The sequence below is a fragment of the Chroicocephalus ridibundus genome, chromosome 7 (assembly GCF_963924245.1).
Source record: "Chroicocephalus ridibundus chromosome 7, bChrRid1.1, whole genome shotgun sequence".
In the NCBI taxonomy this organism is placed as follows: Eukaryota; Metazoa; Chordata; class Aves; order Charadriiformes; family Laridae; genus Chroicocephalus; species Chroicocephalus ridibundus.
Window position 1 is genome coordinate 42,194,640 of NC_086290.1, and position 60,948 is coordinate 42,255,587.

The window sequence follows — 60,948 nt, forward strand, 5'->3', positions numbered from 1 at the left end:
AAGGAGGGAAGTCCTCCCTCCCCCTCCTGTATCTCCCGCTGAAAGATCCAGCCTTTGTGCCAGGGTTGCAGCCCTCCTGCGATGTTTGGATGGGGTCGGTGAGGGGGCTGCGGTGGGGGATCACTGAGAGGTGGCTGGCCCCAAAGGAAGCTTTGGTTAGCAAGGAGGGACTGTGGGGCAGCAGTCCAAGCAGATTTGAGACTCTACCATCTACCAGCTATGGAAATCTTGCTGATAAGGTGGCTATCAGCTCATCCTGCCCAGGGTCGGCTTCCCTGCAGGCATGAGTCCTCCTTCCTGCTTGTGGCCCCAAGCACGTTCTGCTCCCAAGAGATCTGATTGCAGCTTGGCCCTTTAGGCAAGAAGATTACACCAGCATCAGCTGATGTCACGATTCATTCCCAAATGCTTTTCCATATGCTTGAGATGTGTTTAGCAGGTAAGGGAGAGCTGGCAACTGTCACGATTTGGAAAACAAAAAGATGCCTCTGCTCTCTTTACAGCTTCTTCTAGTTTGTTTGACTTGGAGCTCCCCATGGGCTTAGCAAGCTATGTCAGCATCTCTGCATCTTCTTCCTGGATTTAAACCCACCCTGTGAAATGTTAATGCTGGTGTCACTATCTGAGTGTGGGATCACACTATCCGAAAGGGTGAAGGCATTGAAAGCAGTATAGAGAGCTCCTACAGTGCCACAGGTCCAAAGGCCACTGACTGTCCTCTGTGTGGGGGATGGAGGTGTATTTGAGGCAATGAGAGAGCTGTGTGTTTGGGATGTTTTTTCTGCCGTTGTCTCACGTGTCTCTTGGCAGAGGTACTGAGCCACTCGAGCAGAGGGTGTGACCTAGCTGTCCCCAGTAAGAGGTGTGCGTGTTGCCAAACTCAACCTCTGATTGAGTCCTTGAACGCAGGAGAAGTCCTGCAGTGGCATCCACACAGTGGCTACCAATACCCTTTCTCAGATGCAGCTTCTTCCTCCTCCCCCTCACACCCTCTCTTTGCTCCAGCCTGAGGCCATGAACCACCAGTGAATATTAATGAAACCAACCCAGAAGCATGAAGTGTGTTCTCTACTGTGCCCGAGGCCCTGATGAGAGGAGTCTTTTGGTCCCAGCCACAGGCACTGCAGTGGTCTTTGCATGATGCTCTGGATCAACCGAAACAGTGGTCATTGGTGCCAATGCTTGCTACTGCGCAGTTTGGTCTGGTGAGGGCAGATCCCCTGTTCCCCAACAAAGAGGGCATGAAAAACACATCTCTGCCTGTTTCCTTGTGTGTAATGCAAGCTTCCCAGCAGTTTATGCAGGACATAGGGATTTTTATAGGGAGTCCCAGGTGATGTTCGGTGTTTTGTGCTGGCCCGATGCTGCTGTCCCTTGTGGGCTGCACTAATCCAGACAGCTGCAACCTGCTGTGGTCCTCTCGAGCTGCGTGTGGGGCGTGTGCGGGCTACGGGGGCTTGGGGCGATCGTTCTTGTGCTTGGCTAAGAACCTCTCCCATTCATCACTGTGGAAAAAATGCACTTTGCTTCCTGAAAGCAGTATTTAGCTGCTCTCCAGGGAAAGCTGAGTGTGAAGAGCTGTTGACAAGTATGAGTGTTGATATTACTGCCCTCTTCCTCCTGTGGAGAAACGTGGCTGTGGGCAGGGCTCAAGTTTGGACAAAGAAGGAGCAAGGATGGTCCTTATTCTCACATTTTGCTGAAGCGGCCCGGTGTGTGGTTGGGGAGGGGCTGTGGCTGCTCCCCCCCGTATCAAACCCAGTTGTCAAATGTTGTTGCCTCAGCCCACCTTCAAGAGCAATGCCTTGCTTTCTTGGAGTTCCACAGAGCTTGCTCTGATCTTAGCTGAGCACCGCTGAGAGCACAGGAGCAACCGGTGGGATGATCCTACATCTGTTTCTAATAATGTCTTCTTAGAGAGACTGCTTCTAAGTGACTCTGGTCCAAGCATGCATGCTAAGCTCCAGGTACAGCTTTAGCAGACGCTGTCCGTGTTCACTGCTACCTTCTCTGGAGGCACTCATAGTCAAAGAGGCACTGGAGACAGAGACTTGCATTTTGGTGCACAACCAGTAATAGGCGAGACCCTGTGTTTCCTCATGTGCTACTGCAGTATGTAAGAGCAAATGAAGAAACAGCTTATGAAATACTTCTTTTAATGTGAAATCCTTTCTAGGGACCTGGCCCCACGCAACGTTTCTAGGCTTGACTCTTGGTTTGGGAACAGCATAAAGTGGGGAGATCATGTTTTGGGTTTTTTTCTTAATTTTTTTTTTTAATCACAGCTTTCCTGGGAAAACCTGCTCAATTCTTCCTCCCCTATAAAGAATTCATAAGGAATGATAAAAGATTTGTACTCCTACAGGGACTGTAAAGGCCCATGCCAGTAGATGTTACTGGTAATGAGGGGTTGTGACAATCAGCTGCTGCGAGTGGTGACAGGTCCCTGCTCCAAGATGCTTTTTCCAGGCCAGTCCTAGTGGAACAAGAAATGGCACTGACCTGGGAAGCAGAGCAGGACTGGCTGCCATGCCTGTGGGGCCGCTGGACTTGGCGCAAGGTGCATCTGACAAAATTCACACGAGGAATAGTCGTGGCAGCTCCTAGCAAGCTCTTAAAACGAGGAGGTAAAACAGGGGTAAGCAACCTCTCTGGATGAGAGAGGCTGCATTAAAAACAGCCACTTAGCTCTGCCACCGGTGCAACGTGGATCTGACGCAGGGCTCTTACATCCTCTAAAGCCTAGCTGCTTTCTTCTTCCGCATCTTTGATTCTCAGCTCTGATGAGGGAGTCATCAAGAACTCTAATGTGAAGGAATAAGCTGTTAATATCCATTTGGTATTGATTTTTCAGGCTTCATGGAAACTGGACATGCAAATAAAAGTGCCATGAGAATCACAAGACCTGAGGCTGAAAGTATTGTATCACGGAGCAGTGTTTCTATTGTGACCACAAAACAAGAAACTCATCTCATGATGATTAGCTGTGTGGGTGTTCTTGTTTTTAAGCACAGATTTCCATATGCAAGAGATGTGGGTAGTTCCCACTTCGTTTATCTTTGCTATTGAGTTCGTGTACAAACAACCCAAATACCAGATATGTTTATTTCATGGTGATAAAGTGAATGCATAATACATAGGTCCTTAAAGCTAGGCTAAGTGACCCTAAAACTTTGAGGGGTGCGTTCTGACCTGATGTAAACTGAAATTAATGGGATTGCTCCTGACTCTGACTTTCTGTGTGTTGACTTAACCACGGCAATTTCAACAGAGCTGTGCCTGTTTCTAGAGTATCTTGTTGCCCCCTTTTTCTTTCCGATTCCTTCAAGAAAGTAAATCTCCTGTATATCTAGAGAACAATGAAGAACACCTCTGTTTCGTGGAGAGATAACATGTTATGGCATCCTTTAACATATCAGATGTTGGGTGGGGCAGGGCTGGAATATACAACAAAAAGCAAAAAAGCTGGAGGACAGGCTCTGAATTATGTTCTCTGGGTCTAATGATCTCATTCAATCTTGTGAGATGTTCAAGGGCAGGTCTGGGTGAGGAAAGCTGGAAAAACAGCCGTGCTTTTGGAAGAAGTGGGGTAGAAACTCACCTTGCCAGCACACCTAGGTACTTCCTCGGGATAGTAGTGGCTGGCAGTATTTGCTCTATTTCTGTCATTTGTAAGACAGAAAACCAAGCTGTAAAGAGGACGTTCCCCTATTGAAGCTATTGGAAGCTTTCTACAGGGCACATCTACCTACAGCCAGGATTCTCAGGGCTCTCTGCAAAACTAAGGGATTTTGTAGGAGAGAAAAAATATAAGGTCTCCTTTTCAGCTATGCTTTTCAAACAATTGGGTAAGACGTCTGCAGTGAGAAGCCTTATCATAAATTATTGTTCTTGGCTGATTCTCATGTTCTGTTTCCAGTGTGCAGCTCTTGCTTTGTGTTTTTTCTCCTGTATCTATGCAATGCAGATGACGTTGTTTGCGATTAAATGAGAGAATACAAGGAAAAACTTAGGCAGCTGAGTAGGAAATCATGTGTCTCCTCCTCAATGCCAGGCAGGCCTTAGTGAGCTTTTTGGATCAAGTTATTTCATGGTCCTCAAGGCTGAAACTGGCTCCCAGCAACACCCGCTCTTGCTGTTATTCCGATGATGACTAATTCTAGGAACAGATGTAGTGGGGCAAAACTGGCTGAAGAGCTGCTCAAGAAACCCACAACATGAACATCTGAGGTGATAGGACTCATCAGCATTGCTCAAAAGCAAAAAGCATCTCCCCAGTTGTACATTCTCGTCCCCAGCAGCTTTCTCTGAAACAAGAGAAACCTGAATTAGATCACTGATTTAAAGGAGTCTTTCAAAGTGTGATGGAAAGGCAGAGGGGTGCGTGCAGGAGGAAAGAAAGGTCCTGGGTGTGCTGAACTCCAGGGTGCCAAATTTAATATCACAAGAGGTCTGCTTTCCCCAGAGGAGCTTCCCTGCCTGTCTATGAACATGGAGGCTGCTCCTCTGCTCTGACTTTTTCTACCAGCTTCTCCAGCCCATCTGCTTTTACATATCAGCCTTCTGCATGTTCCTTATCTTGTCCTCCCTGAGGAAGGTCCAGCCCTGGATCTTCCTCCTCTTGCACATGGCATGTCTGGAAAGGATTAATTCTTATTGTCTCCTTTTCATTCACAGTATCAGTGCCCAAGAAAGCATGATTTTAACCAGGTTAAAGGGGAGAAGAACTTGCCACTAGGCCTTCTTTGAACTGAATGATCAAGGTGTCTGGCTGTCCTGCTAGGTAGTTCAGCTAAAGAGTGAAAAGGGTTGTTACAAGGAAACCTGTGGAGTGGTTCTCTGGCACTTCAAAGCCAGACATGAGGAAGAGCTAAAGGACTGGCTCTCAAGCCCCTTGAAGTAATAAGGGAGATCCCCACCGACTGTGGATGCAGCTCTCTGTGCATTTGAGCAACAGCTACAAGTCACAGGCAGAATTGATCGTTCCTCTGTAGCGAAGGCTTAAGAAAAACAAAATGCAGGAGTGAGAAACGTAAGGCTTTTCCCCTACTTCAAAACTAAAACTAAGCCAAGTGATGCATTTTTTTTTGCACGGTATTTTTTTTAATGGATCTCTTTGTCATAGCTCCATTTCCTGAAGCGATTCCACTTCACAAGGTCATTCTAAGGCTGTGGATCCTCGTGGTACCACTCTTCCAGTGCCCTGCCGGGCCTGCATCTGAAAATTGTTAGGGAAACTAGGAAGCAGTGATAGCTTGTCCCTGCGCCAAGCTGTGCTTTTCTTATTATTGCCAGTATCTCCAGCTATCTCCTTCTGTGCTTTGGGGCTTGCAGACTAGCATGTTGCTTCTGAGTCTCAACTGAAGATGGAGATTTGACCTCATGATTCAAGGCTCAGAAGTTGATCCTGAGACACCGTAACCATATTTGATCTCTCAGGGTCTGTAGAGCACCTGGCAGGATGGCATTCACTCCCTGACTGAAGGCTCTACTTGGGTAGCTTCAGCCACTGGAAGCTGGGTGTGTAACTTCTCCAACTTGTTTAGGAGGTTGGAGCTGCCTTTTGCAAGTGCCAGCCTCCATTCGGAGTGCCAGGAATTGCCGTCACAGCTTTAAAGGACTATGGGCTAAATTAGTCCCCTGCAGAGAGGAGGTGAATGGTTTCTTTGTACTCAGATGACTGGCTAACTCTATTTTAGGTGCACTTTTGTTCCTTACTGACCCTCTTCTCCCTGTTATTCTCCCTTCTTCTCTAAATAAAATAAGTCCAAACCAAAGACTAAAAGCAGGGATTGCAGCAAGGATGAAAGCTGAGAGCCTGGGTCTGGCTGTCATGGAAGAAATCAATTGGCCTTTGTACTCTTGAGATAAATAGCGCAGGGGGATAAGGGTTTGTGGCTGAAGCTTGTAAGTTCACAAATGTTATCTGCTTTGAGAAAAGCAAATATTTGATCAATCACACTGGATGGAAACTTTCGGGGAGGGGGGATGTGTACACAATCTTGAATTTGGGCTGTCATTGTTCAGATGTGGTCAGGGTTGTCTCTTTGTCTTGAACTGGCGTATGAAGGGTCTAGTCAGCAGGATGTGAAATGTCTCTGATAGAGAAAGGGTAAGAAGTTCAGCACTGGAAAAAAAAAACAACAAACCAACCCTCACTTTCCCCAAAGGAGAAGCCTCCATCTTCTGCCTCCACAGAGATCTTCTGGATGTAGGTAGGCATCAGTGTGCAAATGTATTGGGGGGAGGAGGTAGGAAGAAAGGAAAGTTCACAGGGTAAATCCCGCTTGCTGCAACTCTTCCATGGGCTGGGAAGCGCTCATGGTCAATCTCAAGGACTCCTTGCAGTGAGAGAAGCATTTTGAAAGATACATGGAATTGTAAAGCAAGAGAATTTTCTTCCATGTTCTTGCTGATAGAAAAAAAGACTCCTTGCACTTCATTCCCTAAAATAATTTCTGTAATGATTTCTTTATTAGAGAGGAAACATGGAAATTTACTGGAATAAGAATTTACAGAATAAAAGTTCAGCCTAATCGTCATTGTTTACCAAATGAAGGGACATCTCCAGTTGCTCGGAGCAAAGGTTCATTTTTCCCAACATCCTTCCTCCACAAGTGACTGGTGCTGGGTGCAGAGGAGAAGAATGTGAGAGCAGCACGATACAGAGTGACATGGCCATGGACTTTCCCACCCAACATCCACCAATCCAGCCTGGGAACCTCTGAAGCCCAAAGTCTGTGTCTATATCGTTGGTCCTTTCTCGTGTATGCTGAGATACCAAACTTTAGTATGTTCCTTTTCCACTTAACAGCATTTTACATACCAGAAATTCTTTCAATAGCCCTTTTTTGTGAGGTTAAATGTGTTTAGATGTTAATAACACTAAATAGGTTCATTGTCAATTTTTCTGCACAACTTACTAGCAAGAAATGCATACTTTTATTATTACAGCAGCTCTTAGAGGCCAGATCACTCATTGTTTTAAATCAGGGTGTTTCTATTCAGAATTATGAGTTGTTCCTTGCTTTTATCAACAAACCAGCTGAGAATTGGCTTGTGCAACAAACCCACACATGTGGGTGTAAACCCAGACAGAATAAAAATAGCCTTTTGCACCTCTTGGTGCGTGATTCCTTGCCTTCCTTCAGCCCCTGGTGAGAACCAAAATTTGACTAAATACTGTCTTGCCCACCACAAACAGAGACTGGGAGCAGGGCTTTAATGTCAACAAACACTCCCTGAGCCCTAGTAACTCTGAAGCCTGCAAACATGTCAGAGAAACAGTGAGAAGAGCAAAGTTAGGATAGGGTTCGTTAGTGGCTGGGCTTGAGAAAGCATCACCAAGATCTCCAATGTCCACCAAGGATGTTAAATTCAAAGTATGTTCTACAGAGGAGTGGAAGAAATGACAGGGAATTGCAGTCGTTTCCCTCCCGTGAGGCTGAAGGGGGAGACCAGGAAGTCTCTCTGAAGCGTGGAGATAAACCACATCCAGGGAATATTGCAGCAAGTGAATATTGCAAAACTTGTCTGCGGAATAGGCCTGCAGCGCTTGTGATGGGTGGGAGAAACTCAGACCTTGCCATCTGTCTCTAATTCTTGCAATTCAGTGAAAATGGCTCCTGAGCGGATTCCAGCCAGGCAAAATAGTTGTGCTTTGAACCCCCTTGCTGCTTCAGGAGTTAAGCCACACAGTCCCCAAGGCATGGGTATGTATTTGAGGTGGTTTTTGATCAGCTTTTTTTCCTTGAGGTATTTTCTATGCCAGCTCTCTTCAGTGCCAGACTTTTTCCTTCATGCCTCTCCCCGAACTGGGGCAGCTTCTCTTGCATCTCTCCCATTCCCTGTGCAAAGCTGAGGAATCTCTGATCTCGCCTTGGCTGGTTGACCTGGGTTGTCCCAAAGCTGGTGAGGAGCTGGGCCGTGTGCTGTGGCTGACCTGGTTCCCTGCCATCATTCCTTGTGGAAACACACCTCTCCCTGGGCAGCGGCGGGGCGTTTCAGCCTCTGCCTCACCAGCAGGTGAACTACTGTCCCTAGAGCTTATGGATACACTTTTTGCTCCCATAAGCTTGACATACCAGCTACCTGCTCAGTAATAGTTGCAGGCAAGATTCCTTCTCCAAGGTCTGCAATAAGCCTGCTTTCAAGGGTGTTGTTCTGCTGAACATGAATGCTCTTCTACCAAAGCAGTGCCAGATCAGATTTCTCCAGTCTGAGGTCTAAGCAAAAAAAAGGCTCTTTGTCTTTTAGTTCGCACATCAGACTGATGTGTAATATTTTACAGTGCCTGCTATAGGACACCAAAGGGTTAAGTTGTTGCTTTGGCTAAAACCTGTCTGAGAGGAATGTAATAAATTTAATTCTGCTATATCTGGACTCTATGATGGGTCTAAAGGCACGAGGTATTGTGCTGCGCAGCCGTTCAGTGTTCATCCAGACTGATGTCTGCCTTACAGTTTGAATTACTTGCAGTAAGTACAAACACATGCAGTGCGTTTTCTTACATCTTATTCTAATATTTGTATGATTTTTTTTTTTAATAGACTTCCCCTTTCTCTCCCCCTCTCCCTTCTCCTCTGCCATCCTGGGAATCTGGTGCTCTTCTCTCTCTGGCTCAGCTGTGTTTTTTGGGGACTGCAAAGCCCTTTCTCTGATTTACCAAGGTCCACGGCAGCTCACAGTGTCCACTCTTGCAGAGCAGCTTCATCTCACACTATGCAGAGGCAAGAGTTTTCTTGTAAAAGGAGCAGGGACTTGGACTGCAAGACACCGTGATTTTTTTGAACGCACGTCCCTTTGCAGCTCTAAGCGCAGAGGCCAGCAGGATGCAAAATTTGCCCCCCGGCAGTGTCACCCGCTCATGCAACTCTTGTGTTATTTTGTGCTCGAGGACCTTGAGATAAACTGAGGAGGTGAAAAAAATTTAATAAAACCCTAGCTATCATAATTCTAGATTCAAAGCCTGAAAATGTAACCCTACTGTCTGACAAACTGAGATCAAAAGAATCCAAGTATTACTACTTAGCAAGCCGCTTGCCTCACATCTCGAGGTTTGCTTCAGGATGACTTGTGCTTTGCAGTTGGTGAAAGGTGGGTAGTAAAATAGCAAGTCCTGGTATGTGCTTCAGGTATGTAATCATATCCTGAGACAGGCTGTCAGCCTTGGGGCGAGAGTGAGCTGTCCTGAAAATTGAAAGAATTCGTAGAAGCGACAGAAGTGATTGAGTGGCTGAGGAGAGATGTCCTCTTTAACTCTGAAATTGTAGATTTATGTGAACTGAACCACAGGGATTGTCAGTTAAGGTACTTGTTCATTTGTTTTCTTGCTCTTTCGTGCATCCTCCCTCCAAAATCTTATGCTGGTGAATACAAGATGAAGGGACCAGGGCTGTGGGGGATGGAGGTGCCTGTTCAGAACATAAAACTCACTTGAAAAGACCTGCTGTGGGACCAAAGGAGGCTTACACAAGACCAAGGTGGCAATCTGGACAAGCGTGTACCTGCATCCATGTGTGCCTGTGCATGTGTGTGCTTGGGGGCAGGGCCTGTAGTGAAGATGTTACTTGCCTTTGTTTGTTTTTCTTTTTTTTTTTTTTTATTCAAATGAACATTGTGGCCCTGTTCTTTCGTGGGCTGAAGTACATGGGAGCCTACTTTTCCCAGACACTTTTTCTGGGAATCTACGCTCTCCCCCCAGAGCGCAGAATAAACAAACTAGAAATTTTGGGTTTAAAAACCAAAATAAATAACTATTGTTCTGCCTTCCCCCCTCCCCCCCCCACCCCGCTTCCCTTCCCTTCCCACCATCTTCCCAGCTGCCTTCCCTTGACCAGAGCATCCCTTGGGAACTCCTCTGTCCCAGCCATGCCGGCAGCCCTGAGATAAAACATCCCACCATCTTTTCCTGCTGAGGCACAAGGGCAGCACTTGCTGTGTCCTTGCCTCCACGTCCAGGGCTCTAGAAACCAGCTCCAAATCAGCAAAATGCGGGTTTGTGGTTTCAAGGGCTGCTGCAGCCCACGGACAACCAACAGGGTGGTCTGAGATGGTGCTGCAGCCTGGGTTAGACCTGCTGGCTTTAAACCCTGTCACAAGCGAGTGACAACAGCCTGGTTAGAAAAGGTGAGACTCTGGTGCAGGTGCATGATTTTCCTCTCAACTCTCAGTAGAGCTTACAGACGTTTTAAGGAACTTAATGTTGGAAGGACCAGAGTTACCAGTACTGGTGCCTGGGTTGAAGCAACTTGCAGAGGTTGCAAAGTCACTTGTAGATTTGATGCTTTGAGTTGGCCGATTTCTGAGTGTTGCCAGTGTCTGAGTCAGAGAGACGGGGAAACAATGCTAATTTGGGGATCAGATGCTGTCAGAATAATGGGGTTTAGCTGTTGGTGTGCTGCAAGGGGGCAGGCAAACTCTTTGGGTGCTGCTGGGAATAGTAGACGTTGAACTCCTGTTTTACACTTAAATATGATCCCACGAGCTCACCCTGTGAAAGCTTTCTCTTGTCAACTTTTCACATCAGCATCTATTTTTACGCAGTGCCTGGTATAACAGATCTCTTCTCAGGCCTCGGAGACTTGGACAGTATTTGTACTCGTGAACTGTTGTGACCAGTGGTTAAAATGGGAGGAACAGGAAATGAGGGTCTCTGGTGTGGCAAGGAGGGGGAAAAGAAAAATCTATTTGCCAAAAATAAACAAAAACTACCCCAAAACACTAAGCCTAACCTACTAGGAGAGGAAGAAAAGGTAGCAGGGTCTTCTGAGTCCCAGGCAATGTTAGTATGGCAGGGGTGCATGCGATGCTCATAAATTGATCTGAAAGCTGGTGACAGCTTTTCACCAAATGTTGCAATTTAAAAAAAAAAAAAAATAAAAAAAGTCAATAAAACATTTGGCTGTCTGTAGGCAATTTTGGAGGTGTTGCTTGGTCGAGGTATAAGTGCAAAGCTTTGCTAATTCACATTAGCTCAGATCCCACTGGTTATTGCCAGGTACTAAAGACATCAATCAGGCGTTGGGAGTTGATAAAACACATTGGCAAAGCTGAGACACAAGGCAGTAACTGGAACAATTTGCTGCAAGTGTGTGCCAATGCCAAGTCTAATTAGGATTGCTAACAAGCTTGGTTCTATGAGCGGTGTGATGGGTGGAGATGGGGCATCTTCACTGAGGCCCTTCTGTCCTGAACAAAACAGTCAGTGGAGCACGTCGCGACCTGTGGGCTGTGGACACAGAGAGTGTGGGAGAGGAAAGAGCAGCTGGGAAAAGGGTGGTTGTCTTTAATTGCCACGACACTGCAGCTCCCCAAGGCTGCGGGGTTGTAAGGAACTGTGTGTTTCTCCCACACCTCCCACCTCGCAGGTGTCCCCAGGCACAGTGAGCAAGTCTGGCTCCGCGCCCCTGCACGCTTCTGGGAATTTGCAGTGAGTAAAGCAGACGGTGCTCCCTGCCTCATCCTGGAAAAACTGAGCTGCTGCCAACAACTCTTGGTAGTTCTGCCTCTCTTGAAAGTGTAAATGGCTGCAAGAAGCTCCGAGGGCAAAGAGAGGAACTGGAGGAGGAAGGCAGATGATCCCAAAACAGAGAGAAAGTAGAAAAATGCTGGGAATACCCAGATACAAGCACCACTGCTCATCTCCTTCCTGAAGTTCTGCAGGAGTCCAGGCAGATGCTTACATTTCTGTAGTACAAGAAATAGTGCTTGAGCCCTTATCACAGCCACAACTTTGGGCTGTGTCTTTGGGAGAGGCACCACGGCATCTCCCCGGAGGTGTCTGGCAGTTTGGCGTCTTTTCCTTATCTTATGAAGGACCCTATTTTGCCCCAAGATAATAATGGGCTCTGATCCGAAACTCTTTCCACATGGGGACTCTTTCTGTACCAACACGCAGATTGGTAAGTGAGGGTTGCACCAGTTCTATTAAAAAAAAAAAAAAATCATAAAAAGGAGAAAGTGAGGCCCCTCACACCTACTAGATGCAAATGAACCAAAAAAAATAAAAAAAAATCACCTTGTTCTTAAGTTCCAGGGAGGAAGCCTCCACAGGCAAGCTTAGATGGAGGCACAGGAAATTATGAAAGTATTGCTTAATATGTAACCAAAATCATCCTTGATGCAAATTAAGCCTGTTACTGCTGCTACTGTCCGCCATAACCACTGAGAAAGGATTAATCCATTGCTCTTTGTCCTGCATGTAGTTGAAGGTCATAATCATCCGTCTTCTAGACTAAACAACCCTCATTCTTTCACTATTTTCTCATAAATAATGTCTTCTGGCCCTTCGTGCGATTCCCTTTTGGACTTTCTCCTGTTAATTCACATCTCCGAGCTTGGTGCCTGGGACTGGTCACTGTGCTTTGTCTTTGATGGGAAATCCCAGCCTGTGTCTGTGAATCTGCCGGGTTAAAGCAAAGGTCTGGGGTGACCCAAGGCAAGCGTGGGGACAGCGGTATGTAAATTTGCCCCTTGGAAAATGAAAGTATCAAGAAAGGGCGTGCAAGCAATTGCTCACACGTTATTCATAATCCGTTGCCCAGCGCTGGGTCCGGGGGTGTTGGTTGCTGGTACGGAGAGCAGAAGCCCCAGGAGGGAGGTGCTGTCTGAATGCCAGCCCTGAAGAAGTATGGCCCATAGCAATACAAACCGGCCTTTTGATCAGATTGCATGTGTGCTGACACCCCTGTCTTATTAACGCATGATTTCCACTTCATAACAGCTTGCGCCCAACATGTGTGTTCTTCTGAGATGAGATCTGTTTTATTGCTGATCCCAGGGGCATGACTAATAAAATCACAGCACCGCTTTTTCCAGCTCCTAGTCTTCAATGGCATTTTCATCCTTCTTCCCTAACCTCATCTGTCCGTTATTGATAGGAGAAAGACCGTTTTGATGTTTCACTGTACGGTTAATAGATCTCAAGTTTGGATCACAGAGATAATTAAATATGAGCTTAATTTCTGGTCTTGCATATAGAGGACAGACATGCACGTGCATGAGAAAACAGCATGATACAGAGATACTGTGGGATACCAGGCACCAAGACGTTTGCCTGATGCTGTATTTACTTTGCAAGGAGCTGAGCAGTGGCAGCAAACAGCTGTCCCGCTGTCCTTGCTCTGGGAGCATGTGTCCTGTGTGGCAGCTCTCTGACACCAACAGCTCTTGCAGTGTAAGGCGGATTTGGCTAAGGTGTGCTTTGAGGAAAAAATACCAAGATAAAGAGTAAGCTCTCTTCCCCACTGCTGGGCTAATAGCTTACGTTACTCCATAGCTTTACTTCTCTTGTTTCTGCTGGGAGCACCATACTTACTGAAAGATGAGTATGAAAAAGCAAAGGCGGGGTAGGGTCTGATCTTGGTGGCTTTTTGTTTTTACCTTTTGCGCATAGTGCTGGCTTGGTGGAGAGAGAAAAGGCACCATTTTACGCCCCAGGTGTAGGACACCTCACTGCCTTCAGCACTGTCAACCCCATTTAGAGATGAGACAGCAGCCAGGGTTGTGTTACCCAAACGCAGATAGCTGTGCTCCAACAGATGCTCCTTATTCAAGGCCTGGTCCTCTTGTCAACCTACTTCCTAGGCAGGGCAGTGGCCAGGCAGCTGCCCCCAAGGGTATCCCTGCACAGAGGGGAGTGCTCTGTCCTATCCCCACCTCCATCAGCCCCAGACAGCATCTTGGTTTGGCAGAGCACCAGGGAAGATGTGGCTGCCCCATCCCTGGAGGGGTTCAAGGCCAGGTTGGACAGGGCTTGGAGCAACCTGGTCTGGTGGGAGGTGTCCCTGCCCAGGGCAGGGGGTGGGACTAAATGATCTTTAAGGTCCCTTCCAACTCTAACCATTCTATGATTCTATTCTATGAAACAGCATCCTCGGCCCATGGGTTGCAGAGTTTTGTCCCACTTTGCCCAGTGCTGGGCTTTTCTCTCTGCAGCATCTTCCAGGTGAGGGCAAAGCCCAGCTTTTGCACCTGGGATGGCTAGGCCCTCTTTATAATTGACTCTCGTTGTCAATAATCCAGGAAAAGTGCGGATAGGACTAGTTTACTTTATGTGGGTATCCCTACCTGGCTGTTACACAAAGTCCCTGAAGAGCAAACAGAGGAGAGCAGGGCCATAGCAGGAACCGCTGAAATAAAAGCGCAGGACGGCCACAACGTGTGCGGAGCCAAATGCTTTGCATAGTTGCGCTGTCAGCAAACACAGCGAGCCAGAGGGCAGGGAACCAGCCGCTAGCACGGCTTCTTTCTTCCCTCCTATTTGCCTTTGCATTTGTTATCTTGGACATAAAGAGGCCTGTAAGCCAGGGATTTGGACAGTTAACCTCAAATAAACCCAAAAAGACCTACTTCAGTGAAGTGTAACAGTGTCTGTTGAATTTAATGGAGCTGGGCTTGCTCTCACCAAGGGTGATTTGGACTTGGAAAGCTTGCTGTTTCCTGGAAGCTAATGGCATTTGGGGGGCGTCTCTTTTGCTTTGTGTGCATCTTCAATTACAGCTTCTTTACCTTGGCTTTTACGGCTGGCTCCTCTACACAACCGAGTGTACACATGTGTGAGAGAGAACGACTGGCACTGAAAGGATGCCCCGCTGTAAAGACAGACGTTTGGTTTTGCTGTGAAATACCCTTTATAATCAGACAGACAGCAAATATTTGACACTGAGCAAGAAAATCAGGTATGCTGTTTGACAAAGAGGATCACTGCGGAAAGTGGTGTTGTGACTCACCAGCAGATCACTTCACAGCCTCACCCAGCGCTGGTACTTAGAAATACTGTTTAGGAACAAAGTATCCTGCAGGCAGTTAGTTTTGTTTCTTTAAACAAAACCAAATCATGCTTTATATGGTCAGCAAGCTCCCAAAGAGCAACTTGGTGGAATACAGCTGCAGATGGGTGGCTGTGGCATGAAATGAAGCTGTTTGGAGAAGCAATCAGCAGCTGATGCGGCTCACAGGGAGAGCTGGGCGCGGGAGCTCTGCTTTCACTTTTGCAGGTCGGTGATTCACTGATGGGTAAAGGAAGCTCACAGCAGTTAGAAACGCTGGTGTCGGCTCTTGACGGGTAGGTTGGCATGCATCATTTCCAGCTCTACTTGAGATTCCTTGAGGATTTTTTGGGTGTTCAGGTGCAGGCTGGAAAACAAGCCCTATCACGGGCTGTTGGAAAGGGAGCCAGGAATTGCAGTTAAATACAAGCTTTGACCAAGCAAAAAGTTATCCAAACGGGTCTGTTCTCTTGTTCGATATAATTACTAGCAATTGAGAGATCATTGCGATAAAATATAGATCCAGCAATTTGGAGGCCCTGGAAGATAAAAGCCCAACTGGATCTGTTGTATATCCTAAAAGCGCAAAGCTGTTTGATACAGCTTCCAGGATTTGGGACTTCTGATGCGAACCAACCGAGAGCAGCAGACCAGAGGAAATAAAGCATCCTGCACTCTGGCAGCTTCTAGAGGAAGACGAAGATAGCCCCATTTCCTATTGGAAAACCTTGGCCGAAGGCAGGCGGGAGCAGAAAGAATTAAACTATTGATGAAACCCTATTTTTAACAGGATTAGATCTAAGCCACAATTTGGGAATACAGAAGGCCAAGTCCCATTCTCTGGTTGTCCCTGATGTCAAGCCAGATTTCTTATTTATTTTTACTTATTTATAAAGATGAAGCACTGTGTGTTCTCAGCTGTCCTGGTGCCTACAATAAGCATAGATGGACCATCTCTGTAGGATCACGGTGCAGTCTAACGTGTCTCGGGTGTAATTCTCCTTTGCACTAACTGGGAACACTGTTGCAGAGTCTCACTGCACTATCCTGCCCCTAAATGACCTACAGAGATATGCTGGGTCTCAAACCCCAGAACCCTCAGCAGTGCCTGAGGATTAGGAGCGTGAAACACCTCTCCTTCCCCTGCTGTCTCCTTGTAGCTCTTCACAAACCCCACAAAAGCTACTAGCCCGTTCTCAAAGCTCAGGCTGTTTATTTCCCATGGGGCATTTCTAAAGAAAGATGCATAAGATCTTGGGTTGTTATCCTTTTCAAGAAAAGCTTCTGCAGGTGGACTTGAACCGATGAGGATGAAGCTTACGCTATTGCTGGAGCAGACCTGTGCGTGCAGGGGCTGATGGGGGGTATGGCAAAGCCCTCTTCAGCACATACCTTCTGTTCTGAGCCCCTGCCAGCTTTCTGCTAGCCCTGGTTTGTTACTGCTGGGTGCACGGTGAAGGACGAGGTGCTGAGGGCAGTGCTTATGGGGAAGTCTGAGAGCTCTGGTTTCATTCAGACAGGGCACACAAGGCAGAGCGGTTTCTCCTTCCCTCCCTGCCAAGGAAGGCAGGATGTTTATGTGCTGCTCAGCTAAAGGTACCCGCTGCCTGAAAGCCTCTTACTCAACTTTGCCTGGTAACTGGGATTTCTTATTGGCACGTCCAGTATCAGTGGATCCAGCTGAAACCTGATGTCCCTAAACAAACCCTGCCTTCAAAGCCCGGCTTGCAACATCCTCCGAGAGGTTTCTGGCTTGACGTCATCCTGCTCAGAGTTTCTTTCAAAAAGTCCCTTGTTAGCCCAGGAACAGGGTGCATCGCTTGGATGCACGTTCGCAGCCCCCATCGCTGCTCAGGGGCCAAACAGCAAGGGGATTTATGAGACATGGAGACCAGAGCCTAGGGGAAAATATTGGGTAATCGGAGAAGTGGCCTCCAGGAGCCAGCTGGGCTGTTTATCTCGCCTTCAGCCTCCCCTGGAAAGGCAGCTGCAACCGTGTCACCTCCCTCACGCAAATTCCTGCCCAGCCTCATTCATAAAATCCCAGAAAAGCCCTGTATTTGAGAGGGGAGCACTGCCCAGGGATTTGGGGCTTATCAGTGTGGGGCTGGGCCCGGTGTGAGAGCATGAGAGCTCCTTCCTCCCTCCTGCTGGGGGTCAGGCGGGCTCACTGGGGGCGCCTCTGTCTCCCCTTGCGGCGTGCGAGGTTTGGCAGCAGCAGGGGCAGGCCTGCCATAAATAAACCCTGTTTGCGGGAGGCAAGCACCGACAAGCAGGTAGGACAGAAATCTCCTGCTACCAACCTCTTGAGGGAGGGAAGGAGCAAGGAAATGGTGTCGGGGAGCTGCCTGCTCTGAATCAGCTCTGTGTGAGATGGAGGGGGGATGGCTGAGCAATCGGGGTTGGTTGTTGGGGGTTTTTTTGGTATGTTGGTGTTCTTTAATACCATCACACGTGGGCCTGTGGGTCATTCCTGCCCTGCAGGAGCAGCACAGCTGCAGGTCAGACCCTCAGGCGGTGTCAATAAGCGTGCCCTGCCGTGTTGGCGCTCGATTCGTATCAAAAGCATGGTTGCCACCTGCCTGCTTTGTTAACTGGATTAGCCATTTACAGGCAGTCGCTCTTTTATGGCTTCACTGTCTGGTTTTCCTACATAATTCTTCCCTTCCCTGTCTCAGACGCTGTTGAGTCTGGCCCCTCGCTCTCTGTAATTGAAATATAAGCATTGCTGTGCATCAGACAGACTCAGGCTTTCTTTCTGGGGTTTTTCCTTCCCCCTCCCCCCCCGCCTAATTTCTTTCATGGTGACCCATGGGAGTATGGCTATAACTTTAAATACCTTCCAGCACCACCAGCTCAAATGAGGTTGGGGAACAGGGAGAATTACAATATGCTCCAAAGGAGCACACAGGAGGAATACAAATAGGAATAGATAGCCTGAATTTAATCTTTTATAGGGTCTTTCACAAAGAATAATATCAGCTCAGGAGGGGCTAGTGCCTGTAAGGGTAGAAGGAGACAGATGCCTGCTACCTCCTCCTCTTCCCAAAGTCTTTTATGGAGCGGCTGCTGTGCTCCAGGGTGGGCAAACGTAGGGTTGGTTTTTTTCAGTTCTCCCATCGCACTATGTTTCTTAAACGCTCACTTCACCTTCTTTCCTCTCAGAGCAGGCGTGTGGTCCTAAAGAAGACTAAAACTAAATAAAAACCTCGATTCAAATGGCTGAAACTGGTTGTACCCACTGAGATTCTCCAGCCCCACGTGCTTGGGCCAAGCAAGCTGCCGACCTGTGCAATGCAAAGTACATGCAGCCTGGGAAAACAGCCCATCTACCTTTTCCTGGGGTGGAAAATCATTCCAAAAAAGCTGTAACAAGTGCTGTAAATTCATACTGAAAAGTTAATAGTTTGGAAAGCGCGTGTTTGCTTCCATCCCCTTGTTTACTGAAGAATTATATCTGAAAGTCAGGGCTGATGCCCTTAGCTCCTTGCTGTCATAGATCACGTACCAACCCAGGCAACAGGTCACCAGCTCGCAGAGGGACCCGCTGCCCTGTCTCAGGATGAAATCAGTTCTGCATCTTCAAAAGACACAAATCATTCAAAGGCAGTCAGGGATGGAAGAAATTGTACAAATACAGTGTCTGGGGCCAGGTCCTGAGACACCTGGAATCCACAGAGCTGCGGTGATTTATGCGAGTGTACTCTAGGGCATGAACCTCTACACTTGTGCATCGGTTGGAAAGTTGATCTCATCCAGGGGAGCTTGCTAAAGCCATCAAGAGAGGGCTGTGTCCTGAGCAACATCTATCATCTTCACTGCAGGGTAGGAAGGAGTCCGATGGGATGGCATCCTGGGAACCCTGGTACACGAAGGCTTGGGTATCCTCATGCCCTGTTGTTGCTCACCAACCTTTGAAGCTACAGAAACATCTCGAGAGTGCTGCCTGCCATGAGTGATGGTGCCCCATTGGTCTGGGGGATGCAGGCTGACATCCCACTGAACCGGGGAGGGGTTTGAGAAAGGAATCCGAGTGAAAAATAGTGTTTGGTGCACTTAAAGCAAGAAGATAAACTGCTTCAATCAGGTGTGTTTACAACTCAGTCACAGACATCCATGCTGACCTCTTCTTTGCCCACAATTCACTGTTCTCGGCATGTAAAACCCCCTTTCCATGCAAGATTGTAAGATTAAATGGATGTATTATGTCCTTTTTGGAGGATATAATTATGTGGGTTTGGAGGAGAGTGCTAATTCTCATAGTTGTAGCTTAGCAAGGGAGAACCAAATGTCAAACTGTTCACAACATAAGGATCATTGCCACCCCTCTCCAGCTCGCTCATCTTCGTTTTCCCCCTCCTTGAAGGCTACCTTTTTATCCAATGCTAGTTCACCAGGTGTCTTTAATGAAAAAGAAATGGAAAAAATGGAGAATGGCGTCTCAAAAAAATAAAAGCTGCAAACACTGGATTGAAAAGCTGGGTGGTATGGACCACTCTCCTCTTCTGGATGATCCTTCTTCATTGCTGAGAAACATGTTGGTTTCTACCTAGAAACTGCATGGTGACTACCAGCCCTCCTAAATTTAAGCCTGAGGCTCTCTCCGCTGAAGCCAATGGCTGTGTTCACGTGAATCATTAGGAAAGGAAAGAGTCTTTTTTACCTCTAGCAAGTCTTTCTCCTTAGTGCGGTGGGTGGGAGACTCAGTCCCAGGCTGGGGTTATGTCTGTACCGCATAGTTCTCAGTATAGCTGTAGGTTTGCCGACTCTCAGTTCGCATAGTTTCACGGTTACATCTTGCTCTAAATATAGGGAAAACCTGGTAATCGCTGACGTCAGGCGGTCCTGTTCCCAGTCAGCCCCCCTACCACCTCATTAACTTTTAAAACACACAGGTTTACAATAATAAAAATTAGGAAATAGGGAGGCGTGAAAGGTAAGGCTCAAAGGTAGAAAACACGTAACGGCAAACCTAACACGAAATAAGAAGAATAAAATGTAAGGAAAGAAACTGAAAACAGGCGATGGGTTGAAAAATGAGCCCCGGTATTTATAACTAATAATATAAATTGTCAGCGTTAAGAAAAATAAAGGCTGGGGAGGAAAGAAACTGCTGCTCTGATCCAGCAGATGCTCTGCAGTAGCGGGAGGCATGTGCGCCGCTGCTAAACTTAGACCTTAGATAGCACATACATGTAATTTAAAGAGAAATTAACGTTAGCAAGTGGTTATTTGTAAGTATAGGAGCAAAAACTGCTCTGAGCTTACCTTTGAACATCCTGCTTGTCTATTTGTCCAGCAGGGTTTGTGTTGGCTTGCAACCAGGGGGGGCTGGATCCGTGCAGCGGGTCCCATTGCCCGTACAGCATGTTGGAACTGAGCTTTCGGCGTGCCGCTGCCACACGAGGAGCAAGTAATGGTGAGAGGATGCTGCGCCTGTGGCCGCGTTTGACCTCTGAAGTGTGTCTAAGATGAATGGAGCTTATGGGAGACGTCAGGGCTGCAGGGGACTTGACTCGGGTCTCGCTTTCTCCTCTCGCAAAGACCCGGGTACACAGGAACACCCGTTTCATCTGAGCTGCCCCGGCGGAGACCTGGCTGCAGCTTCACCAGGCATCTGACGTGTTCAGCACTAGGACATCATGAAGCACCTCAGCACGGGAACGGTGGTGTTCAGGTCCAGTGCGGCTCCTGGGATATTTGAGCAAGAGGCAGTTTAAGTACCTGTTGGGCTTTCCGAAGGGTTCACCATTCCCAGTATGTTTTCGTGTACTTCAGGGAAGCTCCTTCTCTTCTGCAAAGCAGAATTAGAGCACATGCCACTGTGATACTTTGCGCATCCTGTAATTCCCCTCTTTTGTCATAGACTTTGGAGAAGTGATGCAAACTATGCGATTACCCAAACTTGGGTAATTTCTGTGCTGCACCTCGTCCAAGGAGATAGGAAGGAAAACTGAAAATCTTCTTCATGGAATTGGGCAAGCTAAAGCCAAATGACACTGTAAAAGTGTGTGTCTGATTAGCTCAGGACCAGTTGCTATATATTAGCTGTCTCCCTGTTCAGCAGATCTGCCAGTTCATAAACGTTCATGGAAGCAAAAGGCTGCATCTGCCTTTAATTGGGACAGATAACTGCAGGCAAGCCAAATTCCTAGGCATGCCTGCACACGTCCTTTGCAGAGCTATAGTCTCTCTTGGTGATCTCACTTAAACATAGTCAAAATGATTAAAAGATGCCCTTCCCTTATGTTTTGGAACATAATTATCACTTGAAAAATAATCCCGATGCTACTGGCTGCCATGCAGCACACTTTGTTGCTCACAAGGAGTTAAGTATTAGGCAGGGTTAGGATTTAAAACAAAACTAAGCTAAGCGATTTTCTGTCTGGAAATGCTGATTTATCACAACTGAAACTATTTGTGGGAATCGGTATTCCCCTGAATTAAAAAAAAAAAAAAAGGCACAAAACCAACCAACTGTTTTAGCACTGCTTTAAAAGGCACTGCTGTGATCTAAATTTGAAGTTTTATTTTCTGGATAGAAACAATGCTTTTTTTCGGCTTATACTGAAAAGCTGGAGAGCATTAAGAAAAAAAGTCAAAATTGAAGCAAAACATCTTGAAATTATTATGGCAGAGTCTTTTGGATAATAGCTTGTGAACATTTTAGAGGTACAGAGTTTTGCTTGAAGACAGATGCAGAACTATCAAGACCTTGACAATCCCTCCAGCATGGGAAGACGGTTTTGCCGTCAGGTCTCGTAGGTACGACCTCCCCATCCTGCTCTTGGGTGACAGAGATGGGTCAGCTCTGCGCATGGAAAGTGAGTTTACAAATCCTCCACCAGCTCCCTACCGCCAAGATAACACCATTCCCTTCCCTCCCTTCCCCTTCGTGCCCAAATGGCTCACTGGGAACTGCTGACTCCACGGGTGCCACTAACCAGATGGCCCCGCTGGTCACGTCCCAGGCAGGGTGAATCACCCCGCATGGCTCCACGCTCCCATCGCTCCTCTATCTGGCTCCTTCACCTAAGGAAGAATGAAAGGGCATATTTCAGGGCTACCAAAATGATGAGGGGACTGGAACACCTCTCTTATGAGGAAAGGCTGAGGGATTTGGGTCTTTTTAGTCTGGAAAGAATAAGGCTGAGGGGGGACCTTATCAACGCTTATAAATACTGAAAGGGTGGGTGTCAGGAGGATGGGGCCAGGCTCTTTTCAGTGAGGCCCAGTGACAGGACAAGAGGTAACGGGCACAAACTTGAACATAGGGAGTTCCATCTAAACATGAGGAGGAACTTCTTTCCTGTGAGGGTGGCAGAGCCCTGGCACAGGCTGCCCAGAGAGGTGGTGGAGTCTCCATCTCTGGAGACATTCCAAACCCGCCTGGACACGTTCCTGTGCCACCTGCTCTGGGTGACCCCGCTCTGGCAGGGGGTTGGACTGGATGATCTCCAGAGGTCCCTTCCAACCCCGACCATTCTGTGATTCTGTCAAAGCTAACGCTGGTCACTTGAGTCAGTGGTATCAAAGGAGTATTTCATAGAGGGATTCATTCATTCCAAACCTCTCCCCCAGCTGAGTTTAACAAATCTATTTCACTTTTTTAATTAAAAAAAAAAAGAGTTTAATATATTTCCTTTGTACCAACCACTACGTCTTTGAAGTAGGTGAAATACTGTGTATGCCAATAATGTTTTCCATACAAATTGCTCGCGCCATTTTTAAAAAGGGAGAGATCATTTCAAGCAAGAAGGAGGTTGGCTGAGATGACCTCCCGAGGTCTCCTCCGATCTGAATTTTCCCCGTGATCCCTTGGCCATGAGAAATGGTTTGGGCTTTATTTTCTTCCTCCAGACAAGTACAGGTAGATCCTCTCGTCACTTGTGGAAGTCTTTTCAGAAACCATACTTGTTATTTTTGTGACTTTGATGCAGAAGAGGAGTAGATGGGCAGCTGGCAGAAGTTTTGTTTTTGACTTCAGTGGTGTCTGGACTTGCCCCGGTGTTTGTGTCTCCAGAGTCTGACTCAAACCCAGTTCAAGCCAATGGAAAGAATCCCAGCAGCTTAGCAGATATAAAGTTGCCACTCTTGAAAGGATAAACTTTTGGTAACACATCGTTTCATAAATATCTCTTCTTTCTGATCTGCTGGTGAGCTATCATCAAATGGGGTTTTTAACGATGGTTATTCAGGCATACACAAACACATTTCATCCTGCTGGTGCTACCCAGATGACGCACTCGCCGCACCATCACAACAGATTTTGGCACCGACGCTGTACCCATTGCACACAACCTTCTCCACCCGCCAAATGCTCTTTTCTTTTCTTGGGCAGTGGCTGAGCTGTGCATGTTTGCCTCCATTTGCTGCTCCCTTGTCTTTCCTTTGCTATGGCTCCAACTCTTTTATCTGTTTGCTTGTTCTGCTGCCTAAATCTGCTTATTTTAGTGCTGCTGGGCTCCTATCATGTCAAGGGTGCCCACAGCCTCCATGGCATCTTCCTTTCTTAATCCAAGTAGGACATAAAAGTCACCTGAATTTGGTACCGTTTTGAAAAATGACTGTTCTCCTTTAAAGCGTAAGGGTAAGGCTTGTGGGGGGAGGTGGTATGCTTCATTAGACCAACTGATAGAAAAAACAGACAAGCTTCTGGGCGTGCAGGTCTTTGCTTGGGGCATTGAGGAGTGGCCAGTGAGCAGATTTCTCCATGGCCTCCCTTGTGCAAGCGCAGCTCCCCTATGGATGTGTCCGCGAGGTCTGCAATTTGTAAGCCAAAGAAATGTTTCTGCTAATCCATAACTTGCCTAACAAGGGCTCCCCATGCAAAAATGGTTGTTTGCCTTCAAAGAAATGCTTTTGGAGAGCTATTTTGTGGTAAGTCACTCAACATTACTGATCCTCATTAGATTAGAAAAGTACACGCTTTCCCTGCAGGAAGGGTATGTAAGCGTTGGGATTTCTAACATTAGAAATGATTGAAACTGAATGGTTTGAAATGGTAATTTTTCCTATAGCTGACATTTAAAAGATGACGGTTTTCTTTCTCGTGTCCATTCTCATCATTTATCAGAACTTACAGTGGGATTTACATCCATAGCAAGTAAAATGGAAAGCCGGACTCCTTTCAGGCCACTGCCTCCCATCTCCTTCCCCTGCTGCTCTTCCAGCCTTTACCAAAAACCTGCACTGCCACCTTCTGCCTGTCTTACACATCGCAGCTGAATTTCCACCATGGTTTGGGCTTGTTTTTTTTTTTAACTCATCCTGCCAAATTCATAATGTATGTCCCAGGAAAACTTGGAATACAAAGAAGAAACCATGTGTACATATGCACAGTAAAGATGGTCTGTAAATTGATTTTTGTTTCTGGCTGGTCTCTGTTACAGATGGCGATTGCCCTGTACATAATTCCAGCTTTGATTTAGGGGAAAGGAACACTACGGTGTTGCTCCCCATGACCCAAAAAACTGAAATATTTTGTTCAGCTGCCGTTAAGCCAAGATAGTGGCCAGCGATTAGCCACAAATGTTTTGACAGGTTTGCTCAACAGCTTGGCTGATGCAGGCAGCATCTGAAATAACCAAATAGGCCCTGGTAGAAGACAAAGCTTAGACCATGAGTTGGTACAAATCAGGATTTCTTACTTGGCTTTGGAGCAGCTCCCTGATTCATACCCAACTGTTATCTGTTTCAAGTTACCACACGAATTGTGCTACTTTTGTCTTCTACTGTGGCAAAGGAGAAGGAAACGCAAGTCGCGCGTGTCTATGGCTTATGGATGGATTAAAAATGCCCTTTTTTTACTTTTTCTTTCTTTCGAGTTGAAGTATTAGTTAAATAAAAACTCAATTTGAGAAAAAAGAGAAGTATCTGAAAGCAAAGTGAACCCAGATGTACTCAAATCCTCTTGCGTTGCTCATTTAAAAGAATTCTTGGTATTTTTCCTTTCCTGGCTAAGGAAGGGGTGCCAAAGTCACCCTCTATTTAGGAAAATAAATGTTCTTCGTGAACATGCTAATTCCTGCAGCAGCCAGCCCTGCACCTAGTGGCGCTTCCAAGCAGGAGCAGAGTCCCTGGCCCCAGCCCTGCAAACCTTTGCAAGGGAGATGGGTTCACCACTGGCTCCCGGAAAGTGACAGAGCAATTATTAAATATCTAAACCCCAACCTTTAACAGAAAGGCAGTTCTTGCAGCCTTGAGAGACTTGATGCATTGAAGAAAAGGCTGGAAAAATTTCCCCTGCGTTGTAAACGTGATTTCTCTCAGCACAGCTAAGGGAACAGTGGCATCTGGTGTTCACCGAGCTCTCTTACAGCCACCGCTTCCCAGGTGGGTGCTGCTGGGCTTTGCTGGCCGTAGGCAGGATTTGGCTTCCCACGTGCAGGTAACTAGTGGCCCTTGAGACCTGTTAGCTGTCAAAGACATCTGCACAAGTGTCCAGGCGTGATGGGGGCCACAGGGGAGACTCAAGCCCATCTCCATGGCAGCTGGAGGTCTGGATGGGGCATCAAACGAGAGAAACCCAAACTTGCTTCTAGTGAAGAAGGTTAATCGTCCGGGGCTGCGGCAGTGATGTGGCACCACCAGGGAGCCTCAGACTCCAATGCTGTTTGAGATTTACATGTTTTATAAAAACTTTATTCCCACTTTCTCAGTAGAGAGGAATTTGCTCCTCATGAGGTGCCCTCGTGCATTTGGTGGGGCAGCCTGTGCTGCAGCAGCTCCAGGCTGTGATGCTCAACTCTGTGTGTCTGACATTTTTACTACCTGGACGTCTCCTCAGTTTAATCTCACGTTCTCAATTTGAGACCCAAAATGCAAGTGCTTCCCAGGAGCCTCTCCCCTCCCAGGGATTTTTAACTTGCCCAAAATCTGGAATGAGTTTCACTGGGAGATGTTTGCTTGTGCTTCTTTCCCCATCTTTGTTCTTGCTATTAAACAGTACAGTCCCACCATATCCGCAGTATAGACCTGGGTAACTTTTCCTGTGACACAGCCTAAGTACGTCTTTTAAACGCCTCTGGTGGGCCAGTATCAATAGGCAACCGGGCAGTACCTGAACCTTATGGTGAGCGTGTGCCGACCCTGGTGGAGTGTCCTCTGCTGCCAGTGCCTGAGACACAACCAAAGGCTTGTTTGGAGACAAACTAAGCTGTCTCTCCTTCTCCTGTCAGCAGAGGAAGCCCAAATCTGAGCAAAACAAAAGTGCAAGGTGTGCATCTCCCTGGTAATTTTTATGCAAATTAGAAAAGGCAAATTACTGCTTTTGTTTTACTAACTGAAATTCAGTTTATCAGTCTTTTACCTCAAGTGCACAAAAGACGGGGCACTTCCTTCTGAGATGAACAGAATGACAAACTTGAGCTGGGAGCTCTATGGAAACCACATTTTTAGAAGTTCTGCATCCTTATGCTTACCCAAAGGCTGGTTTGCAATATTTGCAGATTGCCCCCGACGGGTTTTTATCTGAGTGCTGGGACTGACAGACCTTTTTCTGTTTGCGTTGTCATCGGTACACAATTTGATGCACGAGTCCCCAAGCCTGGTTACTCCCCCCTGCTGCACAGGAGCGAGCGGCTCCGCTCTCATCCGATGCTGCTGGTCGTTCCTGCTCCTCCCTGGGGCCGTGCTCAGAAATCAGCACTTCCCCTGCACAGGGCCGTACTTCTGTAGCTAAACTCACTCAGAGATTATAATTATTGTCCCTTTCAGGCAGTTTCTGGCCTATTAAGTTACAACAAAATGCATTCTGTTGACATCAGAACCAGTGTCACAGCTACAAGCGACAGCAAGGGGTGGTTGTGCAAAGGCGCTGCTTAACGTCAACCTCTGTCGCCAAAACAAGCAGCAGCACAGCTAACAAGATATCTCTTCTTCTCACGCGTGAGATTTTGGAACTCATCAGGTGGTTTTATCTAACACGTAGTACTATAAAGTGATAAGAACCCAAGGGCTGACTTTTGGGGGTGGTGTCATGGACTTTGGCACGGTGTTCCTCGGACTGCCAGATCTCTCTGTTCTGCACCAGTTTGTTCAAATCAAACCCCGGAGTTGCCACACGCTGAAGTTTATTTTCTATAAAAACATGGGAAGTTTTCCAAAGTGCAGCTGAACTTCTGCTAAAAAAAAAAATAGAAATCAATGGGAACTGTGCACCTAACTCCAAATCCCATTGAAGTTAAACTCAATCCTTATCGTTATCTCCTACGAAGACTTTGGTCCTAGGCTGGCAAATGACCCGACTCTTGCAAGTCAACGGGCAACTGTAAGCGTGTGGAGAACTGGCGGCAGGAGTGTACGCTCTACAAATACCCCAACCCTTTTGCTATCAGCAGTCAAAATAAACGTTGCTGCCAAAATGGGTTACAGAGAGAGTAAGAAACATCAGGTTTGTAATGTATTTTGTTTATTAAACTCAGTTTTCACCGAAGTCCCAAGTTGACAAAAATGTTTCCCAGGAAGACTGACAAACAGAAACAATTCATAAATATTTTTTTTTTTTTCAAACACTGCAGGTATAAACAAATAAAAGCTCTGGTTTGCTATTTTGGGAGGTCCTGGGTAACCAGCGTTTTCAACTGGACAATTAACAGCACTCGTGTTAACCAGTGAGGAATTTCCACTTGTTTTTTAAGGATCAAATCCAGCATTTTAGAATTATTGCTCATTACCAGACAGAAACCCAAGATATAAAGGATGTTCATTAAAAATCCTCATTAACAGCAGGGACGGTATATATTGACAGTACATGCAGCTTCATAGTGGGGTTTTTTTATGTAATTAAGACCAAAACTTTCAGAAATTAAGATGTTGGGCAACCAATCTGAGGATATTACAGGAGCCAAATTCTCAGCAGGTCTGACCTTGGCACCTACACCTTTTAAAATCTTGGGCTAAGCACCCCTGACGTGAACACCTCCAAACCACTAACGGCAGGGGACACAGCACCCAACTGCGACACCGCTCCAAGGCTTTGCCGCCCGGTGCCGGCTCCTCTCCCAGCTCTTCACTGCTCCTGCCTCTTTGCCGAATCCGCTGGGACCTGCCTGGTGGGGCTGCTGTGGCCTGGGGAGGAAGGAGAGGACCAGCGCACAGAGAAACGCGGCGGAGTTGTAGATGACTGAGGTATTTTTCCTCCCTCGCTGGTCCTCCCAGCCGGCGGGGCTGAGGGAGGGGACAGTGGCAGGTACCAGCAGAAGGTGGAAACGGGGATCTCCTCACAGCGCTCGTAACTAGAGGCATCTCGATTTTTGCAGCTACTGGTAGCAACGCCTTGTGCAGCAGGTTCCCCTCGTGCCAATAGCACACACTACTAGGCTACGGGGCTACACTACAGCAGTTCTTGCTCCCCTCAGCTTGGGAGCGCCTTGGGGCCAGCATCTGCCTTCCCGTGCCCTCCCGGTGGGGCACGGCTCGCTGACCTCCTCGTTCTGCTCCGGCCGGCCCGCTCGCTTCTCTGCCGGAAAACAAGGAGCGGCACTACTTGTGCCAACCCCTCGGCAGAGGAGCCTGGTCCTGCAGGGAAGGAAACCCTCTGTCCCTCTCGGCGAGGCACGCTCCTCAGGGTATCGTGACAGAGATGCACTGCGGGGCCTTCTGGCTATCGTCCACTCTCTCCCCACTGGCTCTCTTTGGATACACCACGCTGGCCATTTTGAAGAACTCATCCGCAGCGTCCAGAGCTATGAGCCGGTCCTGCCAAAGCAACGGGGTTTTACAGTCACTACGGGCTGCTTTGGGCAGCTCCCTGGTCAGAGTCCTCCCCCCACGGCAGCTCTCAGGTTAAGCCAGGCATTAGGTCTAATCTTTTCCCACTTCGTTAACAGGCTGCAAGAGGTTGCGCAGGCTTACAGGAACTTGGGGGGGCAAATTTAAGGTGCTACAGCACTGACATTTCCAAGGAAGTTGACCGGCCAAGATACAAGTGCAACATCTGATGGGGATGCCCCAGATGCCACCATGTATTTGAGCGTCCTCTGGTGCAGTTCACCTATCTTCATCTACTCCCTCTCTTTGAGCTCACTTGCAGGGATGGGGGCCGCGGGGACAAAGGCACGCTCAGAACTACTCACCACCACGAAGAGGTAGCGCTCAGAAAGCTCCCAGCTGGTTGGGAAGATGTTCGTCTCTTCGGAGAGCTTTAACAGGATGTCCCGGGCTTTGCCCATGTTCTGAGAGTCGCTGATGATGCTGAGTTTGGTCACCGACAAGAGGGAGTCTGCTTCCTTCTGAAAACCTGGGAAAGATGTGTTACAGAAACGAGTCAAACATGCGGGCAGGGTCATCCCTGAGCCCTCCAGGGTCCCTTATTCGCCCTCCACCTTGGGCTGCCGCATTCCTTCTTGCTAAAATCGACTAGCATTTCCTTGAAGCACGCTCCGCGTCTGCAGCTGGGGCAGGTATGAGCTTGCTGGTGGAGAAAAAAACCATACATATACCCATTCAGAGCAAGTTTGTTGCTGGTTTTCCAGAGGCTGCATATGAACGCCCACACCCAGGGTGTTGCTTCAGCTCTTGCATGTTCCTGATGCTGACAGAGCTTTCAGGGCTGGTGGGGCTTCCTGAACACCCAGCGACTATGCCTATATGTTGTTGGGAGGTAACAGTGATAAAAAACCTGCGGCAGTAATGGATGCACGGGTAATTGTTCCTGTAGCAGTTGGCATCCCTCATAGGAAGGGTATCCAGGGAAGGAAAGGCGGAGGAGAATGAATGCAGGGATCTTTAAATGTAATTGCTACCTTTAACTCTGTTCAGCTCCAGGGTGATGTGTCTCACCTGAAAACACTTACAGGAGAAAGAGTAATGGTCTTATGATTAAAGCACAGGTCTAGATAACAAAAGATAGCAAGTTTCACATCTGTTTGCATGTCTAGCTTCGCTAAGGCTAAAGGATCCTTGGCCTTGAGCTTCCCCACCCTTTGCAAAACGGCTCCAGAGCCACTGCAGACGTGGGGGAGATGTGGGAAACCCTTTGTCAACGTGCAGTAACAGATGTAAGGATGTCAAGTGATCCCTCCTGTGTTTGGTCTGTGCAGCCTGCGCAACCACCTGGGTGAAGATGAACACTGATATCTATTTATTAATTTATTATGTTCCATCCAGACGCCAGAACAGCAGGTAGGGCAGACGCAGCTGACATAGATACCCATCTCTTTTCTTCCCAGTGATAACACCCTTGAACAGCCCAACAAACGCGCTCGACTCGCACATCCTCCTCTCAGGAGCTGCCAACCTCCTCCAGAGCATGATGCAAGCCAGTGAGCCGATGTGCCGGAACGTCACATCTCCTTGGCCCAAGTGTCATGTGCTACGTGCGAGGCCATTGGGACAACCAGGTCCCCATCGCCACTGCCTCGTCCGGAGGAGCCACAGCTGAGCACACGGGACCCGGGGGTGCAGTTCACTGTTTGCAGGCCAGGAAATAGCAGGAGTGGGAGGGTCACCATTGAGCGATTTTGTTTCATGAAAGAACATTTCAAACTCGCTTAGGAGCAAACAAAGTGGGTGGTTTAGCTCTGCTCAGCTGGCACGGACTAAACAGACGTATTTCAAATCTGAAAGGAATATTCATTTCTCCCTGCTTATCTTGCTTAGAAAAAAACAGGGTGAATTCCCAGGTGTCCCTGCTAAGTTTCCACAAGGAAGCCTGAAGTGGATGATCGCGTATGCTATTATAGGCTTGAAAGGCTCTCCCGCTGGTCATGGTTCGTGGGCTTTTTGATGTGTCTGCAGACACGGTGGCTCCGTCTTCCCCCCGCAGTGCCAGAGCTCTTGGGAGTCTCCCACAGGCTCTCGGCTGCCGTGTGGGCTACCTGACGGCCCTGCTCAGCAACCTTGGTTTATTTTCCTCTCTTTCCCCTCTACCAGCCTGATTTTGTGGAGCCATTCCCATCTTCAACCATCCTGGGACCTCTCATTTGGTACGACACAAATGACATCCTTTTGTCCCCTGGCTTACCTAAATCCTCCAAAATGTGTTTCCACCGGCTTCTCACTTCTTTTCGGGTCTGCCGTAAGGTATAAATATCATAGTTGAGCTTTTGCCATTCCTGCAAAGCAAAGGGATAAGAGATACTTAGTCATTTGCATGTGGGGAGGGCTCGGCTGACTTTCTAGGAATTTCAGCTTTTAGAACCGGAGCCAGAGTTGAACTGTTGATGTTGGCACTGAGGGATGTGTGTGAAGGTCGATGGCCAGGCTGCTGTTGCCCCTGGAAGAAATTACGCCGACCAGCGTGGAATATTTTAGCTTGACATTGGGTACAGCGTCTCTGTATCTTCTCTGCATGTACAAAACAGGGTCCAGTTACTTTGAAACTGGGGTACAGAATTTCGCTTAGGCGTTGCTGATGACCAAAGTGGTCTCCTTGGTCAGACAGGGAGAATATAATTCCAGCTCCGTGCTGGAAATTATAGTGCTGTCCCCGGAGAACAACATGAACTTCCAAACGTTGTTCATTTAAGAGACTTCAGTCTCTTCGGTCCAAAGACCTTTACCCCAAACCTTGACACCCTGCTAGTATCAAATCCTGAGGGTGTGAGAATACCTTATTCGGCCTTCAACAGCTTGAGAAAGCATGACCACATATTATTACCTTCTGCAAACTGTTGCAACACCTTATTTTCATATTCTCGCAGTTAAACTGGCATGGCACATTTTCTTACAGCTGGTGAGAGCCCAGGGGAAAATAAAAGTTTGCAAAGTTTGGTCACACATACAGCGGCTTCGCCAAACTGCTCAGCCCTCTGTTTGGCATTTAACTGGGGTAGGCAGGCTTTCAAAAGCACTGGAAAACAAGAAAAAACAGACTTTTTTTAAAGGCTGGGGTACCCTTTTTAAATAGCAAAGAAGAAGGATGCACGTGGATGGCTGAGGGCTGAGCTGGAGTCATTTGACATAGTAACAACTATTCTCGGTGATGCCAGTTGCTGCAGTTCATGCCTCGCTTAACTATACACTTTAAATCCTTGCACTTGACCTCAAGCTTTATATCTGCACAATGGGACACTGTCTAGAGGGCAAGGTTTTGAGGTTATTTATTAAAGTTATACCAGCACAATGAAACACATCTGGACAAGTATGCGTTCCTCTGGAAATGCACGTATTCTGCAAGAAAACTGGGAGTATTTTTCCTAGCGGAGTTTAATCAATGCACACGCTGAAAGGGATGCATTTACAGAAGCATCCACGCAGCAGGTCGTAACATCCTTCAGATAATTTCCCTCCAGTAAGAACCTTAATGAATCTCATTTCTCAGCAACAGATTACATACGTGGACTCTTGTAGAATAAGGGGCTGTTAGTCTGTGCCAGCTCCCTGGGATTTTCCTACGTGACTCGCTGGGTTCAAAGGGGTTAAACAACATCCACGAAAGTAGGCTGTGCTTTAGAAATCCCACTGTTTTCCGACACCTGGTGCCTTAAAGAGTTGACTTGATTTGCTACAGAGTTGGAGATTTCTTAGTGTTTTTTTTTCCTGAGCCCAGCCGACATGCCACCACTGCAGAGAATTAAATGACGAGCCCGTTTTCTTGTCATTCAGCAATAGCTGCAGGAACCCTTGGAGATTATGCTTTGGAAGAAGCAGCCAGCAGGGCTAAGACAAGGGTGAACTCGGGTCAGGAGAGCAGGGGGAAGGCTCCACCGGCAGCCGCTGGCTCTGCCCCGCTTGTCCTCCCGCAGAGCAAAATCGCCTTCTTTTTTAGCTTTGTGCTGCTGCTCGCAATGAGCTCGCTTGGCCGATGGGAGCTCCGTTTCTCTCTTGCCTGCAGCAGTACTTGAAAACAGCTTTACGGTTTGCACAGGAGGACACCTGGCAGCCTCTTTCAGCACTTCGCTAGAAAACGGAGGAAGGGACAAGGCTCCTCTCTCTCGTGACACCAGCTCGTAGCTAGGAACTGTGTTCCTCTCAGTGAAAAAGAAAAGAGGAGGTTTATTGTATTAAAGCTTTGTGGGAAGTTTACTGCAACCCTGAAAGTTTTAAACAAAGAGAATAAAGGCTGCACGATGCCTCGGTCCCCGCTGGCAGGGATCCCTTGGAAACATCTCAGCCTGCTCGCGACCCCATGGTATAAGCAGAAAGGAGAGCGCATCACTCCGGGCACGCTGGGGGGGAAATAAGCTGTGTGTCTCTGCCCTCCCGCGGAGATAAACAAGTGCTTTCATGCACACGATCGATCAACACAGCCGCAGTGATGCCAGCGGTGCTTCACGCTGCTGAATTAGCAAGCTGGGGGGGTGGGGTGGGAAAGATGCTCCTCTCCCCGAAACGCGCCTGGCTGGCACCCGGCAGTGGCTTTCAGGGCCGCAGGGATTTACCCCCCACCCCGTGGTAGCGAGCCGGACTCCTCGCTAAGCTAAATGGCGAGCGGTGCTTAGCATGCAGGGAAGCTGCTCCTGATTTTCTCTGGATTAACAGCGGCGTGTTTTCCCTTGTCTATTTTTACTTTAAGGGAATCTAGGTTATGGCTTTCGTGTATGCTGTAGTTACTGAGTTGCGTTATGGGAGCGAATACAGTGCATATTTAGTCCCAGAGGATGTCTAACAGTGTCCTGTTGTTGAAGAACTTGGGGGGGGTGCAAATGAGCAGCTTTGGTCCAGAAAATGATGCTTAACAGTGGTGCCTGGGGGGGAAACTCTTGTTTTAGTGGTATTTCTTCTGCCTGAGCGTGGAGTTGGATGTATTAGACTAGAGATTATGAGGGTGAGGATGGGCAGCTCCAGGCTGAGCTCTTGAAGGGACTCAAGCCCTGCTCTCCATGAGCCTTAGAAAACACCGAGTTTTCCCAGGCGATTCCTTGTAGCAGAGACGTCCTAAATGCTGTGGGCACGGGGTTGTCCTCTGTGTTGCTTTAATGAGGGAAATAAAGTTAAGAGCATCTTTTCATCCCCCAAATTAATCTAAAAAGCATTGCCCTTTAACTACACAGCAGATGAAGAGCAAAGCTAGTCCTGCCTGTGTCGCTGCATAGGAACGGGCAACATCAGAGACTCTGGGGAGGGTGTTCCCCAGGCACATCCCATGAGTCACCAAGATGTGACCTGGGAGGGATCCGGGCAGCATCACGAGGCCGACGCTGCTCAGCACCCACTGCCAGGCAGCCCCAGGGCAGGCAGCCGGGACGCCGGCCAAACCCCGCTCTCCCTCAGCCCTTCCTGCTGCTGGGATGATAGGGACCACCACTGGGATAGGGACCGCTCGTGGGATGATAGGGACCACCACTGGGATAGGGACCATCGGGGCCCCAACCAGCCGAAGGACAGGGCACACCGGTCCTTCCCGCAAGGTGTCCGAGTCCGTATGCGGGCATGGGACAAGCAGCTCGCTCCCAAAACTTTGCTTCTTTTTGCATCTTCCATGCACCTCCGTTCCCTGTACTGCCTCTTGCAAAGTTAGATGCAACTTCTGGAGCAGTGAGGAGGCTCCTCGCACACAGTACAGAGAAAGTACAGCAGGAATCTGCTGTTCATCAAACCCCTTGGTGTTCTACAGGTCTGGGACATCCCAGTGATGCATTTCAAATCAATCCTTTAGGAAAAATACCCTTCTGCCAAAATGTGAATTAACCACAGGAAACCAAAGCAGGTTGCAGTTCCTGGCCCTTTTTTAGGCAATCAGTTTTGTCCTTTTAAACCTACATAGCAGGGCATAACATATACCCGTGGGGCCTTGAGAAAACCCACCGTGCACGAGTCAAGAATGTCCCGGGAGCAGCAGGGAAATGCTGCTGCCTCGCTCCTCGGAGCGCTCAGCCCTTCAAATATTTACCTGGAAAACTTCCCTGGACTCTGTAGTGTGCTACGCTAAATCTGCAAACGCCAAATGGAAGTGAGGAAATGCTGGGCATGAAATATAAGCCAGGCTGGTATACGACCAAGAGCTCTGGGAAAAAATGTGCCAAGAGAACAGGCAAACACTGTCCAACTTTTCATCCATGCTCATATGGAAATCTCCTAATTAGTAGGTAGCTTTCCGTACGTTGCCAAAGCAATCCTCTATCAAAGCTGCCTCCTTTATTCCCTTGAAAGCAATTGGTGTCACCATTCCGTTCAAGAGTTATTTTGGAAATGAGGTCAAAAGAGAGTTATCAGGGAAAGACTGCAAAATCCCAGCCCTGGCAGGTACCACGCCGCATCCAGGGATGCTCCCACTCTGGCCCAGCGACTGGCCCCACTGGAAGGAGCTGAGCAAACACAAACTCTACATCCACACTCATACATTGGGCCACCGACCAACAGCTCATCTTAGAATAAGCTTAAATTGGATTCAGTTTTAAGAGAAGCACGTGGGAGTTCACAGATAATTTTTCATATGTATTACGTGGGTCAGTTCTGGGCTTCCCGACTGCAATCCCCAGCCCTGGGCAAATCCCGTCACCTCTCTACGCCCCAGCAACAGCGTGTCGCAATGCTGACCTCCTCTGTAACGTGTTTAAAAAAGAATAATCCTGTAGGGGAGCAGGAGGAAGCAGAAAAATAGGCCTTGTCAGCTCACTAATGGGCTTGCCAGGAGGATCACACCAGCGCAGCAATGCTGGCCAGGCCCCCGGCGGACATGCAGGCTGAGGAATTGCCTTTGCTAGTGGGGTTTATGATCCCGCCTTCCCCAAGGGAATAAGCCGAAAGAAGAGAGAAACACGGCATTTTCAACAAGCCATAAGAACAGTGTTTTTTCCTCAGCCATAATGCAAAAACCCACCTTTAGTTTCTGTTCACAGAACCACGGCGCAGCTGCCCTAAATCTGGCTCCTTCTCTGAAGGCAGTATCGGTGCAACAGCTCAGGCTCTGGCACGGCTGGGTGATTCCATGCACCCCAACAGAGGTCACAGAGGCACCTGGGCCACCACAAACTGGTCCTCGGGGAGAGGGGCATCTGCCACACCATGCACATAAGCCAAATAATCCCAGCTCCTGCTGTTAACATTGGAGGCATGGTAGTCCCCCTTCCCCATAAAACGCTTTTCTCTGCATTTAGCGGGGCGCGTGCTGGAACAGTGACTTGGCCTGTATCTATGCAGCATCTTAAATAACATCTTCTTTTCCTAGAGGTCCTCATTTCACCTCCAGATTTGGGGTTTTACTTTACACCACAACAGGTTCGACGATGCTGCAGGGCAGGAGCGGGGGAAAAAAAACAACCCAACCTTTTTTCCATATTTGAAAAGTTGACCCCAGCCTTCAAAAGCTTTGACGCCAGCTTTGATCTCCAAAGGCTGCATCAGGTGTACCAGCCCCCTTAAGCCAAGCCCTTCAGCTACGGCTTTTCTTATTTTCTCTGAGCACACCCTCCCCTGCCCCCACTTTGCTTCCAAAAGTGCATCCAAGCACATGGCGCTCGTCGGCCACACGCAGAGAGAAATGCGGAGCCGGAGAAGTTGCTCAGTCCTCATCGTTTTTGGAGGCTCCAGCGAATCTCGCCTCATCCACCAATTGCACAGTGGGTTTTGCAACTGCTGGGTGCTCCAGCGAGCTCCACCACGGCCGACCGCCCCAGCACCCAGCACCCTGCAGGACGAGCAAGTGGGAGCGAAACGGGGTGCACCCAGGACCTCACGGCGTTTGCTTTGAAGAGCTTGCTGCCCTGGTTCGGCGAGGAACAGGGTGGAGCAGCCACCCTTACGCAAGCAAAGGTCACACCGAGTTTGGGCTGGAGCTGCCAAATTTCCCTGAGCGGGGCAGTCGGGAAGGGGCAGGGAGAAGAAACGGCTCCGCATGGATCGGGTGTGGGTCCGGCCCCATGGCAGGAGCAAGGAACTGACCCCGAGGGAGGGCACCAACGCTGTGAGTTGCTGGCAGCTCCGCCATGAATGATCTAATATGCAGAAAATTGAGCTACAGGGTGCATTCGGTGTCGGAGTGCCTGGCCCTTCGCAAACCTAAACGGTTTGGTTTATTTATTTACAGCGATCCATGGCGCAGAGGTTGCCAGGCTGGGAGAGAGCCATCACGGCCCATGCCCGCCGACCTCCAGCACTGTGCCGATGTCACTGCTGCGTCTCGGCCCACCGCTTCTCCTGCCCTGGCTCGCAGCACCTTGTCACTATGTGAATAACCATTTTTAAAAAAAAGAGAATACCCAGGAAAGCAGAAGTGGGTTGGGCAGATGAAGAAAAATGCGATACTGGTTTGAGGCAGAGGTGCCGTAGAGATAAAGCACCCACGACAGAGCAACCTGCTCTTTGGGATCCTTCCAAAGTCCTGTGCTGGGAAACCACGAAGATAAAGGTGGGGAATGGCAAAGCACACAGCAAATACACAGCACGCCCAAATTTCTTTGCTAAATGAAGGAGCAGAAATACGGGGAGTAGTTCTCCTTTCAGCCCGATTTTAACCAAGAAAAAAAAAAGGAGCTATGGCTTCGTAACACTTGTCCACTGCGTAACAAGAAGCCGTTCCTCCAAGCCCTGTCCTACAGCATCCGCACACATCGCCCCGGGGACTTCGTGAGCAGAGCAGCTCCCAAAGCAGATTATGGCTTTTGCAGCCCAGTGTTTTTTTGCAATTGGACTTTTTTTCTCTCTCTCAGGGCTGAAGCCTCATTAGGAGGGGAGGGCAATGCAGTCTGGCCTAGTTTTAAAATGCTCGCTGGAGGAAGGAGGGATTTCAGCACCCGGGGCCGAATGCAGGAATGTTGGCTTTGCCGGCCAAGTCCCTCCCTGTCCTGCCACCCAGAAGGAGCTGCAGCTGGAAACTGCAGTGGCTGGACGGGCTTATCATCATGCCTCAGTTTCCCCGGCTGTGGGAGAGAGGCAGCAGAGAGGCTGGCAGGCAATAGCTGCAAAGGGCACTCTGCCATCGTTCAAATCAAGCGTATCACACACTGGCTTTCTTCAAAGTCAGACTAATGATGTACTCCTCAGGCTTTTTTATTAATTGCACTGCATGAAAAAACACAGGGTACGTCATCTTACATTCCTTGTGGAGAGGAAGCCCCGTGCCCCACGCTTGCCTTTTTCACTGGCAGGCACAGCGACTGCGCAGACCCGCTAAAACCCCACGGACATGCCAAAGGCAGAGAGAAAGCATTGGGTTTAGGACAAGCAGGCGCATTGGGTTTAGGACAAGCAGAGACATTGAACGTAGGACAAGCAGGGACATTGGGTTTAGGACAAGCAGGGACACTGGGTTTAGGACAAGCAGGGACATTGGATGTAGGACAAGCAGGGACATTGGGTTTAGGACAAGCAGGGACACTGGATGTAGGCCAAGCAGGCGCAGGAGGTCTCTCCTGCTCCCCCATAAGCGATGCTCTCCTCTGCAGCCTGAGCACGGCTGACGCACAACGCTCCCTTGCCCAAGGAGCCATCTTTTTAGCAGCCCGTCCACTTATGATACTGTTTTATAAATAATAATAGCTTTTAGGAGGCCTGCCTCATAACGAGCCCTAAATCAAGTTTAAAAGGCCGCTTGACTGGGCGCGGGCTGAAATGAGGAGCTTCCACTGAAGGGAGGGTTCATTATGAGCTCGTTTACGCCCTGAAGTACACCCAGCTCTGAGCAGCCCAGGACCGACGCAGCCCCCTAAACGGAGTCGTCCTCATTTCCTTTGGCCAGCATGTGCTGGGTGAAGCTCCCTGTTTTTCTCTAAGACAAGCAAACGCAAGATAAAGCAGTGGCGGGGAGGGAAGAGAGTATCTTCCATAAAGGTTATGTGCAGCCATGAAAACGCTGTTACAAACCCATCCCCTGCAAACACCACAATTAATTCAATCCCCACCAAAAAAAAACCACATTACATGGGGATTCTGGCCAACAAGGATACATTAGGACTGCGTTATCTCATTTTAAGTTCTAAAAAATTGTACTTTTGATCTCAGCTGTACGTCTGGAGTTTAAGGCTTCTCGTGAAAGCTGCACTAGCCTGTGGTTTAAAGGGACTGTCACAGGAGGAGAGTTACAGTCTCGTAGTCTCTCGGATGAAGTGGAATCATATTGAAATTAAACGTGAAGCCCCCAGGCTTTCCTGCAAACATTCTGAAGCCTTAAAAGCAACCAGAGAGGGGAAAAATGTGTCACTATTTGCTATAGCCTGCTCCTAATCAGGCCACCGCAATCTCCTTTGCGCAGAAGTACTTTAGCGAAGGAAATCGGGGCTGCAAAACAGCCTTTATGTAACAGCAGTGATTTTTCCCTTCTGTGCTAAGAGCTGTGCCAGTTCTCCGCTTCTCCGTAATTGCCGTACAACCCATCAGCGGAGTATTTAACTTGACGCATCACTGGAGCGGCAGCTCAGCTCTGGGTGCTGCCATTGCCGGGCAAAAGCCACGGCAGGCAGGGCTAACGCCAGTCTGACCACGGAAAGGCCAAATTGGGGAAATATTGGACAAGAAAGGCAGGCTGTGAAGGTAGGAAATGGAGCTGGGGGTCCCAGTGCTACCAGCACACGTCTGTGGGAGGAGGTGGCAGAGGTGCTTCAGGGCACAGTGCATCCCAGCTCAGGGTGGCTCTCCTGGCTCAGCCGCCAGGGACATCCCCCACCCTCCCAGGGACGAAATGGCTACGGACGCATCCACACCGGATATAGGCTAAAACCCGGAGGGTGATGGAGCAGATGGGACGACCTGACGCCTACGTGAGCCACGCTGGAGGACTTCGGGGTCTTTCCGGTGGCTTAATGGGTGCTTAAATAAAGGCACTGCCAAAGCATCTGATAAAAGCACCGAGCCTCGGCCCACAGTGAAACCGAGCGTGAGGAACGGCACCGCCTCACCTCCGAGTCCTTGTCCAGCTGGTTCCTGACCACGATCATGTTGTACAGCACCCGGTCATCATCCGCCTCTGTGTGGGTCACATCGTGCGGGGTGCTCCACAGGTTCTGCTCCTCGTCCCGTGCCAGGGTGGCTCCGAAGGAGGCGTAGGGGTTGTTGTTACTGCAGAGAGGGGGAGAGGGGAGGCAGTGTTATCTACCCCAGCACCACGCCGCCTCCTTCGACCTTCCCAGTAAAGTGCCCGTTGCTGTGGCATCCCCTCTCGCAGCCCAGTGTCCCGCCTGGGAGAGGGAAGGAAGAGGAGGAGGGGGGAATGGGAAGGCAGGCAGTTTTTTAGCTCAGCAAACATCCTGACCACACAAGCCACGGTTCGAACCAGGCAGTGCTGCCATGAAAGGCATCAGAGGCACACATTTGCTAAAGAGACCAGATATTATTTGAGCAGCAAGGATGGAGGAACTGTGAGCATCCATCTGCGAGGACGAAAGGCGGCACCTCCCGCCGCCCCCTGCCCTGCTCCCCATCACACCTTCCCACCCCCAAACACTCTGCAAGCCCCCCGCCGCAAGCCGCTCCCAGCTTAATGCGGGAACGGTTCTAATTAACTAAGACTCTAAAATCCCGCTGGCTCCAGAGTGTATTTTCTCTCTGCCCGGCTAACCCTGCGCCTGTGCCAAGATGCCAGAGGCACGACCTGTCCCCAGGGAGACTCTGTGTGCAGAGGGGTATGCCTTGAGCAGCGAGCAAGGGGATGGCTGCCTGCAAAGCCTCTCCCTTGCCTCTTGGCCAACGAAGGAGCTTCTACCCATCTTCTCCTCAAAGGCAGTGCCGTTGGGCACAGTTTTATGTCGGACGAAACACGCACCGCCTCTGCTGAGGGAACTGGGACTGTTTAGCCCAGGGAAGACATGGCTGGGGGGGATCTTATCCACGTGTATGGATGGGAAGGAGTGAAGGAGACAGAGCCAGACCCTTCTCGGTGGTGCCCCATGACAGGACACACATTGAAATACAGGAAATTCTCTTTAATCACAAGAAAAAAATATTTTGCTGCAAGGGTGGGTGAACACTGGCACAGGTTGCCCAGGGAGGTTGTGGAGTCTCCATCCTTGGAGACACTCAAAACCCAACTGGACATGGTCTGGGGCAACCTGCTCCAGCTGACCCTGCTTGAGCAGGGCTTGGACTGGATGCTCTCCAGAGGTCCCACCTCCACAGTCACGTTTCTGCGTGACCCCACAACTCTGTTTTCTCCCCAGCAGCCCAAACCCTACCCAATCAAGAGGCAATCCCCACAGGGGAAAACCCACCCTGGCAGCTCCTACCTGAGAGGTACGGCCCAGCTGCGCGGTGACCTGTGCCAAGGCGCAGAGAGGACGCGTAGCCCCGTCTTTCTTTTGGGGATGGAAATGTCCTCAGCCTGCTTGTGAACTCCGGGCTTTATTTGCTTAGCAAGAGCATCATCTTCTGGGAAGGCTGTCCCCACCGAGGCAAGGAGCTTTTCTCCGCACGGGTGGCAGTTCTGTGGTTTATGGCTTTATGTCGCTACTGGGATGTGCATTTTTTTTTTAATAGGGTTATTTAATTCTGCCAGGAGAACTTTTAGCAGAGGATTTCCATAATGTTTCTAATCAAGATGTCCAGACACTTAAGCAGAACAACGCAAATGGAAAAATATTTTCGGCCTCACCCAATAGTCCCACCAGCCCTCCCGTGGCAATCCCTGCTCGCTTCTTGTTAGAACAACCCACTGTTTACTCTATTTGCTACCCAAACCCCATTCCTTCGCAAGGAACCCATCCAGCGAAACCTCAGATAACACTGCGGGTGCTTTAGCCATGACGCCAAGCCATAAAAAAGATGCTAAGAGGAGCTCCAGCACACAGATGAAATAGAAAAAAAATCACTCACATCAGCATTCCTGCAGGAATTAGACTTTCAACAAACCAAAAACCTGAGCAACAGGTAATAAGGGAAAAGATAATCTCTTATAATCTCTCATTAAGAAAAGCAAACGTAACTTGGAAGGTGTGGATGGCATAACTCAGCTGTTCCTACACCGGAGCCAGCATGGGTTCGCTCAAACCGTTTCTCAACCATGGAGCAGACCCAATCCAGCCTGGAAGAGATCCCTCAGGAGCCAGCCCTGCCACCAGCACGAGTTCAGTCCCGTCCTGCCTTCGACAGGCTTCGTCCCACTCAGTGACTTACCCTTAACGTCTGACTTACTTTAAAAACCAGCATTAGGCAATAACACCAACATGCCTTAGCTTTTACGGGACGCTCCCTCACAGCTTGCAAGGCGCTTCCCAACGCATCTCTTATTTCCAAACCGCGGCACAGAGCATCCAGCAGCCCTTAAGGGATGCAAGCAGTGCCCAGGAGTCATCAGCAAATCCATACCAGCACGGAGAGCTCTGCCGACGGCGAGCACTTCCAGAGCGTGCTGCACTCCCAAGCGACATTTAAAACAAACAAATGGGAGGGAAAAAAGGAGCACATGAAGAGCAGCCTGTTTTGCAGGTCACAGGAGTCTCTGTGGGACCAGAGGGGACTCGGACCATTTCACACGCTGGGCTTTATCCAGAAAATGATGCGTGCTAATGCTTCATCGACAAATTTCTCTCCGGGGGGCTTTCAGTCTACATTAAACTCATTTGGGGATTCGGAGCCCAAATTGTTGGTTTATTTGCATCCTGAGGACACCACCACCCGAGCCAGATCCCACCTTCCCGCATCGAGAGACTGCCGAGCAGCCCGGGCGCTTTGCCACAGCAGCCTGGCGCCCTGACTTTGCCCGTGGCTTTCCCAGCACTGTGCCTACGTCTGTGCTCGCTCCCCACCTCCACGCGCAGCGCTGGCTGCTCCCTCTGGCCTCGTCACGGGTTACAGCCAGCCTTGTATATGCTCAGGTAACAAATGCACCTAATTATATGCATATTGCCTCCTTCTCACCGCTTCATTCTTTGGCACGTCAGATTTTTGAGGCCACAACCACTCTGCTTGGGGAAAATAAGGTGAAAAGTCATGAAGTCAACATTTCAGAAGCAAAACCAGCTCCCCAAAACCAAAACGCAGCTAAAAGATCTGAAACCTCAAGCAAGTTGTTCATTTCAAACAACGCTGTGATAAAAATAAAAATACGGCAAGCGTGCTCTTGCAAGATCCCCGCTTTGAAATAAAACCCCAAAGCCTCCCAAAGAGGGACAAGCCAGCGATTAGGCTGTTAGCTTAATTACGCTGCAAGAGCAGGTGCCTTTCGAATGCCCAGCGCCTATACAGGCTTTCCGACTTATAGGCAGCGTTAATTGGATCGCCAGCGGAAGGCATGTTACTAAAGAAAGGTGCCCGGCAAGGGACAGCCACCCCGGCTGGCAAGGCAGCGGGAAGGAGCCTCTCCGCACGTGTGCTTGGCTCTCCTTAGGTTAAAGCCAATTTCCTGACCTGGAGGCCCCATGCTCAGGATTATCTGGTTATTATTTAGGTAACTGCTTCAACAGCACGAAATCAGGACATTTCAAGCCCTGTTGCCAGCTCTGCTATTACCCGATACCTATGTAGGCCACACCGGGAGCATCCCACCCTCCTTCTTGAAATGCCTCTAACCCACCGGTGACACCAGGAGGGCATGGTCCCTGCCCCGTCCCAGGGCTGGGGCACCCACCGCGGGCTTGGTGGTGGCCAGGACCCCATCTGGCAGCTGGGGAAGGAGGGAGCAGTGCCACACACCCCGCACACAGATGTTTTGCAGCATGCAAAACCTGCTCGCACGGCTCACAGCTCTTCTCCACGACTCGGGGCTTCATCTTTTTGTGCAAAAATCCCCCACACACCCCCAACCTCACGGCTCCGTGCACAAGACAGACACGACCAAGAGCAGAAGGGAAAAAAAATCTTCTCTCTAGAAATCATCACACGTGCTGCTATCACATAAAGCCGGCTCCAGCAGTGCCGTGGGGTGTCTTTTCCAGCATCCCCAGCCCGGGAACGGAGCTCAGCGGGACGCGACCCACTGCGTGGTGCTGTGGGGACCCCCTTTCCGTTCGGTGCCTCGGTCTCCTCTGTTGAAATCCCAGCGTGGAAAGATAAAAAGCTGAAGGGTTCCCGTGGGGAGGGGAGCACGGGAAACACCGCCGAGACGTCGCTCTCGGTTCGCTTGTCAAAACTTCACCGTAAAAATCCCCCCGGCACGCAGCAGTCCGGTGTGCATGGCGGTGTCAAGTCAGAACCCGGCCCCCGCGACAAGCCAACCCAAGTGGAAAGGGAACTGAAAGCAGCTTCTTCCCGCCGGGAGACAATCCCATTGGAGCCTGATCCGGCTCTCGCAGGGGATGCTTTCCGCGGGGCCAACTCCCCACGGAGATCAGGGGCTGTAAAATCACTGGAAACTGTTTTGGGGGAAATCGGGGCTCGGGAAAGGGCTCTGGGGTGCGGACGGTGCCGGCCTGGGGGTGAAGGGCGGGGGGGGGGAGGTGGCTCACGCGTGGCTGCGGACCGAGCGACCCATCGCCGGTGGGAGCATCCCTCCTCCGGCGCAAGTCGGGGGCGGGGGGGCCTCAGCCCCATCCCTCCAAGGGGGGCTGGGGGACAGGGAAGGGGACGGGGGACGCGGGGGGGGTCTCACCTGAGCAAGGGCTCCTTCTCGGGCGGCGCCGCCTCCCCCCCGCAGCAGCCGCAGCAGCCGCCCAGCGAGCGCAGCCAGGCCCCCAGCCCCATGGGCGCCGCCGAGAGCCGCGCTGGGCGGGCCGCGCTCCGCCCCCCCGCGCCCCACCGCCCCGCAGCGCCGCCGCCGCCGCAACCGGGCACTGCCGGGCTCCCCGCCCGCCCCGCGCCGCCGGCCGCCGCTCCCACGGCCGTTCTGGGCGGGGTAACTCAGGGCCAGACCCCCCCGCGCCCTCCTGCCTCCTCCTCCCCTCTCCTGCATCTTCCAGCTCCCTCCTTGCACCCTCCTGCATCCTCCTTCCACTCTCCTGCATCTTCCAGCTCCATCCTGCGCCCTCCTGCCCCCTCCTGCGCCCTCCTGCCCCCTCCTGCATCCTCCTTGCACCCTCCTGCCCCCTCCTTGCGCCCTCTTGCACCTTCCAGCTCCATCCTTGCACCCTCCTGCCCCCTCCTGCATCCTCCTGCCCCCTCCTGCATCTTCCAGCTCCATCCTTGCACCCTCCTGCGCCCTTCTGCCCCCTCCTTGCGCCCTCTTGCACCTTCCAGCTCCATCCTTGCACCCTCCTGCCCCCTCCTGCTCCCTCCTGCATCCTCCTTGCAACCTCCTGTGCCCTCCTGCATCCCTCTGCACGCTGCTACATCCTCCTGGGTCCTCCTGCTCCCTCCTGCATCCTCCTTGCACCCTCCTGCATCTTCCTCCTCCCTCCTGCGCCTTCCTACATCCTCCTTATGACCTCCTGTGCCCTCCTGCACCTTCCTGCTCTCTGCTGCAGCCTTATGCACCCACTTGCATCCCACTGCACCCTCTTGCATCCTCACACACCCTCCTGCAATGCCCTGCACCCCCCTGCATCTTCCTGCACCCTCCTGTAACACACTGCACCCTCTTGCACCACCCCCCTGCACCCTCCCTCATACTCCCACACCCTCACGCATCCTTCTGCACCGTCCTGCGTGCCCGTTCCAGCCGGGGCGAGGGAGCCACAACACATCGCGTTGCATTGCAGCCCTCTTGCCCCAGCTGGAACGGGCCACCACTGGCCATCACAGCATGGCCAGAAAACAGAAATCCCCCCTTTCCCATCCTCCGCACCACTACCCTCCCAGGCTTGTTCCCACTCGGCTTTCGGGACACAGGGCTGGGAACTGCAATGGGACATGGGCTTCTCCTCCATCCCAGGTCCAGCCCTCCCTCCAACTTACTGCATTGGGTGCTGCGGATGGTGACAAATTTCATCAGCAAAAGCCAACAGCACCGCAAAGCTGCCGGGACTGCCGGGATCCTGTTGGGAACCGGCTGTGCCTGAAAATACCAAAATCACCATCTGGTACTTTCACATTGGCCACTTTGGGGACCCACTTGGCCACGAGTGTGCCGGACGGCAGTGCCACCATGGTGAGCATTCCAGCCAGTTTAAGGCCATCAAGTAACAAGAGATCAGCGGCTCTACAGTTACAAATGAATTGGAGACAACGATAAGCTGTTGGTGCCGCTGTGCTCAGCAAATAAAAATGTAAGATGAGCCAGGAAGCACAGAGGAACCTCCAGTCCCTGAGCAGGGAATGGGAGATCTCAGCATGCTCCGCCATGGATTCTCACTTGGCTTCTTAATTAATTTCATTCCTCAGCCCCACAATCAGTCTTCCCATCCGCCTTAATTAAAAGGCGAAATTATGGGAGACGGGCTTGTTTGTTATTGTTTCTGGAAGATCCCAGTGCTGAGGCTTTGCTCCCAGCCAGGGCTTTCCACTCCCCTGCGCTATGTATCGGTCATTCACAGGGAAGGATTTCCAGCAGGATGAGCCACGGGGAGAGGCAGGATTCCAAAGTCAAGGGCGCTCTGCCTCCACACACTTCCTCCTCTGACCTTCGGCTTGCCCCTGCCTGCCTTTATTTCTTCTCCAGCCTTTTGTGTGCTTGAGCACAAGAATAACCAGAGGATGTGCTGGCTGCTATCAAAAGGATCCGGCAATCGGCCGTGACGCTTGCACGGGCGCGGATACCTGCTCTCCGACACAGTCACTGCTGCAGAGATCCCCTTCTCCCTCCCCGCTCCCTCGTGGGTTGAACCACCAGGTCTCTCTCTCATCTGCACTCTCTTTTCACACAAGCATTTATTTTTTTCTGGGCTGCGGATGCTGGGGAGCGGGCAGGGCCAGCCCCGATCCCAGCTGAGACCTCGAGGCACAGCTATAACACACCCAGCCATGCCATCGGCTGAGATATCCCTGGTTTGCAGCTAACTCCCTTCCCCATGAGGAGATTTCAGCCCCACCGCTTTTAAGCCAAGAGAATTACATTCTTCATTAACTCAAAGCCAGAGCCCTCTAGGTTTAAATAGAGCCTTGTAGAAATATTGTTTTCCAATCCCTTTATTCCGTGTTGTGATAATAAATTTTGTTCCTTTTCTACCAGAGAACAAATAAACAAGGAAAAGCCTCCCAAGAGCTGAAGCCTCACTGGGGTCTTAAAAGCAAATAATTTTCTTCAGAGTATAGGACAGGGCTGGGCATCTTCCACGGGTTGTGCTGAGGAGTCAGAGCAACGTCGGGTGAAATATGGCCCCGGACATCCCCCGGGCTCCCATCAGGGTGGGCAGAGCATATTCCTTGATACATGCACTGGGTCTGGATTTCTTTTCCCAGGATAACACCTTGGAGCTCATTACAAGCAGTAACAATGGTGCCAGTGCGTGTGTTGTGACCCTACTTAGAATCACAAAATGGTTTGGGTTGGAAGGGACCTTAAAGCCCACCCAGTGCCACCCCCTGCCCTGGGCAGGGACACCTCCCACCAGCCCAGGTTGCTCCAAGCCCCGTCCAACCTGGCCTTGAACCCCTCCAGGGATGGGGCAGCCACAGCTTCTCTGGGCAACCTGGGCCAGGGTCTTCATCCATTCACACTCTCAGCAAAGTACAGGCAAAATTACGGTATCAAAACCCCAAAGAGGCTGGGCTCTTGCCAGGTGCTGCAGGTTATGAAAACGTGGGGACCTTTGGTGCTTGTGTTGTATTTTCTCTCACTGCAGAGACGTACCCCAGTAGAACTGAGTAGCAGGTGACCCCAATGAAATACTCAGGACACAAGGCCAGTAACTTCAACCCATGCTTTGACTCAGCAACCTGCTTCAAGGTGGCCTCCATCTTCAGCCCCTCGACAAGTTCCACTAATTTCTCCTAAAATTAGGATGGGCTTAAAGGCTGTGCTAATTGGCATAGGTTCACAGGTGCTGTGCAAAATACAAATTGAAGTGAATGCACTTCAAGCGAACCACTGTTCTGCTGGCTTCAGCTGTATGTAATAAGTACAACTCCAGCACGTGAAGGGGTAAAATCCTGTCCCAAATCGGGGGGGGGCTTTGCCTAGTCCTTAAATACTGACGTCCTGTGCTCTTAGTATTGGTGCTGGGGTTACGCAGGTTGTGTTTATGTGTCTTTCTCCTTCTGCTGGACAATAGGCAGGGACCTCAGTGCAGCCAGACCCCTGTGAGTATGGCTTGGGCTGCCGGTAGGGTTTGAATCCGGTTTTCCTGCTGCCTCCCAGTATCTGCGTCCCGCTATGTGCGGGCCCACTGGGTGTCCCCCCCAAATTGTGGGAGATTTGAAAACCGTCTTTAATTATCAACTACAGAAACTGCGTAACAGGGGAGGCTCGGCTCTGGGGCTCCAGCATCGCGGTGGGATGGGGACTTTGGAAGCTGCCTGCCGCTTTTTGCCCCCTCTCCACCCCAGCTCCGGCCGGGCAGCTGGGGGGGAGTACCGGCGCCCCCCCAACCGCACTGCCCCGCTCGCCCCCGCCGCCGGGGCGGGCGGTACCGGGGGCGGCGCCTGCCTTCCCCTTTGGCCCGGGCCCGGGTCGGGACGGACTGGGAGCTGCTGGGAGCACTGGTGGCGGGAGCAGCTGCGGGCGGGGGCCGCAGGCGGTAAGAGGAGCGGTGATGCCACGGCGGGGGGGGGCTCCGGCCCAGAAGGGGCTCCGTCGGGGCCGGCGGGAGCGTCTGCCGGCCGAGCCGCTGCCGAGCTCGGCATCTCCGGGTGCAATGAACCCCGTATTGCCCGGTGTCGCTGCACAAAACCCGCTGTCGTGACACCCTTCGGCCCCCCCTCGCTCGCCGCCGACACGCCAGAGGCCGCGGTCGCCGGTTCCAACGGGGCAAGACAACCTTTTGTCCAGGCTGTGGTGGTGGGGGGGGGTGTCGGTCGCCGGGCCGCCGCCGCCCCGCACGGCGCTTGCTCGGTCACCGCCATGGACAGGATGCGGGGCGGCGGCCTTCCGGCGGGGCGGGCGCTTACGGCAGCCGGGGAGAGCGGGGGGGGGGGGCTGCTAACGGGTGAGCAGGGGAACGCTGTATCTGGGGAAGCCCCTCTGGTGGCGGGGCGGTTGGTGCCGAGCTGGCCGGGGGACCCAGGGGTGGCCCCCGGGCCCCCGCTGCCCGTCGCGCTGGGTGAGGGGTTTGGTGGGGCTCTGGGTTTAAAGACCCCCCTTCAGACGGCTCCGAAAGCGCAGGGCGGAGTTGCTGTGGCTATTGCTGATACTTAAACATTGATTTCATTAAAAAAAAACCAAAAAAAACACACACCAAAAAAACCCCCCAAACCCAACAAAACAAAAAAATCCCCCAACCTGTAAACTTTCCTGCTGTTAGTTTTTCTGATGCTTTGCTCAGTTCTCCCCCCCCCCCCCAAATTCACTGATATTTCAGCTGTAACAGTGATTTTTCAGAAGGCACCCAGGTGGGTGGGAAAGCAAGGGAGTAAGGAGAAGAAGGATTTAAAAATCCCTTAAAAAAAAAAATCCTTTAAGAATGCTTTCCTGGTTTGCTTCTGCGATAAGCTTATGCCTGTGGGAGGGATGCTTGGAGAGCAGGTTGACGGTCCCTCGCCGGTGCCTCACGGGCAAAGTCCTTCCCAGGGCCCTTCCAGGAACTGGAGACTTTATCGCCTGCGGTCACGGGCTAAAGTGGAAGGAGGAGTTTGATCCCATGGTGACAATCCCTGGCTTGCTGCCTCCTCCCAGGTGCCACCCAAGCATGGCCACCCAGATGTTCGAGGGGAGAGGGCACGCAGCCATCTACCAGAAATACAGGTTTGCGCCAGGCAAAGAGCTGCAGCAAACCATCCTCTCCTACCTGCAGGAGAAGGTGAGTGGGGAACGACAAGGCTGCAGGGAATAACGCGGTAGTAGTGTTTACCCTGCTGGGAGTGCTACCTTGGTACCACTGAGAAGAATAAATAAATAGGGCTCAGGGCAAGATGTGGGCACAGAAGAGTCTTTCCATAGGTTGTGCCATGCCGAGGCCATTCCTGTGCGGATGCTGGGGGAAGGAATGGGCTAAAAACACAGAAATTGGGTGGCTGCCTGCTGAGATGCATCCCCTCCTCCCTGCAGAGAGTAAGCCCTGCTGAGCTGGTGGTGGATGTCGGCTGCGGATCCGGACAAGGCACCCGCTTCCTTGCAGAGCACTTCAAGAAGGTGGTGGGGACAGACATCAGCGAAGCGCAGATCCAGGAGGCCAGGGATGCCCCCTCCCCACCCAACGTCTCCTACCTGTGAGTGTCAGGGGAGCGAGCTCAGCCAAAAGAAAAATTCGGGTCCTCGCACAGAGGTGGTGCTTTGAGTATGATGGGTGTAAGAGCCAGCCGGCACCAAAGAAAATCCCATTTGATGGTATTCCTGGTGTGAATGGGCATTATCCTAGACTTACAGTAACCATGGTCTTGCAACCAAAATGGTCATCAACAACTCCAAAAAATACCCATTGACTTCACCTCCTACTGTCTAATTCCCATATTACACACTGTCCTTTTCTTTTTTTTTTTTTTTTTCCCCTCTCCAGTGTGTGCCCTGCGGAGGAGCTGCCGTTGGAGGATGCCTCTGTGGACCTCCTGGCTTCCTTTACGGCCGCGCACTGGTTCGATACCGAGAAGTTCATGAGAGAAGCAAACCGGGTGGTGAAGCCGGGTGGCTGTGTGGCCATCAGCACCTACACCCTGGACATGAGTGTGCGCTACGGAAACTGCTCTGAAAAGCTGACCGAAGTCTTCAGAGAGGTGAGGTGATGAAACTTAGGGGCTTCCCCTGCTGGTGTGGGCAGGGGGGAGTACTTAGATGCAGAAAGGAAAGCAACGGGCTTGGGGGTTAGAACTAGAGGACTCCTGTTACAGGATGGGGCAGAGGGATGGTTAAGTACAGACACAAGGTCGAGATGGGGTTTGGTGGCTCCCACACAGTGCTAGGGCTGGCTGAGAGAGAAGAGGAGCGACATTAGGAATGATAGGGCAGACTGAGAAGCCCTGTTATAATAGGGCAGAGAGAGAAGGTCTGCAGAACGCGTGGGGGGGGTCTGGTGTCATCACAGAGACTCTTCCTGTCGTCCTCATCACAGTGAAAATAACGGGAAGTAGAAACTGTTTGGAAAGAGGTTTTCTTAGTGATGTTGCTTGACAAAGAGTGTTTTACCAACTCACTCAAAGGAGACCTTCCACTATGAGTAACAGCAGTGTAGGGAGGAGGACAGGACCCTTATATCTAGAATAAAATAGGATGCTTGAGTTCTTGACACTGAGCAAGATTTTTGGTGATTTTTTTTTTTTGTTGTTGTTAATGCAAGGAGTATTAAAAAAAGAAAGTAGCATGTGTGTGAATGCATCAGTTCTAGGGCCAATGGAAATGGAGAGATTCAGGTGGTTTTGTGTTTGTTTTTCAATCTGCTATCTTTACAGTCCTGGGACCAGCTTTTAAAATACTCGCATGAAAGAGTAAAACATGTCTTGGAAAACTACAAAGAGATCTTTGAGGCCTTGCCGTTTCCAGACAAGAAGAGGTGAGCAGAACCCCCTTGGCGCAGCCCCAGGAGTGGATAAAGGTGGTGTCTCTGCCGCTGACCCAGCCAGAACACAAGGACCCGGGTTTGCCGGAGCGTGTAGCTGCCAGGTTTCAGCAAATGCCTTTGCGTCGTGGCAGAGGCATGTGGCTGCGTTTCCAGTCCCGTTGGATTTGATGCAGCTCTAGGCTGGGCCAGCAAGCATGGCCTAAAGGCTGCAAGGACTCATCCTGCTCGAGGCAGACCTGGGTTAGATTTTTTTTAGTTGGTGGCTTATGATAATTTGAGGCTTCTGGGCAGATCACTTGGTGGATGAAGGAGAAAAATGGAGTGGCGGGGGTGGGGGGGACCTGCCCCAGACCTCCAGGGAGCCAGCGCCTGCCTCCCCACCAAGGTATGGGCTGACTCCACAGGCAAAAAGGATGCATTGGCAGCGGTGCTGCAGAGGCGTTGGTGTCCTGGATGCTGGAGGGGGCATGGGCTCTGCAGGAAGGTCTGTATCAAGAGGGCTGTTTGAGTCACAGACTATGTTAGCTGGTCCCTGGGACTCTCTCTGCTTCTCCAGTAGTGCATCAGTTAGAGCTCCTGACCTGCCAAATGCTACAATCAGATGTTGTTCCCACCTGTTGGATGTTTGGTGTCAGGTATCTTATTCACTGCCACCTCAATCTGTTGTCCTTGTTCCGTTGCCTGTAAGATTTAACTTGCCAAAGCTCCTTTCTTCCCCATCTCCCTTCTAGAATCACCGATATCTTTGACAAAATCCCCATGACTGTTGCTGGTGTGGTGGGTTACTTGGAGTCTGTCTCTCCATATCAAGCCTTTATGAAGAATGATCCCGAAGCTGCAAAATCCCTCCTCCAAGAGACTGAAAAGAGGTAAGAAAACCTCTTGAGGAAACAAGCAGGATGTGGAAGACCCCTCTGACACAGTGAATGAAGAGCTGAGGTTGTGGAGAGCTCTTCAAAGCTGGAAGTGAGCTCCTTCCCCTCAGGTGTGGATGGATACTTGTCAGAGAGGTTAACCAGCAGATCCTCAGCTGCTTACAGCGTGGCTGACCTCACTTTGTGTCAGTTGACTTAATGCTTAAGTCCACGTAGCTGTATGGTGTTCTTGCACTGATGTATACATGTAAGCGTCATGTTGAAGGTCTCTTGAGTTTCTCTGCCTTGCTCTGGATTAGCAGAGAAGAGGGGGAAATGCTGATAGTTGTATCTTAACCAAGCTATTTTGGCCCACAACAAGGCCGTGCTGCACAGCCATGAAGGGGGGATACCTCTGCCTGCCAACTTCTTCATTGCCCAGAACAACCCTCGTGCATGTGTTGGAAGCATCTGCCATTGCGACCTCGGTGCTTTGGGTGGAAGAGACCTGTTTCTCGTTATGGATGTTGCCCCACCTGGGCAGGAGCTGGCTGGGCAGAGCGAGACCCTTCCTCTGATTCTTGTTTCAGGATGCTGGAGACGATGGGAGTTTCTTCTCGTGAAACCCCAGTGGAGTTCTGGGTGAGGCATGTCTGCGTGCTGGGGTGCAAGGGACGGTGAGAGGAAAACCCTTCTCCTGAGCTGGTGCTGGAAGGGAAGGAGAAAGTGGGATTTCTCCTAATACCCCACTTGTAACCACTCTTCTTCCTTGGGAAGATTACTGCTGATTTTGATGATTGAAATTTTGATCTTCCGGGGAAAGCAGACATGGGTTTATGCCTGCTCTTGGGTTCCTGGCCACTTTGGTCCCCCAGTCTGCCCAGTGCTGCGCCCTCATCACTGGAAGGGTCCAGTTTCAGAGTGGTGGTGGTTGGATTGCATGTGAGGATAAGAATCACAGTAACAGCTGAGAAACTTGCTGCCTTTCTTACACAATTAACAATAATAAAAAAAGCTGAGAAAAAGTTGCCTGCGGTCCCTCTGTTTAAGCCAGGCTGTAGGGCGCTTCATGGACATTGCTCACCTAGGCCCTGAGTGGCCTTCTGCTTTGTGGGGTGGATGGGTTTTAGGTGGAAAGGGCCATTTGCCCCTTTCCCTGCCCAGGCTGAGCTGGGAGCTGTGTGCTGTCTGTGAAGGCCAAGATGGAAAGGGACTGTTCTTGCCCACCATCTTGACCCCATCCCTGGTGCTTTGCAGCTGGCACAGGTCTATCAGCAGCTTATCTACCTCAGGTTTGCCCAGCGCTGTGGTCTTGTGGTCGCTTGTCACCTTGCTTGTGGTCACTGCTGCTTTGGCCCTCACAAGGTTACTTGCCCACAGCGCAGCTCGGGAGCCTTTCCGGGATGGTTGTTGCAGGGGATCGGTTTTGCGCTCCCCTCGGTCGCAGCCTCCATGGCTCGCTCATGCTGTGAGGGAAAGAGTAATGGCTGTGTTCTGGGGTGGGGCAGATGGAGGCAAAGGGGTTCAAAGTCGGGTGTAGGCCAGCACAGGTCCCCTCCTGTTTGCTTTCTGCAGACTTCAAGTCCAGGCGCAGCCTCTGCAGGGACTTCTCCCTTTCCTGTAATTCCTGCCCCTGGCAAGAAGGCTGCCCTGATGCCATGGGGAAGGACATGGCCTCACTCTGTGACACCTTGGTGCGTTATTAAGGAAGACAGAAGTGATGCCCATGCAACTCCCCATAGTGACAGCACGCGGTGGGAGGCTTACAGGGGCTGGAGGTGCTTCAGATGTGGTCCAGGGGCTATTGGGTACCATGGGTGCAGAGACAGCCTCCTTGGCCTAGCAGAGGTGTTTGACCCTGGACATATCTCCATGGGGCCCACCAAGTGCTGGCTCAGCTTGCCCAGCGAGGGGAGCAAAGGCTTTCACCCTGCTTGGTGGGGTTCCAGGAGGACAGCTATGGGGAGGAAAGCCCAGTGCTGATGCTAGGCTAGTCTCTGCGTCCATGGCCGTGTCATGGAGAAGACCTCATCAAGTGGTGATGCTGGGTCAAGCCATGCAGGTTGCTGGTGAAGAGGCTGCACGGGGTGCAGGTTGTGGTTGGGTGAGCAGCATCCATAAAAACCTTCCCCTGCTGGGTGAGGACAGGGCTGGTGGCTTGTCATCTCCTGAAGGAGCACTAGAGGTCTCTGCCTGCCTGGCACTACATCAGGTGCCACCTCTGGGTCCAGGGAAGCCCCAGCTCAACTGGCAGGGCTTGTCCTGCAGTGGTGCCCTGGGGAGGGAGATGTCCCCAGGAAGGGGACACCCCATGTCCCTACAGTGCCAGCACAAAGGCTCTGGGGGAAAAGTGCTTGTTTGTTCTACTTCCTCACTTTAAATTTAAAAGTTTATTTAAATCTGGCCAGTAGTTAACTTTGCAGTTAATGGCGCCTCTCCCCAGCGTTGGCAGGATGCTCAGGGCATCCCCTGGCACGAGGCCGTGGGTGACGGGCTGTGATGTAACACTGGGGATTACGTCAAAAACGTGTTGGGGCACAGCGCTGGTGGTGCCAGGCATGCGGAATGGCACAAACCAGCCTGGCATCCTGGCGGCTGCTGCAGCTTGTACCAGCCAAGAGGCAGTGAAGGGTTCTGGGGCTGGCAGCACTTCAGTGGCATGGACACACCGGGCTGGTGGGGACGGGGCTGGTGACAGCAGCCAAGCGGAGACCACCTGATGTCCCCTCCCCCAGGGCTATCCCAGCCCTCCAGCCAGTTTTTTACCCAGCAAAGAGTACTCCTGTCCGTGCCACGGGCAGCCAGTTTCTCCAGGAGAATGCTGTGGGAAATTGTGTCAAAGGGTTTACTAAAGTCCAGCTTTATTTTTAAAGCTGGCTTTCTTGGCGCACTTTTTAGGTTCTTTCTATCTTCTTTTCCAAGACCAGCTAATTTAGCGGGAGCCAGTTCTTCCCAGTGAGCCTACTGGCTCCAGAAGGGGTTGGGAAGGAGTGATATGGGCTTGTTCTTACCTGCTCCGGTGGCATGGCTTGTGGCCAAGGCTCATGCCACGCGGCGGCTGATGAGTCATGGGGCGATTGCCTCAGCTGGCACCGGTGACAGCCCTGCCTGCAGCGCTGCCCATTTTCGCTTTCCTTCTTGCACCCAGGACTTCACACACACCCAGGACTTTTTGCTCCAAGGAAATTCGGGTCATTCCAGCTCGCTGGGCTGCGTGAATCTGAGGAAGGATCTCCATCGCCACCATCTGCACCACATTCCTGGCTGGGGGCTGGGACCCAGCAGGGCTGGAGCGATGGCTGCAGTGGGTCCCCGGCACCCTGCAGACCCTGCTGGGCACAGCGCCGTGTCCCCAGCTGGTGCCGACCCTGGGGGACTCTCCGCTGTCATGGCAGGAGCTGGCACTAGCGCGGTTTGGAGGAGCCGTGCTGAATGCAGCCAGGCTTCCCTGGCCAGGCTGGGGACCAGGCTATGGCGGAGCGTGGCATCACCGTGCCAGACGCTTGCTGGCCGATGCCCAGGATTGCAAGACCGCGTCCCGTCAGGAAAAAGCCCTTGCTGCTGCTCAGCCAGGTACCAACGAGCTTGGCTACGGCTGGTGGCGAGTGAGGCACAAACACCCCGGAGGCACTTCCAGGCACCCAGGAGATCTTCAAGCCTTCATCCCAGCTTCATCTTCAAGCACTAAGTGTGTGGCCCTGGCTTCCTGGCTCGGCTTTCACTTTTCCTTTGGTGCCTCGCGATCTTCTTCCGCCCCTGCAAAGAGATGAGGTTTCGCTTTACTTCTCCAAGCGGAAAAGACACCCGGGAGATAAAAGCGGCAGCGACAGGGAAGAGGAGCCAAAGGAGGTGGGCCCCGCAGGGACGTGATGCTGCTCGGGGACCTGACGGGTGACCTGAGAGTGTCCTCAGCTGGGGCCAGCCTCACACAGGGCGATCTTCAGGAGCACAGGCTGCAGATGGGGCCATTTCGGCACCGCAGGTACCCGACATCACCATCTCAGTGCTGGACATCACCGTCTGGGTGCTGGGGACTCTGCCCCAGTGCTGCTGGCAGCCACTGGAGATCCCAAAATGGGATCCCAGCCTGGCTTGTACCTTGGTCTGGAGGAGGAAACACCCTGTGGTGCCTGGCCCGTGACCAAGCCGGGCTTCACCTCGAGGCAGCACCAGGACCCCTGCTCCCTCTCCTCCCTCCCCAGGGGCCACGTTTATTTTCACATCCGTTGGGATCTTCTGCTAAGGTGCCATCTATTCCAGCTGAGCTGTGCCTCGCTTGGGCAACATACGTGAAGTCATTTGTGCTGGTTTGGGCGTTTATTTCATAGTCGTATTGATCATGAACTTGTTGCATTGAATAAAAATTATTCTTCTAGATCTGTGCATTTCTTTAACAGGAGAGGAAGGAAAGACAGCGCTGTTGTCCTCTTCACCGAGAGGGCAGCTGAAGGACCTGAGCCCTGGTGGGGGCTCAGCCTTTTAATTACTGACCTTGCACAATCTGCCGCAGGGAGATTGTCTGGCGCAGGAGCCCTGGGTGGGAGCCCGGTCCGGCAGCAATGCCTGTGACCCGCTGTGAAGGAAAACTCTGTGCCCACCATACTATTGGGTGTTAGTGCTGTGTTTTGATGTCCTGGCTCTTCTCCAAGCTATGTCTCCATCTGGTTTGGTCAAAGCTGAGATAGCCACTGCTTAAGCCACACTGCTCCCTGCCCACCACCTCCACTCGTCTTCACCTCCACTGTGGTTATCCAGGAAAGACCTGAGCTCTCTGAGATGCTGCTGGGGCAGGGGAAGGGCTCACGGAGGGCTGGATGGATCCTGGAGGTCAACAACCACTCCTGCTTAACCTCTTCATTAATGGTCTGGATGATGAGGCAGAGTGTACCTGCAGTGTACCAAGTTCACTGATGACACCAGACTGGAAGAAGTGGGTGACACACCAGGGGGTCATGCTGCCATCCAGCGGGACCTCAACAGGCTGGAGAAATGGGCCAACGGGAACTTCATGAAGTTCAACAAGGAGAAGGGCAAAGTCTTGAACTTGAGAAGGAATGACCCCAGGCACCAGGACATGCTGGGGGCTGTCCAGATAGAAAGCATCTCAGCAGAAAAGGCCCTGGGGGTCCTGGTGGACATCAAGTTAAGCATAAGCAAGAAACGTGCCCTTGCGCCAAAGAAGGTGAATCGTACCTGGGGCTGCATTAGGAGGGGTGTTTCCAGCAGGCCAAAGGAGGTGATCCTTCCCCTGCTCAGTACTGGGGCAAGGGTGAGGCCACCCTTGGAGTGCTGGGTCCAGTCCTGGGCTCCCCTGTGTGAGAGACATGGACCTACTGGTGATAGTCCAACAAAGGGCCATGAAGTTGATGAAAGGGCTGGAGCATCTCTCCTACAAGGAAAGGCTGAGAGCACTGGGGCTGTTCAGCCTGGAGAAAAGGATGGCTCAAGGACTTTTGGTGGTGCCTACTGACAGGAGAGCAGACAATCAGCACAACCTGAAACACGTGAAAGTCCACCTGACCACAAGAAAACACTTTATTACTATGAGGGTGGTCAAACACTGGAATGGGGTGACTAGAGAAGCTGTGGAGTCTCCATCCTTGGAGACAGTCAAAACTGGACAACGTCCTGGGCAACCTGCTCCAGCTGACCCTGCTCAGCAGGGGTTGGACTGAACGATGTCCAGAGGTCCCCTCCACCACTCGGCACAGCACATCCATGCTGATCTGCCCACCCGGAGGTGTATCTTTCCACAACCTTGCGCAAGAACTTTTCTTGTTTGCTTGGACTCCTTGAAGTCAGCAGTTTATTTCCAAATATGAACATTAACAATTGGGTCCTTCTGGAGCAGTGGTGGTCTGTGGCCACCACGCGAGGCACTGCAAAGTGCGTTTATGCCTGTCGCTGCTTTACTGTGTATTTGCTTGTTAGATACAGGTATTGCCCTCATTTTCTGCATTTAATGCTTGATGAATGCATGAAACTAAAAGCACAGCGATGATGGCTTCATGTCGCAGGAGACTACCTCGGGGGAAGGACGGGATCTGCTGAATGGGGCACCGCGCCAGCTGTTAGCGGAGAGATGTCAATACATGATATTTGCATTTCCAGGGTAAGTGGGGAGGTAATTTCCAGGATTTGCATTTCCAGGATAAGCTCCAGCGGCTGGTGGGGGCGGCAGCCCCGCTCACCTCCGGCAGCTTCCCTGCACAACCCTATATCCCACCTGGAAAGTGCTGGGTGGAAGGGCTTCTGCTTTCACCCTTTTTCCTGCTTTTGTAGTGAGTCCGGTCCCTGAGGATAACACATACCTAAAGATCATGCCCGCAGCCTGCACTGACCACTGCCTGCGCCTGGCTGCTGCTTTCACCCCCTCCCTGCGCCTTCCGTGGGGAAACTGAGGCACGAACCGCCGCCGCTGAGGAGGCACCGAAACCCTCCCGGCCACCCCGAGCCCGCTGTCCCCGTGGGGCTGCATGCCTGGGGGTGCCCCGTCGCTCTGGGCGAGAGGCCGGGCCAGGGCGTGCCCAGGCTTCCCCACACTTGCTGCTCGCATCTCTGCGCCGCTCGACGCAGCAGGGCAGGGTCCTTGGAGGGGCGCACGGCCACGGCATCCCGAGCATCCCCCCTGCATCCCGGGGGCGCTGGGTGCGCTCACCCCCTCGAGGTGGCCGCGGTGTTGGGGCCGGTGGCGGGAGGCGGGCGCTCCCCGCACCTGCCGCACTTGTGGCACTGGAATTCCCTCCGCTGCCGCTTTCGCTTTCCTCTTTCCTGAGCCGCCGTGTGGATTTTCCTGCCAACCTGAAAGCGCAATCACGGCGGGCAGGTGGCATAAAAAGCTGGGGAGATGGGGCAGCGAGGCAGCCACAGCCAGAGAGGTGAAGCAGCTCCCCAGGAGCAGCCACCAGCCCTGCAGCCAAACGAGCCACCTGCAGCAACGCCGTCAGGCATCGCTATATCAGGGGTTAAGCGGATCCGTGCCGGAGCACTCCGTCCTCTCTGTCTTGTTGCACTGCAGCCCCCTCGTCCCATCGTAACCCACTCGCCCTTGAGCTCTCGTCGGCAAAATGCTGCTCCTCGGCTTCATCCCACTCCTCGCAGTACTGACGGCGGGCAGCTTCGGGGCTGCCTTCCCCCAGCACGCCCTGAGGAAGGGCTGCAGCCTCTTCAAGTACAAGTTCCTTGTGCCCCACGAGACGAAGGCCATGCAGAAGATGAAGCAGCACTTTGTGAGTACCACTGGCAATGCTGGGGGGGCTGTGGGCTGGCAGGGGGCAAGGTGGAGGGCATGCCAAATTCGAGACCCTGAGTGACACAAGGTGGAGGGGATGCCAAATTCAAGAACCTGTGTGACAAGGTGGGAGTTCTCCAGGGCAGTTTGAGGATGAGGAGGATGGCTTCCAAGGGAGTTTGGGGACAAGAAGGATGCTGGGACAAATTTCATCCTGGTTTCAAACCCCTCAAGGCTGACCAGGCTTGCACAACATCGCCAAAAGTCAGGATGACAGTTTCTCAATCTCTCTCTTGGTTTCTGCCTGCAGGAGGAGGACATCAGGCTGCTGTCAGACCGCAAATGCAATGCCAGGCTCTTCCATCGTAAATGGAACCCAGCGGAGCTGTCGGTAAGAGCGAGGCGGCGCTGTAAAATGGGGGTACCCCCAACCCCTCAGCTGGGACCTCCCATCAGCTGGTCCCACCTCCCCCGGGCAGGTCTCTGAGACCCCCATCCTCCAGCGCTGGCGCGTTGTGTCCCTAACCAGTCTGTGCCCGCCCGCAGGTGCCCGACCGCATGATGCTGGTGGAAGCCGAGCTGGACCTCGTCATCGCCATGCTGGAGCTCCCCGCCGACCCCAGTTTCACCAAGACGCGTCAGCGGCCCCTGGCCTTCCTCTCCCAAGCCCGGGAGGACCTGCGAGGCTGCGTGAGTGACCCCCCCAGACTCCCCTGGCCCCGTGCCACCTCAGCAGCCCCAGTGCCGGCGGCAGCGCCACGGGGCACTGCTGATCCTTACGCGGCCGCTTTCCTTGCAGATGGCCACGGGGGCTCCTTCGCATCAGCCCTCTGGGAAACTGAGGCACTGGCTGCAGAAGCTGCAGACGGCCAAGGAAACAGTAAGTCAGGGCAGCAGGGCTCGGAGGGACTCGGGGTGTCAGCGACCCCACGGCTGCGTGGGGCCTGCTGCACCCCGTCTCGGTGCTAACCCGCCCCTTCCCCCCGCCGCAGGAGACCACCAGCTGCCTGGAGGCCTCTGCCATCATCCACATCTTCCAAGTGCTGGACGACCTGCGGTGCGCAGCCTTCCAGGAGCAATGCATTTAGCCCCCGCCAGTACCGCATCCGGCATGGCGTGGCACGGCACGGCACCCACCCGCCCCCAGGGATGCCCCGAGGACCGGGAAAAATGATTTTGATTGCATCACTGGATTGTATTTCCTATTTAAGCATTTTTGTTATTTATGTGAGTTCAGGGAACTTTTTAATTTGTTTATTTTTTAAATTATTGGGGTTTATTGTGTATTTATAAATGGCTCAGGAGGATGTAAAGAAATGCCGTTCCTGAAAGACACAATTCAATGGGTATGAATGTATTTATTGGATATCTTTGTTTTGCCTGTTTTCAAAACACTGACTGTTTTTAAGGAAATGTATTTTTTTACCTGCTATTTATTACAGAGCATATTATGTATATTTGCCTGCATAAATTATTTTTTTACATGCTATTTAATATGAGAAATAAAATACCACAAACAGACAAGCTGCCATCGTATGTTTTTACTACGTTTTGTTATAATGTCGTCCCTTCAGAAAAGCGAGTTGGGGAGGGGGGAGAGAGGACACTGAGGCGAATTTTGAGCATTTGAAAACTAGCAGAGTTTTGGCACTCGGGTTCATCTCCCGCTGTGCGGGGGTGCACCCTGACCACACTCAAGGGCTTTGCCCTCAGGGACAGACGGATGTTGTTGCGACCGGGGCTGTCCCTGCCCGCTCGGGGACAGGAGCCTGCCGGCCACCCCTTTCTAGGACAGAAGCCCGTGTTGGGTGGTGCACACCAGGGCAGGAAGCCTGGAGGAGCCCACAGCCCGACGTGATGCTCACATTTGGGTAGGGGCT

General features: G+C 51.1%; 3 protein-coding genes across 5 annotated transcripts; 2 read left to right on the forward strand and 1 right to left on the reverse strand.

Annotated features, from left to right (window-relative positions):
* Positions 1–27,199: 27,199 nt before the first annotated feature.
* On the reverse strand, positions 27,200–44,246 carry MREG (melanoregulin). Its single transcript, XM_063341772.1, has 5 exons — positions 44,113–44,246; positions 39,491–39,650; positions 30,739–30,829; positions 28,850–29,013; positions 27,200–28,472 (listed from the first exon to the last, which is right to left on the reverse strand). Exons 1-5 carry the CDS (start codon positions 44,202–44,204, stop codon positions 28,338–28,340), a joined length of 642 nt encoding a protein of 213 aa, XP_063197842.1. The 5' UTR covers positions 44,205–44,246; the 3' UTR covers positions 27,200–28,337.
* A 3,714-nt stretch (positions 44,247–47,960) lies between these two features.
* LOC134518935 (putative methyltransferase DDB_G0268948) lies at positions 47,961–52,880 on the forward strand. Of its 2 annotated transcripts, none has more exons than XM_063342336.1 (7): positions 47,961–48,073; positions 49,168–49,291; positions 49,540–49,700; positions 49,988–50,201; positions 50,874–50,974; positions 51,715–51,852; positions 52,428–52,878. In XM_063342336.1, the coding sequence occupies exons 2-7, from the start codon at positions 49,181–49,183 to the stop codon at positions 52,516–52,518; spliced, it is 816 nt and encodes a 271-aa protein (XP_063198406.1). In that variant the 5' UTR covers positions 47,961–48,073; positions 49,168–49,180; the 3' UTR covers positions 52,519–52,878. The 2 variants fall into 2 exon arrangements, with proteins under 2 accessions (XP_063198406.1, XP_063198405.1); XM_063342335.1 differs by having other exon boundaries at positions 47,995–48,073; positions 49,063–49,291; positions 52,428–52,880.
* Positions 52,881–53,842: 962 nt separating this feature from the next.
* LOC134518996 (interferon lambda-3-like) lies at positions 53,843–60,330 on the forward strand. Of its 2 annotated transcripts, XM_063342482.1 has the most exons (5): positions 53,843–59,066; positions 59,379–59,459; positions 59,615–59,758; positions 59,868–59,948; positions 60,061–60,265. In XM_063342482.1, the coding sequence occupies exons 1-5, from the start codon at positions 58,905–58,907 to the stop codon at positions 60,154–60,156; spliced, it is 564 nt and encodes a 187-aa protein (XP_063198552.1). In that variant the 5' UTR covers positions 53,843–58,904; the 3' UTR covers positions 60,157–60,265. The 2 variants fall into 2 exon arrangements, with proteins under 2 accessions (XP_063198552.1, XP_063198551.1); XM_063342481.1 differs by having other exon boundaries at positions 59,615–59,948; positions 60,061–60,330.
* Positions 60,331–60,948: the final 618 nt, after the last annotated feature.

Excerpts from the sequence above, each read along its gene's own strand:
- MREG (XM_063341772.1), bottom strand. The coding sequence starts at position 44,204 with ATGGGGCTGGGGGCCTGGCTGCGCTCGCTGGGCGGCTGCTGCGGCTGC. Across the intron at positions 39,651-44,112 it reads GAGAAGGAGCCCTTGCTCAG|TAACAACAACCCCTACGCCT; the intron begins GTGAGACCCCCC and ends CCCTCTCTGCAG. Across the intron at positions 30,830-39,490 it reads AGCTGGACAAGGACTCGGAG|GAATGGCAAAAGCTCAACTA; the intron begins GTGAGGCGGTGC and ends TTTGCTTTGCAG.
- LOC134518935 (XM_063342335.1), top strand. The coding sequence starts at position 49,133 with ATGGTGACAATCCCTGGCTTGCTGCCTCCTCCCAGGTGCCACCCAAGC. Across the intron at positions 49,701-49,987 it reads CCACCCAACGTCTCCTACCT|TGTGTGCCCTGCGGAGGAGC; the intron begins GTGAGTGTCAGG and ends TCCCCTCTCCAG. Across the intron at positions 50,202-50,873 it reads TGACCGAAGTCTTCAGAGAG|TCCTGGGACCAGCTTTTAAA; the intron begins GTGAGGTGATGA and ends CTATCTTTACAG.
- LOC134518996 (XM_063342481.1), top strand. The coding sequence starts at position 58,905 with ATGCTGCTCCTCGGCTTCATCCCACTCCTCGCAGTACTGACGGCGGGC. Across the intron at positions 59,067-59,378 it reads AGAAGATGAAGCAGCACTTT|GAGGAGGACATCAGGCTGCT; the intron begins GTGAGTACCACT and ends TTCTGCCTGCAG. Across the intron at positions 59,460-59,614 it reads GGAACCCAGCGGAGCTGTCG|GTGCCCGACCGCATGATGCT; the intron begins GTAAGAGCGAGG and ends GCCCGCCCGCAG.